Source organism: Aegilops tauschii, chromosome 5, assembly GCF_002575655.3.
Source record: "Aegilops tauschii subsp. strangulata cultivar AL8/78 chromosome 5, Aet v6.0, whole genome shotgun sequence".
Classification (NCBI taxonomy): domain Eukaryota; kingdom Viridiplantae; phylum Streptophyta; class Magnoliopsida; order Poales; family Poaceae; genus Aegilops; species Aegilops tauschii.
Window position 1 is genome coordinate 547145775 of NC_053039.3, and position 71461 is coordinate 547217235.

The window sequence follows — 71461 nt, forward strand, 5'->3', positions numbered from 1 at the left end:
CTGATCATGACCAAGAAAAACAAGTTTGCCCCCCAGAAGCAAATCAATGTGGAGGCTCTTCGGGACAATGATCATACCTATCCCGGTGTGTATAGTGCTCTTGGGAGGCTTGGTTTGATCCCGTTCGTCGCCTTCCACCATCCGTTCAGTGAAGATCTTGTGATGCAGTTCTTTGCCACCGTATACTTCCACAGTGATGAGGCTCGCACTATGACTTGGATGTCTGGCACATATGAGTGTGAGGCCTCCATGGCCAAGTTCTCTGACATCATTCCGTATCGGTTCTTTGCTGAGGAGCATCCTGAGTATGGCCGTGTTCGTGAGACAGGTAGAGACAAGGATGAGATTGCTTTTGCTTACAAGCCAGACAAGGCCTTCACCACCGGTTCTATCAAACATTTGAAGCCAACCTATGATACTATGCGTCACATTCTTAGGTACACGCTTAATCCTAAGACCGGGGACTCTCACAATCTGAGGAGCTCCATGTTGGATATCTTTGTCTACCTTCATAACAAGAAGAAAGTGGATGTTCTGGACTTCATGTTCTTTGAGATCAGGCAGTGTGTTCAGGAGAACAAGTCATGCATCTATGCTCCGTTCATCCAAGCTTTGATTGAGTCCGTCTGTCCCGCCAGGTACATTGCCAAGTACCGCACCTCCTTTCCGAAGCGTGATTCCAACTGGCTTCCGGCTGCTCCTCCACCATATGTGCCTCCCAAGAAGGGGCGCAACCCCAGGCCTGAGGATCGTGCTACCTACACTGAGGGATGTTCATCCTATGTGCGGATTCCGCGTAGCAAAGGGAAGCAAGTTGCTACTGATGCCAGTTTCACCAGAGAGGAGAAGAAGTCTCTTCTGAAGACCGTGAGCAACATGTTCAAAATGTGTCAGTCCATTCAGCGCCGTCAGGTCAAAGAGATCAACAAGGGCAAGCTGGTGAGGCGTCAGGAGAAGGCTGAGCGTGCTGCAGCTGGTGAGGAGGTTGGTCCAGGGTCCGAGGACATCGACAATGTGGCCACAGCTCGTTCTTTTCCCTTGGGGGGATGGCACTTTGATGATGATGATGATGCTTCGAGCGCACCTCCTCTTGTCTAGAGTCTCGTTAGCATCGCCTTTTCCCTTTTTGTTGTCTTGATGACAAAGGGGGAGAAGTGTTCTATTAGGGGCGTTTGCAGTTGGTTTCAGTTGGGTGAGATCTCAAGGCCTCGTTTCTCGTTTGCTTTGGTTGTGTTTATTTGGCTTGAGATACTCTTATTTACTTGCTTTCGCGGGGTGGTCGTGAGCTACCTAGTCTATGTGAGAGACTATCTACTTTATGGAATTTATCTATGCTTATGTTGATATATCTTGTGGAGTATGATCAAGCTTCTATATGTTAGTCTCACGTTTTCTGCTCACCACACTTGCATGTGATCTAGGCACCGTGTTGGGTTTTATTATGTTGATCACATGCCTTGACAATGTGGATCTAGGGGGAGCCTCATATGCGTGTGCCCGCCAGTACGAAAATAATTTGTATGTACGTTGTGAGTTCTCGATGTTGTGGAATATACTATGCAACAGAAAAATTACGCCATACGATTAATCTCAGAACCACTATAAAGATGAAGATAGATCCAATCTCACCAGCTAGATCACGGCGGAAATGAAGAAGAAGTTGGCGACGATCTGGTGATTCACGCAACTAGGTTATACCTCCCAGCCTTGAGACTTTCTCCACCAATTGAGAGTCAAAGAAGACCACTCCTCTACGGTATCCACACGTTCGAATTAGCGATATGACAACACTTCGTCGTGCAGGACAAAGTTCTGCTGAGAGATGACTAGAGGGAGAAGAGCCTAGGAGCGATTCGTCTAGTTTTCAACTAGATGGAAAAGAGAGGGGAGCGACGTCTATGTGGGAGGGAGGGGGGGTCCTCCAAAGGGAATTATGTATCAAAGAGGGTGTTGGTGTCTAGGAATAGAGAATACTCACCACACCAGCCTATCATCCATGGGCTGGCCCAAGGACCACCGACAATCAAAGAAGGGGCGACGTAAGCCATGGCCCTCAACGTACACAAGATGGTATCATCCAAAGACTTGGTGTAAACTTCAAGACATATTCAAAGGAATGTTTATCTCTAGATGCAACCGACATCCCGACTATGTGTAACCCTAAGTACCCCTCGGTCCCTATATAAGCCGAGGGTTTTTAGTCTGTAGAGGCAGGTTAGATTCATTCATACAATCTCGCGTAGATCATCATGTACTTTGTACCCCATTCACATTTGGAAACGTAGTAGAAAATAAAAAAATCGCACCTACACACACCCAAGATCAATATAAAGATACATAAGAGGTTGCGACCGTTACCGTCATCAAGTTGCAACGGAAGATGAACACGGTGTAGATCGTACTTGGAGTCCCTTGTGAAAGTGCAAGTATCACTTAGATTATATTTTGGTGTGATGACAATGTGGTTAGTGGAACTAATGTTGGTTGCTAAAGTTTATCTCAAGACATTCGTTCCAAGGTGTCCATTGATGGAGGTGTGCGACCCCCCAGTCCAAAAAGATCAAAGGCGTGGTTAACGGCGACTCGAAGGTTTTTCGTTTTGGTTCGATTTGAGCCGTAGGTAAAACCGCACTATCAAGAGGGGTCTTCGTGGAATTAGTGTCGTGTGGGAATGCCTCCAAGACAGATACACCAGCCCTCCTACACCTCCTCAGATATTCCACTTGTGGTGTGCTTTGCCGTGGTGTCCTGTGATGTTTTCATCAGAAATCTTCTGGACACCCCGTGTGCACGGGGTCTCTGACCCCCGTGCGCACGGGGTAGTCAGAATATTTCTGGACACCCCGTGCGCACGGGGCTTGTTGGAAATATGCCCTAGAGGCAATAATAAATAGGTTATTATTATATTTCCTTGTTCATGATAATCGTTTATTATCCATGCTAGAATTGTATTGATAGGAAACTCAGATACATGTGTGGATACATAGACAACACCATGTCCCTAGTAAGCCTCTAGGAGACTAGCTCGTTGATCAATAGATGGTTACGGTTTCCTAACCATGGACATTGGATGTCGTTGATAACGGGATCACATCATTAGGAGAATGATGTGATGGACAAGACCCAATCCTAAGCCTAGCACAAGATCGTGTAGTTCGTTTGCTCAGAGCTTTTCTAATGTCAAGTATCACTTCCTTAGACCATGAGATTGTGCAACTCCCGGATACCGTAGGAATGCTTTGGGTGTGCCAAACGTCACAACGTAACTGGGTGGCTATAAAGGTGCACTACGGGTATCTCCGAAAGTGTCTGTTGGGTTGGCACGAATCGAGACTGGGATTTGTCACTCCGTGTAAACGGAGAGGTATCTCTGGGCCCACTCGGTAGGACATCATCATAATGTGCACAATGTGACCAAGGAGTTGATCACGGGATGATGTGAGTTACGGAACGAGTAAAGAGACTTGCCGGTAACGAGATTGAACAAGGTATAGGGATACCGACGATCGAATCTCGGGCAAGTAACATACCGATGGACAAAGGGAATTGCATACGGGATTGATTGAATCCCCGACATCGTGGTTCATCCGATGAGATCATCGTAGAACATGTGGGAGCCAACATGGGTATCCAGATCCCGCTGTTGGTTATTGACCGGAGAACGTCTCGGTCATGTCTGCATGGTTCCCGAACCCGTAGGGTCTACACGCTTAAGGTTCGATGACGCTAGGGTTATAGGGAAAGCATGTACGTGGTTACCGAATGTTGTTCGGAGTCCCGGATGAGATCCCGGACGTCACGAGGAGTTCCGGAATGGTCCGGAGGTAAAGATTTATATATGGGAAGTCCTGTTTTGGTCACCGGAAAAGTTTCGGGTGAAATCGGTAATGTACCGGGACCACCGGGAGGGTCCCGGGGGTCCACCAAGTGGGGCCACCAGCCCCAGAAGGCTGCGTGGGCCAAGTGTGGGAGGGGACCAGCCCCAGGTGGGCTGGTGCGCCCCCCCACCAAGGCCCAAGGCGCATGGGAGAGTGGGAGGGGGCAAACCCTAGGTCCAGATGGGCCTTAGGGCCCATCTAGTGGGGCGCCTCCCCCTCTCCTCCCCTTGGCCGCCCCCTTGATGGGATCTAGGGCTGGCTGCCTCCTCTTGGGGGTGGAAACCCTAAGGGGGGCGCAGCCCCCTTCCCCCCTATATATACTTGAGGTTTGGGCTGCCATACACACACGAGAAAGTCTCCTTTTGGTGCTGCCCTACCCCTCTCCCTCCTCCTCCTCTCCCACGGTGCTTGGCGAAGCCCTGCGGGATTGCCACGCTCCTCCACCACCACCATGCCGTCGTGTTGCTGCTGGATGGAGTCTTCCCCAACCTCTCCCTCTCTCCTTGCTGGATCAAGGCGTGGGAGACGTCACCGGGCTGCACGTGTGTTGAACGCGGAGGCACCGTTCTTTCGGTGCTTAGATCGGAATCAACCGCGATCTGAATCGCTACGAGTACGACTCCCTCATCCGCGTTCTTGCAACGCTTCCGCATCGCGATCTACAAGGGTATGTAGATTCACTCCCCTTCCCCTCGTTGCTAGATTACTCCATAGATTGATCTTGGTGATGCGTAGAAAATTTTGAATTTCTGCTACGTTCCCCAACAGTGGCATCATGAGCTAGGTCTATGCGTAGTTTCTATGCACGAGTAGAACACAAAGAAGTTGTGGGCGTCGATGTTGTCAATTCTTCTTGCCGCTACTAGTCTTATCTTGTTTCGGCGGCATTGTGGGATGAAGCGGCCCGGACCGACCTTACACGTACGCTTACGTGAGACAGGTTCCACCGACTGACATGCACTAGTTGCATAAGGTGGCTAGCGGGTGTCTGTCTCTCCCACTTTAGTCGGAACGGATTCGATGAAAAGGGTCCTTATGAAGGGTAAATGGAAATTGGCAAATCACGTTGTGGTCATACGTAGGTAAGAAACGTTCTTGCTAGAAACCTACAAACCACGTAAAAACTTGCAACAACAATTAGAGGACGTCTAACTTGTTTTTGCAGCATGTGCCTTGTGATGTGATATGGCCAGAAGATGTGATGAATGATATATGTGATGTATGAGATTGATCATATTCTTGTAATAAGAATCACGACTTGCATGTCGATGAGAATGACAACCGGCAGGAGCCATAGGAGTTGTCTTTATTATTTTGTATGACCTGCGTGTCATTGAATAACGCCATGTAAATTACTTTACTTTATTGCTAAACGCGTTAGCCATAGAAGTTGAAGTGACCGTTGGCGTGACAACTTCATGAAGACACAATGATGGAGATCATGATGATGGAGATCATGGTGTCATGCCGGTGACAAGGATGATCATGGTGCCCCGAAGATGGAGATCAAAGGAGCATGATGATATTGGCCATATCATGTCACTATTTGATTGCATGTGATGTTTATCATGTTTTTGCATCTTATTTGCTTAGAACGACGGTAGCAAGTAGGATGATCCCTTATAATAATTTCAAGAAAGTGTTCACCCTAACTGTGCACCGTTGCGAAGGTTCGTCGTTTCGAAGCACCACGTGATGATCGGGTGTGATAGATTCTTACGTTCGAATACAACGGGTGTTGACGAGCCTAGCATGTACAGACATGGCCTCAGAACACACGCAATACACTTAGGTTGACTTGACGAGCCTAGCATGTACAGACATGGCCTCGGAACACGGAGGACCGAAAGGTCGAGCATGAGTCGTATAGAAGATACGATCAACATGGAGATGTTCACCGATCTTGACTAGTCCGTCTCACGTGATGATCGGACACGGCCTAGTTAAACTCGGATCATGTTTCACTTAGATGACTAGAGGGATGTCTATCTGAGTGGGAGTTCATTAATCAGACGAACTTCATTATCATGAACATAGTCAAAAGGTCTTTGCGAATTATGTCTTGCGCTTTAAGTTCTACTGGATTAGATATGTTCCTAGAGAAAATTTAGTTGAAAGTTGGTAGTAGCAATTATGCGGACTGGGTCCGTAAACTGAGGATTGTCCTCATTACTACACAGAAGGCTTATGTCCTCAATGCACCGCTCGGTGTGCTGAACCTCAGCGTCGTCTGTAGATGTTACGAAACATCTGACATACACGTTTTGATAACTACGTGATAGTTCAGTGCGGTTTAGAATTGTGGCACCCAAGATGTTTTTGAAACGTCGCAGAACATGTGAGATGTTCCGAAGACTGAAATTGGGATTTCAGACTAGTGCCCACGTCAAGAGGTATGAGACCTCTGACAAGTTTCCTAAGCCTGCAAACTAAGGGAGAAAAGCTCAATCGTTGAGCGTGTGCTCAGATTGTCTGAGTGCCACAATCGCTTGAATCGAGTGGGAGTTATTCTCCCAGATGAGATAGTGATAGTTCTCCATAGTCACTGCCACCAAGCTAGTAGAGCTTCGTGATGAACTATAACATATCAAGGATAGTTATGATGATCCTTGAGCTATTCGCGATGTTTGACACCGCGAGAGTAGAAATCAAGAAGGAGCATCAATTGTTGATGGTTAGTAGAACCGCTAGTTTAAGAAGGGCAAGGGCAAAAGGGATACTTCATGAAACAGCAAGTCGTTTGCTGCTCTAGTGAAGAATCCCAAGGTTGAACCCAAACCCGAGACTAAGTGCTTCTGTAATAAGAGGAACGGTCATTGAAGCAGTACTACCCTAGATACTTGGTAGATGAGAAGACAGGCAAGGTCGACAGAAGTATATTGGATATACGTCATATGAATGTGTACTTTACTAGTACTCCCAGCAGCACCAGGGTATTAGATACCGGTTCGGTTGCTATGTGTTAGTAACTCGAAATAAAAGCTGCGGAATAAACGGAGACTAGCTAAAGGTGAGATGACGATATGTGTTGGAAGTGTTTCCAAGGTTGATGTGATCAAGCATCGCATGCTCCCTCTACCATCGAGATTTGGTGTTTGCGTTGAGCATGATTGGATTATGTTTATCGCAATACGGTTATTCATTTAAGGAGAATAATGGTTACTCTGCTTATTTGAATAATACTTTCAATGGTCTTGCACCTAAAATGAATCTCGATTGTAGTGATACACATGTTCGTGCCAAAAGATGTAAAATAGTAATGATAGTTCCAGATACTTATGGCACTGCAATTTGAGTCATATTGGTATAGAACGCATGAAGAAGCTCCATGTAGATGGATCTTTGGACTCAATCGTTTTTGAAAAGATTGAGACATGCGAACCATGTCTATTGGTATATATGCATGAAGAAACTCCATGCAGATGGATCGCTTGGACTCACTTGATTTCGAATCACTTGAGACATGCAAATCATACCACATGGGCGAGATGACTGAAAGTCCTCGTTTTCAGTAAGATGGAACAAGAGAGCAACTTATTGGAAGTAATACATTTTGATGTATGCAGTCCAATGAGTTCTGAGGCATGCAGTGGATATCATTATGTTCTTACTTCACAGATAATTTGAGTAGATGCTGAGAATATTTACTTAATGAAACACAAGTCTGAATTATTGAAAGGTTCAAGTAATTTCAGAGTGAAGTCGAAGATTGTCGTGACAAGAGGATAAAATGTCTATGATATGATCATAGAGATATCTGAGTTACGAGTTTGGCACACAATTAAGACATTGTGGAAAGTGTTTCACAACTAATACCGCCTGGAACACCATAGTGTGATGGTGTGTCCGAACATCATAACTGCACCCTATTGGATATGGTGCATACCATGATGTTTCTTATCAAATTACCACTATCGTTTATGGGTTAGGCATTAGAGACAACCGCATTCACTTTAAAAGGGGCACCACGCAATTCCGTTGAGACGACACCGTTTAGAGAAACCTAAGTTGTCGTTTCTTAAAAGTTTGGGGCTGCGCAGCTTATGTGAAAAAGTTTCAAGCTGATAAGCTCGAACCCAAAGCGGATAAATACATCTTCATAGAAAACCCAAAACAGTTGGGTATACCTCCTGTTTCAGATCTGGAAGCAAAAGTAATTGCTTCTAGAAACGAGTCCTTTCTCGAGGAAAAGTTTCTCTCGAAAGAATTGAGTGGGAGGATGGTGGAGACTTGATAAGGTTATAGAACCATCACTTCAACTAGTGTGTAGCAGGGCACAGGAAGTTGTTCCTGTGGCACCTACACCAATTGAAGTGGAAGCTTATGATAGTGATCATGAAACTTCGGATCAAGTCACTACCAAACCTCGTAGGACGACGAGGATGCGTGCTACTTCAGAGTGGTACGTGATCCTGTCTGAGATATCATGTTGTTGGACAATACTGAACCTACGAGCTATGGAGAAGCGATGGTGGGCCCATATTCCGACAAATGGTTAAGAGCCATGAAATCCGAGATAAATGGATCTTTGAGAAGAAGACGGACGTGGACGGTAATGTTACCGTCTATGAAGCTCGACTTGTGGCAAAGAGTATTTCCACAAGTTCAAGGAGTTGACTACGATGAGATTTTCTCATCCGTAGCGGTGCTTAAGTCCGTCGGAATCATGTTAGCATTATCTGCATTTGTGAAATCTAGCAGATGGATGTCAAAACAAGTTTCCTTACCAGTTTTCGTAAGGAAAGGTTGTATGTGATACAATCAGAAAGTTTTTGTCGATCCTAAGGATGCTAAAAGGTATGCTAGCTCCAGTGATCCTTCCATGGATTAGAGCAAGCATCTCGGAGTCAGAATATACACTTTGATGGAGTGATCAAAGTTTTTGGGTTTATACAAAGTTTGTTAGAAACTTGTATTTACAATAAAGTGAGTGGGAGCGCTACAACATTTCTGATAAGTATATGTGAATGACATATTGTTGATCCGAAATGATGTAAAATTTCTGGAAAGCATAAAGGGTTGTTTGAAAGGAGTTTTTCAAAGGAAGACCTGGATAAAGCTGCTTACACATTGGGCATCAAGATCTATAGAGATAGATCAAGACGCTTGATGATACTTTCAAAGAACGCACACCTTGACATGATTTTGAAAGAGTTCAAATAGATCAGCAAAGAAGGAGTTCTTGGCTGTGTTACAAGGTGTGAGTATTGAGTAAGACTCAAGACCTGACCACAGCAGAAGATAGAGAAAGGACGAAGGTCGTCCCCTATGCTTTAGACGTAGGCTCTATAGTATGCTATGCTGTGTACCGCACATGTAGTGTGCCTTGCCATGAGTTGGTCAAGAGGGTACAATGGTGATCCGGGAAAGGATCTCATGACAGCGGTCGAACTTATCCTTAGTACCTAGTGGATTAAGGAATTTTCTCGATTATGGAGGTGGAAAGGAGTTCGTCGTAAAGGGTTACGTCGATGCGAACTTTGACACTAATCCGGATGACTCTGAGTAGTAAACCGGATTCGTATAGTAGAGCAATTATTTGAAATGGCTCCAAATAGCGCGTGGTAGCATCCACAAAGATGACATAGATATTCGTAAAGCACACACGGATCTGAAAGGTTCAGACCCGTTGACTAATAACCTCTCTCACAAGCATAACATGATCAAACCAGAACTCATTGAGTGTTAATCACATAGAGATGTGAACTAGATTGTTGACTCTAGTAAACTCTTGGGTGTTGGTCACATGGTGATGTGACCTGTCAGTGTTAATCACATGGTGATGTGAACTAGATTATTGACTCTAGTGCAAGTGGGAGACTGTTGGAAATATGCCCTAGAGGCAATAATAAATAGGTTATTATTATATTTCCTTGTTCATGATAATCGTTTATTATCCATGCTAGAATTGTATTGATAGGAAACTCAGATACATGTGTGGATACATAGACAACACCATGTCCCTAGTAAGCCTCTAGGAGACTAGCTCGTTGATCAATAGATGGTTACGGTTTCCTAACCATGGACATTGGATGTCGTTGATAACGGGATCACATCATTAGGAGAATGATGTGATGGACAAGACCCAATCCTAAGCCTAGCACAAGATCGTGTAGTTCGTTTGCTCAGAGCTTTTCTAATGTCAAGTATCACTTCCTTAGACCATGAGATTGTGCAACTCCCGGATACCGTAGGAATGCTTTGGGTGTGCCAAACGTCACAACGTAACTGGGTGGCTATAAAGGTGCACTACGGGTATCTCCGAAAGTGTCTGTTGGGTTGGCACGAATCGAGACTGGGATTTGTCACTCCGTGTAAACGGAGAGGTATCTCTGGGCCCACTCGGTAGGACATCATCATAATGTGCACAATGTGACCAAGGAGTTGATCACGGGATGATGTGAGTTACGGAACGAGTAAAGAGACTTGCCGGTAACGAGATTGAACAAGGTATAGGGATACCGACGATCGAATCTCGGGCAAGTAACATACCGATGGACAAAGGGAATTGCATACGGGATTGATTGAATCCCCGACATCGTGGTTCATCCGATGAGATCATCGTAGAACATGTGGGAGCCAACATGGGTATCCAGATCCCGCTGTTGGTTATTGACCGGAGAACGTCTCGGTCATGTCTGCATGGTTCCCGAACCCGTAGGGTCTACACGCTTAAGGTTCGATGACGCTAGGGTTATAGGGAAAGCATGTACGTGGTTACCTAATGTTGTTCGGAGTCCCGGATGAGATCCCGGACGTCACGAGGAGTTCCGGAATGGTCCGGAGGTAAAGATTTATATATGGGAAGTCCTGTTTTGGTCACCGGAAAAGTTTCGGGTGAAATCGGTAATGTACCGGGACCACCGGGAGGGTCCCGGGGGTCCACCAAGTGGGGCCACCAGCCCCAGAAGGCTGCGTGGGCCAAGTGTGGGAGGGGACCAGCCCCAGGTGGGCTGGTGCGCCCCCCCACCAAGGCCCAAGGCGCATGGGAGAGTGGGAGGGGGCAAACCCTAGGTCCAGATGGGCCTTAGGGCCCATCTAGTGGGGCGCCTACCCCTCTCCTCCCCTTGGCCGCCCCCTTGATGGGATCTAGGGCTGGCTGCCTCCTCTTGGGGGTGGAAACCCTAAGGGGGGCGCAGCCCCCTTCCCCCCTATATATACTTGAGGTTTGGGCTGCCATACACACACGAGAAAGTCTCCTTTTGGTGCTGCCCTACCCCTCTCCCTCCTCCTCCTCTCCCACGGTGCTTGGCGAAGCCCTGCGGGATTGCCACGCTCCTCCACCACCACCATGCCGTCGTGTTGCTGCTGGATGGAGTCTTCCCCAACCTCTCCCTCTCTCCTTGCTGGATCAAGGCGTGGGAGACGTCACCGGGCTGCACGTGTGTTGAACGCGGAGGCACCGTTCTTTCGGTGCTTAGATCGGAATCAACCGCGATCTGAATCGCTACGAGTACGACTCCCTCATCCGCGTTCTTGCAACGCTTCCGCATCGCAATCTACAAGGGTATGTAGATTCACTCCCCTTCCCCTCGTTGCTAGATTACTCCATAGATTGATCTTGGTGATGCGTAGAAAATTTTGAATTTCTGCTACGTTCCCCAACAGGGCTGACTTGGCCCGTGCGCACGGGGTACCTCGAAACTCACTGGACACCCCGTGCGCACGGGGCTGACTTGGCCCATGCGCACGGGGTACCTCGCATCTCACTGGACACCCCGTGCGCACGGGGCTGACTTGGCCCGTGCGCACGGGGTCGAATGGGCAGAAATCCCCTCCCGGCCCAGAACACTATAAAAGCCCCCTTCTTCCTCCTCCATAACCTAACCCTAATGTCTTGTTGAGCTCCTCCATTGCTACACCCCATTTTGCTCACTACTCTCAATCCCTCCACCCAATCTCATTGAAACTTTGGGGATTGGGAGAGGAAGACCCGATCTACACTTTGACCAAACCAAATCTCATTCCCCGCAACATTCATCCACCATGACTTGTTACTCTTGGAGCTTGGGCTCCTAGGCGGTTAGAGGTTCCTCCGGAAGCTTCCTTGCCTGTGGTGTGCTCCGGAGAAGTTTGTAAAGGTGTGGTGGTCGCCTTCAAGACCAACCCCGAGTGATTCGAGGCTCATCCGTTGGGGGTGACTCGAAGGAGATTACGGTGAGCCTTCGGTGGCGTTCCGCAAGCTTTGGCTCCGGCACCGCTCCAAACGGAGAGTAGCTCTTCCCCAAGGAAGAGTGAACTTCGGGATAAAATCCGCGTCCTGGTCTCACTTGTGGTTAATCCTTTCCCGCACTTTACTTAGCCTTGTATGCTTGTTGGCTTGCTAATTAGTTTGTTGCCTAGAATACTTAGCTTAGAACTTGCTTGTCATATAGGTTGTGTTCACCTAGTTGCATATCTAGTGAACCCTTTTTATCCGCTAAGCCTTAAAATTGACAAGAAAGAGTAAAATTTGTAGTCTCCTATTCACCCCCCCCTCTAGTCGACCGTCTCGATCCTTTCACCTTGAATCGTCGATGAATGAACCCGCGAACCGCCGACGAAGAGGACTCATGTGGCCGTTGTTTTTGTTGACCTCCTCTAGCAGAGTTCTGCTGCACCAACAATGTGGGGGGAGAGCTCTTCCTCTTAGATCCTCCGACAAACACCGAACTACAAGGCAGCGGGGAAGCAGCGAGAGCTACCAGATCTGTACCTGCTTAACGGCTGCATCAAGAACTCGGCCGGATTTGTCTGTCGCTCTCGCTCCATCGCAAGATCTAACTGCACCGCTTCGCCGGTCTGATGACTCCAAGATCCAGGGACGAGAAGTGGCAGATAGCCGTGTTGGGTAACGTAGCAATAATTCAAAATTTTCCTACGTGTCACCAAGATCAATCTAGGAAATGCTAGCAACGAGAGAGAGGGAGTGCATCTTCATACCCTTGAAGATCGCTAAGCGGAAGCGTTACAAGAACGCGGTTGATGGAGTCGTACCCGCAGCGATTCAAATCACGGAAGATCCGATCTAGCGCCGAACGGACGGCGCCTCCGCGTTCAACACACGTACAGCCCCGGGACGTCTCCTCCTTCTTGATCCAGCAAGGGGAGAGGAGAAGTTGAGGGAGAACTCCAGCAGCACGACGGCGTGGTGGCAATGGAGCTCGTGGTTCTCCGGCAGAGCTTCGCTAAGCACTACAGAGGAGGAGGAGGAGTTGGAGGAGGAGAGGGCTGCGCCAGGGATGTGGTGCTACAGCCCTCCCTCCACCCCTCTATTTATAGGGAGAAGGGGGAAGGGGGCCGGCCCCTCTAGATGAGATCTAGGGGGGGCGGCCAAGGGGGAGGGGGCTTGCCCCCCAAGCAAGGGGGCGCCCCCCTTTAGGGTTCCCCCCAACCCTAGGCGCATGGGCCCTAGGGGGGATGGCGCCCAGCCCAGTTAGGGCTGGTTCCCTTCCACCTACAGCCCATAAGGCCCTCCGGGGCAGGTGGACCCTCCCGGTGGACCCCCGGAACCCCTCCGGTGGTCCCGGTACAATACCGGTATACCCCCGAATATTTCCGGTGACCGTATGATGACTTCCCATATATAAATCTTCACCTCTGGACCATTCCGGAGCTCCTCGTCATGTCCGGGATCTCATCCGGACTCCGAACAACCTTCGGTAACCACATACTATTTCCCATAACAACTCTAGCGTCACCGAACCTTAAGTGTGTAGACCCTACGAGTTCGGGAACCATGCAGACATGACCGAGACACCTCTCCGGCCAATAACCAATAGCGGGATCTAGATACCCATATTGGCTCCCACATGTTCCACGATGATCTCATCGGATGAACCACGATGTCGGGGATTCAATCAATCCTGTATACAATTCCCTTTGTCTATCGGCATGTTGCTTGCCCGAGATTCGATCGTCGGTATCCCAATACCTCGTTCAATCTTGTTACTGGCAAGTCTCTTTACTCGTTCCGTAACGCATGATCCCGTGGCTAACTCCTTAGTCACATTGAGCTCATTATGATGATGCATTACCGAGTGGGCCCAGAGCCAGAGGGAGCCCTAGTTTCAGCATAAAAGGAAGAAGTCGGGTCCGCGCGGATACCTCTCCGTCATACGGAGTGACAAATCCCAGTCTCGATTCGTGCCAACCCAACAGACACTTTCGGAGATACCTGTAGTGCACCTTTATAGCCACCCAGTTACGTTGTGACGTTTGGTACACCCAAAGCATTCCTACGGTATCCGGGAGTTGCACAATCTCATGGTCTAAGGAAACGATACTTGACATTAGAAAAGCTCTTAGCAAACGAACTACACGATCTTGTGCTATGCTTAGGATTGGGTCTTGTCCATCACACCATTCTCCTAATGATGTGATCCCGTTATCAATGACATCCAATGTCCATGGTCAGGAAACCATAACCATCTATTGATCAATGAGCTAGTCAACTAGAGGCTTACTAGGGACATGTTGTGGTCTATGTATTCACACATGTATTACGGTTTCCAGTTAATACAATTATAGCATGAACAATAGACAATTATCATGAACAAGGAAATACAATAAGAACCATTTTATTATTGCCTCTAGGGCATATTTCCAACAGTCTCCCACTTGCACTAGAGTCAATAATCTAGTTCACATCACTATGTGATTGTAATGAATCCAACACCCATGGGGTTTGTTCATATCTCGCTTGTGAGAGAGGTTTTTAGTCAACGGGTCTGAACCTTCCAGATCCGTGTGTGCTTTACAGATCTCTATGTCATCTTGTAGATGCAGCTACCACGCGCTACTTGGAGCTATTCCAAATAACTGCTCTACTATACGAATCCGGTTTACTACTTAGAGTCATCCGGATTAGTGTCAAAGTTTGCATCGACGTAACCCTTTACGACGAACTCTTTTACCACCTCCATAATCGAGAAAATTCCTTAGTCCACTAGTTACTAAGGATAAGTTCGACCGCTGTCATGTGATTCATTCTCGGATCACTCTTGTACCCCATGACTGACTCATGGCAAGGCACACTTCAGGTGCGGTACACATCATAGCATACTGTAGAGCCTACATCTAAAGCATAGGGGACGACCTTCGTCCTTTCTCTCTCTTCTGCCGTGGTCAGGTCTTGAGTCTTACTCAATACTCACACCTTGTAACACAGCCAAGAACTCCTTCTTTGCTGATCTATTTTGAACTCCTTCAAAATCTTGTCACGGTATGTATTCATTTGAAAGTACTATTAAGCGTTTTTGATCTATCCTTATAGATCTTGATGCTCAATGTTCAAGTAGCTTAATCCAGGTTTTCCATTGAAAAACACTTTTCAAATAACCTTGTATGCTTTCCAGAAATTCTACATCATTTCTGATCAACAATATGTTAACAACATATACTCATCAAAAATTCTATAGTGCTCCCACTCACTTCTTTGGAAATACAAGTTTCTCATAAACCCAAAATCTTTGATCATCTCATCAAAGCGTACATTCCAACTCCGAGATGCTTACTCCAGTCCTTAGAAGGATTGCTGGATCTATGCATACTTGTTAGCATCTTTCAGGATTGACAAAACCTTCTGGTTGTATCACATACAACCTTTCCTCAAGAAAATCGTCGAGGAAACAATGTTTTGACATCCTATCTGCAAGATTTCATAAATAATGCAGTAACTGCTAACATAATTCCAACAGACTCTTAGCATCGCTACGAGTGAGAAAGTCTCATCGCAGTCAACTCCTTGAACTTGCCGGAAAACATCTTAACGACAAGTCGAGCTTTCTTAATGGTGACACTTACCATCATTGTCTGTCTTCCTTTTAAAATCCATCTGCACCCAACAGCCTTACGACCATCAAGTAGTTCTTCCAAAGTCTACACTTTGTTTTTATACATGGATCCTCTCTCGGATTTTATGGCCTCGAGCCATTCGTCGGAATCAGGGCCCACCATCGCTTCTCCATACCTCGTAGGTTCATTGTTGTCTAGCAACATGACTTCCAAGACAGGATTACGTACCACTCTGAAGTAGTACGCATCCTTGTCGTCCTACGAGGTTTGGTAGTGACTTGATCCGAAGTTTCATGATCACTATCATAAGCTTCCACTTCAATTGGTGTAGGTGCCACAGGAACAACTTCCTGTGCCCTGCTACACACTAGTTGAAGTGACGGTTCAGTAACCTCATCAAGTCTCCACCATCCTCCCACTCAATTCTTTCGAGAGAAACTTTTCCTCGTGAAAGGACCCGTTTCTAGAAACAACACTTTTGCTTCCAGATCTGAAATAGGAGGTATACCCAACTTTTTTTGGGTATTCTATGAAGATGCATTTATCCGCTTTGGGTTTGAGCTTATCAGCCTGAAACTTTTTCACATAAGCGTCGCAGCCCCAAACTTTTAAGAAACGACAGCTTAGGTTTCTCTAAACCATAGTTCATACGGTGTCGTCTCAACGGAATTGCGTGGTGCCCTATTTAAAGTGAATGCGGTTGTCTCTAATGCCTAACCCATAAACGATAGTGGTAATTCGATAAGAGACATCATGGTATGCACCATATCCTAATAGGGTGCAGTTATGATGTTCGGACACACCATCACACTATGGTGTTCCAGGCGGTATTAGTTGTGAAACAATTTTCACAATGTCTTAATTGTGTGCCAAACTCGTAACTCAGATATCTCTATGATCATTAAAAAGACATTTTATCCTCTTGTCACGACAATCTTCAACTTCACTCTGAAATTACTTGAACCTTTCAATAATTCAGACTTGTGTTTCATCAAGTAAATATTCTTAGCATCTACTCAAATCATCTGTGAAGTAAGAACATAACGATATCCACTGCGTGCCTCAGCACTCATTGGACTGCACACATCAAATGTATTACTTCCAACAAGTTGCTCTCTTGTTCCATCTTACTGAAAACGAGGCCTTTCAGTCATCTTGCCCATGTGTTATGATTTGCATGTCTCAAGTGATGCAAAATCAAGTGAGTCCCAACGATCCATCTGTATGGAGTTTCTTCATGCATATCTACCAATAGACATGGTTCGCATCTCAATCTTTTCAAAAACGAGTGAGTCCAAAGATCCATCAACATGGAGCTTCTTCATGCGTTTTATACCAATATGACTCAAATGGCAGTGCCACAAGTATGTGGTACTATCATTACTATTTTATATCTTTTGGCATGAACATGTGTATCACTACGATCGAGATTCAATGAACCATTCATTTTAGGTGCAAGACCATTGAAGGTATTACTCAAATAAACAGAGTAACCATTATTCTCCTTAAATGAATTACCGTACTGCGATAAACATAATCCAATCATGTCTATGCTCAACGCAAACACCAAATAACGATTATTTAGGTTTAACACCAATCTCGATGGTAGAGGGAGCGTGCGATGTTTGATCACATCAACCTTGGAAACACTTCCAACACATATCGTCATCTCACCTTTAGCTAGTCTCCGTTTATTCCGTAGCCTTTTATTTCGAGTTACCAACACTTAGCAACCGAACCGGTATCTAATACCCTGGTGCTACTAGGAGTACTTGTAAAGTACACATTAATATACTTCTGTCGACCTTGCCTGCCTTCTCATCTACCAAGTATCTAGGGTAGTTCTGCTTCAGTGACCGTTCCCCTCATTACAGAAGCACTTAGTATCAGGTTTGGGTTCAACCTTGGGTTTCTTCGCTGGAGCAGCAACTGATTTGCCGTTTCATGAAGTATCCCTTCTTGTCCTTGCCCTTCTTGAAACTAGTGGTTTTACTAACCATCAACAATTGATGCTCCTAGTTGATTTCTACTTTCACGGTGTCAAACATCGCGAGTTGCTCAAGGATCATCACGTCTATCCCTGATATGTTATAGTTCATCACGAAACTCTAATAGCTTGGTGGCAGTGACTATGGAGAACCATCAGTATCTCATCTGGAAGACAACTCCCACTCGATTCAAGCGATTGTAGTAGTCAGACAATCCGAGCACATGCTCAATGATTGAGCTTTTCTCCCTTAGTTTGCAGGCTTAAGAAACTTGTCAGAGGTCTCATACCTCTTGACGTGGGCACTAGTCTGAAATCCCAATTTCAGTCTTTGGAACATCTCATATGTTCTGCGACGTTTCAAAACCGTCTTTGGTGCCACAATTTTAAACCGTTAGCATCACACACTGAACTATCATGTAGTCATCAAAACGTGTATGTCAGATGTTTTGCAACATCTACAGACGACGCTCGAGGTTCAGCACGCCGAGCGGTGCATTAAGGACATAAGCCTTCTGTGCAGCAATAAGGACAATCCTCAGTTTACAGACCCAGTCCGCATAATTGCTACTATCAACTTTCAACTATCAATGAGGACAACCCAGTCAGTTTACGGACCCAGTCCGCATAAGCAAATAAGATGTAAACATGACAAACATCACATGCAAATCATAAAGTGACATGATATGGCCAATATCATCTTGCGCCTTTTGATCTCCATCTTCGAGGCGCGGCATGATCACCTTCGTCACCGGCATGACACCATGATCTCCATCATCGTGTCTACATGAAGTTGTCTCGCCAACTATTACTTCTACTACTATGGCTAACGGTTAGCAATAAAGTAAAGTAATTACATGGCGTTTTTCATTGACACGCAGGTCATACAATAAATTAAGACAACTCCTATGGCTCCTGCCGGTTGTCATACTCATCGACATGCAAGTCGTATTCCTATTACAAGAACATGATCAATCTCATACATCACATATATCATTCATCACATCCTTTTGGTCATATCCCATCACATAGCATACCCTGCAAAAACAAGTTAGACGTCCTCTAATTGTTGTTGCATGTTTTACGTGGCTGCTATGGGTTTCTAGCAAGAACGTTTCTTACCTACGCAAAAGCCACAACGGTGATATGCCAATTGCTATTTACCCTTCATAAGGACCCTTTTCATCGAATCCGATCCAACTAAAGTGGGAGAGACAGACACCCGATAGCCACCTTATGCATCAAGTGCATGCCAGCCGTGGAACCTGTCTCACGTAAGAGTAAGTGTAAGGTCGGTCCGGGCCGCTTCATCCCACAATGCCGCCGAATCAAGATAAGACTAGTAACGGTAAGCAAATTGAACAAATCATCGCCCACAACTACTTTGTGTTCTACTCGTGCATAGAATCTACGCATAGACCTAGCTCATGATGCCACTGTAGGGTAAGGTAGCAATAATTCAAAATTTTCCTACGTGTCACCAAGATCAATCTAGGAGATGCTAGCAACGAGAGAGAGGGAGTGCATCTTCATACCCTTGAAGATCGCTAAGCGGAAGCGTTACAAGAACGCGGTTGATGGAGTCGTACTCGCAGCGATTCAAATCGCGAAAGATCCGATCTAGCGCCGAACGGACGGCGCCTCCGCGTTCAACACACGTACAGCCCGGGGACGTCTCCTCCTTCTTGATCCAGCAAGGGGAGAGGAGAAGTTGAGTGAGAACTCCAGCAGCATGACAGCGTGGTGGCAATGGAGCTCGTGGTTCTCCGGCAGAGCTTCGCTAAGCACTACGGAGGAGGAGGAGGAGGAGTTGGAGGAGGAGAGGGCTGCGCCAGGGATGTGGTGCTACAGCCCTCCCTCCACCCCTCTATTTATAGGGAGAAGGGGGAAGGGGCCGGCCCCTCTAGATGAGATCCAGGGGGGGGCGGCGGCCAAGGGGGAGGGGGCTTGCCCCCCAAGCAAGGGGGGCGCCCCCCTTTAGGGTTCCCCCCAACCCTAGGCGCATGGGCCCTAGGGGGATGGCGCCCAGCCCACTTAGGGGCTGGTTCCCTTCCACCTACAGCCCATAAGGCCCTCCGGGGCAGGTGGACCCTCCCGGTGGACCCCCGGAACCCCTCCGGTGGTCCCGGTACAATACCGGTATACCCCCGAATATTTCCGGTGACCGTATGATGACTTCCCATATATAAATCTTCACCTCCGGACCATTCCGGAGCTCCTCGTCATGTCAGGGATCTCATCCGGGACTCCGAACAACCTTCGGTAACCACATACTATTTCCCATAACAACTCTAGCGTCACCGAACCTTAAGTGTGTAGACCCTACGGGTTCGGGAACCATGCAGACATGACCGAGACACCTCTCCGGCCAATAACCAATAGCGGGATCTGGATACCCATATTGGCTCCCACATGTTGCACGATGATCTCATCGGATGAACCACGATGTCGGGGATTCAATCAATTCTGTATACAATTCCCTTTGTCTATCGGCATGTTGCTTGCCCGAGATTCGATCGTCGGTATCCCAATACCTCGTTCAATCTTGTTACCGGCAAGTCTCTTTACTCGTTCCGTAACACATGATCCCGTGGCTAACTCCTTAGTCACATTGAGCTCATTATGATGATGCTTTACCGAGTGGGCCCAGAGATACCTCTCCGTCATACGGAGTGATAAATCCCAGTCTCGATTCGTGCCAACCCAACAGACACTTTCGGAGATACCTGTAGTGCACCTTTATAGCCACCCAGTTACGTTGTGACGTTTGGTACACCCAAAGCATTCCTACGGTATCCGGGAGTTGCACAATCTCATGGTCTAAGGAAACGATACTTGACATTAGAAAAGCTCTTAGCAAACGAACTACACGATCTTGTGCTATGCTTAGGATTGGGTCTTGTCCATCACATCATTCTCCTAATGATGTGATCCCGTTATCAATGACATCCAATGTCCATGGTCAGGAAACCATAACCATCTATTGATCAACGAGCTAGTCAACTAGAGGCTTACTAGGGACATGTTGTGGTCTATGTATTCACACATGTATTACGGTTTCCAGTTAATACAATTATAGCATGAACAATAGACAATTATCATGAACAAGGAAATACAATAATAACCATTTTATTATTGCCTCTAGGGCATATTTCCAACAAGCCGCCCTCTCCAGACCACCCACGCATTTACTGTGGAGCTTCACGTCGTCACCGGAAAGCAAGAATTCCGATCCACGGATCAGGACGCCGGCGAGATGTCGAGCCACGGCTCTGCCTCTCGCCGTCCTCCTCGTGCAAACTTCCGTCCAAATAATGGCCCACCAGGCAGGCATATAATACAAAGGACTACCTTATTTGGTAACCGTTCGGTGCTACTTCTAGCATAACATGAAACTTCAATTGCATATAAGAAATCTGATATAATAACATCAAAAGTCCATTAAACCAATTGATTTAGCAATGCATGGCACGCGCGTGTAGCGTGAAATTCATGAGCTCTTAGCCATCCTATGATGATATTCACTTGATTCGGAAATACAAAGTATAACACTCAACTATTTTCCACCATGGGGAACGATCCAACCGTGTTTTCAATAGAGCATGATGCGTCCATGCACGAGTGACGTGATACCGTGGGAAACATTAACATCGAGCGCAATAACTAACTTGAAGAACATCTAACTGATTCGACGGATCAAAACTTCACACATGCTCGCTCGATTCTACAACGCACACTTGCACATACCACATACGACAGCTGCCCGTGCGTGTAAAAGCTCGTAAAGACAATTACTCGGTAGCGGACAGTTAAATTAAATAGCAACAAGTAGGACCAGTAACACACAAAGCATAATAAAGCCCTAAAAGACTACTTATATGTCTACTCATTTGCACACTACATATACAAAACACACATCATGTACGTACAAAAATGTAAAAAACATTTTACCAAATCTGATCCACCGAATTCAAATTCAAATTTCTCTAGAGAGAGGCATGCACCTGGTCGATTTTGAACTAGACCAGAATTAAGACCCCAGATGGCTATCCATGGGGCAGAAGAGGAGGAACGGGGGGAGCCAGGGCCAGGGGCAATATAAAAGGGGAGGGGGAGAGGAGGGGGCGGCGAAGGAACAACACAGGCACACAGCCAACAGGAGAGGAGAGCGGAAAGCCCACCACCTTCCTTGGATCCACAACCCACCCCAGCCCCCAGCCCCCACCCCACACACGCCACTCCCCTCTCATCCCTCTCTCTCCCTCCCATCGAGTATTATAGTCTTGGTCTATTCGAGTCCTCCCAGTAGCAGCGAGGCGAGAGAGCGAGCGAGCGAAGCGGAGGTGGTGGTGCTAGTGGGGAGGAAGGAGCCACAGCGGGGGAGGGAGGAAGGGAGGGAGATCTAGGCGGCGGAGGAGGCGCGCGCGGGCAGGCCGGCGTCCATGGGGGCTCGCTGCTCCAAGCTCTCCGCCTGCTGGTGGCCGCCGCACTTCAAATCCCCCCGCCTCGGTAAGCAACCCGCCCACCAACCGCTCCCCCCCGCCCGCATTGGCCGCTTCCCCTGCCTGCCCACTCGCCCTCGGATTCGGGCCGCCCTTCTCCTCCCCCCGTGCTCGCCGACGCGTTTCGTGTTTTCCGGCGGAGGGGAGGGCGGCCGCGGCCCCGCATTTGGGGGTCCTGGTCTCCTCGTTTTTTACCCCGGCCAATTTCTCGCTCGCTGGCCTTGTTCCCTCCTGCTCGGTGGGTGGGGGGCTCGATCCGCCGCTGATCCCGACGCGCGCACGCACGCGCTCACCTGTTTGTCTCCGTGCCCCTGCAGAGAACGGCGCCGCCGGGGAGGACGGCAGCGGCGTGCCGGTGTTCGCCGAGTACAGCCTCGACGAGCTCCGCGCCGCCACCGACGGCTTCGCCGCGGACCGCATCGTCTCCGAGCACGGCGAGAAGGCGCCCAACGTCGTCTACCGCGGCACCCTCTTCAGCTCCGGCGCCACCGTCGCCATCAAGCGCTTCGGCCGCTCCGCCTGGCCCGACGCGCGCCAGTTCGTGGTTCGTGCTCCTTGCTTTGCTTTGCTCCACTGGGTGGATCATCTCGCCTTGTGTGCAGTGTTCGACTGGCCTCTGCTGCAGAGTCTGAATTGAGTTTTGCTTCTGTTTTTGTGTGCGCAGGAGGAGGCTAGGGCCGTTGGGCTGCTGCGGAGCGGTCGCCTGTCCAACCTCATCGGCTGCTGCTGCGAGGGCGGCGAGCGGCTGCTCGTTGCTGAGTTCATGCCGCATGATACCTTGGCAAAGCATCTGTTCCACTGTATGTCTGTTACTCACTTCTTTCCTTGTTGTGTGTTGGATGCAATCACAAAACAAATGTGGTCCATACTAGTGTTGTTTCTGGATTTTATTTACTAGTGTAGGTAATTTATGTTTTTCACACTTCTTTCCTTGTCCCAAGTGTGTTGTATGCAATCACAAATGTGGTCTATGCTTACTTTTGTTTCTAAATTTGGTATATGGTAATGTAGGTAGCTTAAGTAAATACTGTTGCTAATTGTTTGGGTTAGTCCTATTCTTGTTATGTTAGACTATAACCGGAAATAATCACCACAGGTGATTAGTTATGCCTTTATATGCAAGAGTAGTTTATAGAATGTGCAATTAATGGTTCATGAATGTGATTATTGCACGATGGCATGTACTTACTTACTACATTTGTTTTGGTTCTCACAAGTTTATCCTTGGCAAAGTACCTATGATAGGACCATTTAGTTTTGGTTCACAGGTGAAATGTGTTCAGGGCATTTAATTTTGGTTCACATGTGAAATGTGTTCAGGGCATTTAGCATTAATTGTTTTCCTTAAGAGCTTCTATTTTGAATACGGTATTCCATTTTGCGCTCATGGTGGTTATCCTTCTCAGGGGAGACCAAACCGTTGAGCTGGGCAATGAGGGTGCGAGCTGCACTCTATGTGGCCCAAGCACTGGAGTACTGCACCCTCAAAGGGAGGGCTCTCTACCATGACCTGCATGCATACAGGGTCCTCTTTGATGTGGTGAGTCAGTACTTGTTCTCCTTAGCTGCTTTGCTTCCTAGCTGGGATTGTCACAGTCAAGATATCTAATATGCTTTTGGTTTCTGCTCGGTGAATTACAGGATGGCAACCCTAGGTTGTCATGTTTTGGTTTGATGAAGAACAGCAGAGATGGGAAAAGCTACAGTACTAATTTGGCTTTCACACCTCCTGAGTACCTTAAGACAGGTAAAGTGTGTCATACATACGCAAGTGATTCAGTGAACATGAACGTATTTCATAAATTTGTCATGTTTGCTTCTGATTAGAGGCTGAAGCCCATCCGCTTATGCTGTGCAGGTAGAGTAATCCCTGAGAGTGTGGTCTACAGCTTCGGTACCATCTTGCTTGACCTCCTAAGTGGGAAGCACATTCCACCAAGCCATGTAAGTGGAAATCATTTGTGCATTGACATTGTTGACCATCAACTTTATCCAAGTAAATGATTGACTTCTCTATTTTGTAGGCGCTTGACCTTATCAGAGGAAGGAACATCACCGTGCTCATGGATTCTTGCTTGGATGGTCACGTCTCCAGTTCTGATGGAACAGAAATGGTGCGGTTAGCATCACGCTGCTTGCAATATGAAGCTCGCGACCGGCCAAACCTGAAAGCAGTAGTGTCTGCTCTTGCAAGCCTTCAAAAAGACGCTTCTGTAATGTTCCATCCTACCTATAATTTTCAATAGATTTCTTGGTGTTCTATAATATTGAAAAGTTCCAGCAATAACATAATTCTCACCAACTAGTTGTTCTGCTGCAAATTCCAACTAGTACAATGTTAAGTTGCAAGGAAATTGCTTGTTGTCTTCAGTGCAACAGCACTATCTTTGCTTTTCTTTTTAATGTTATCTGAGAACAATCACACTGCTCTGGTCTCTGTAGTGTATAAATGGATTTATCCTGTTAAACCATATATGCAGCTTTGTTTCCATAGATTTCTTGGTGTCAATGAAGACAAGCTAAATAAATTACCCAATTTCACACTTAAATTGAGTGTTGCACATACTCATCACAATTTGCACCTGTTTGCAGAGACTGTGTTAGCAATAGTCAAAACTGCATAGGACAGATGTGTGATTATGAACATTATTAGCATGCAAATAAGGTTGGGACTTTGTATAATTGGCACTTTATTAATTCTTTAGCACTCAACAAACTACACCTGGGCTGGTATGCTACAATAAATGGTTGCCAAGCATCATATGGGCCACTTAGAATGTCATTGACCCAGCAAATCATCTCTCTTTCCAGCCTGACATGGGCCAATGCCATACGTATCCACTGTTCAATAATTCATTCTCGTATTTCTGATCTGGAAGATACTTTGCTTATCCCGAACAGCACATGGACGGACGGGATAACGAGCGCACTGTTGCTCGGGGTCCAGCCACCTCTCCTGAACTGCAATGTTTTGTGTAACATACACTTTGTTGTAGATGCACTTATTCTTTTGCTTATAACAAATTATGTAGTTTGCCTGCTCTGAAGTATGTGGACGGATTCACTCTCTCATATCACTTATGTAACTTTATTGCGTTTAGACAAAAGTTATGCAGCTTTGCCTGCTTAAATAGTTCTAACTAAATCTTTGTTGCAGGCTCCTTCACATACTTTACTGGGCATCTCACAGGACGCTGTCAAGGAGAATGCAGAGCAAGTTTCATTTTCTGCTACTGAGAAAGCTTATGCGACAGCAGACCTTGAGCAGGTGCATGAGTTGCTGGAAAATGAGGGATATGATGAGGATGAGACAGCAAGTTTTAATGTAAGACTACTTGCCAATACATATGACTTTGCCCAGAATTCAAAATCTAAAAATACACCAAACAAGATAGTTGGGACCATTTAGTTTTTGTCACCTTTGCTCTTTTTATGTATTGCTTTAACTGGTAACAGCGAGTATTTGTGTTACACACACTTTTGAATGTTTGGAACTTGCAGGTGTCTTTAAGCTCGTGGCCTGGCCAACCATCTGAGAGTATTCAGGTCAAGAAGAATGGAGACGACGCTTTTCAATCCAAAGATTTTACGACTGTGCTGGAGTGTTACTCAAGGGTATGTTTTGATTATCATGTCTCGGGGGAATGACTGGGGGTATTGTTAAAAGTGAGATGTCATGTGCTGCATCTGCACTGTTCAGTTCAAGCCTAATTCCTAATAGAAACAGTTCTTTTGTTGCATAACATGGAAATATGAATTGACCCAAAGCTGATTTAACACAGTGGCTTTGAGATAGCGTGAAACTTGAGACTTACACTTTTGAGTTGTGCACATTTTGCAGTTTATCGATACCGGTGCAATGGAGTCTCCGACCATGCTAGTGCGGCGAGGCTTCGCAAACGTGGTGCTTGGCAGGATGGAGGATGCCCTTGAGGACGCAAGGAGAGCAGAGGGGATATCACCCGAGTGGCCGACGGCGCACTACCTGCAAGGGATGGCGCTCATCGGGCTCGGCATGGAGCTCGACGGCCACGAGAAGCTAAGGATAGCCGCCTCCTTGGAAGCCCAGAGAACCGGTAGGAACTAGGACTGTATAGAGCCGCCCGCGATGACGCCTCCTCCTCTCTTCTGTACCTAGGTCGCCTGCGCTTTTGGGTGTCGTCGGTCCAACCAGATATGCATGCTTTGCATTTTGCAACCAGTGGCAGTAGGGTTGTTTTTTGGCCTCCCCTAACTTGAATTGGTGTCTCTCCTTCAGTGGTTTTTACAGCAAACTCCTAGGCTGGCAGTTATTACTCCTCCGATATATCCGTATAAGTAAAAAAAAAAAGGGCGATAGCGTTCCGTGGATTTGAGATTGTAAATTTGACCTTATTGTAGTCTTATGTCTCTCTCTAAATTCATGTATATACAGAACTCAAGAGAATATCTGGTGTTTCGCAGCTTTGAACTGCTAGTGCTATGGTTCATCAGGCATTTCCTCTTCTCTTTGCATTGCCAGTGTCTGCTATGTGTGTAGCTGCACCAAGGGTGTAGTCCATATTTTGGGGGTACCATTGAAGATGACAACCTGTGCTGTACAACTAACTGGTCTTCTCATTGTTGAGAATCAGCTAGTATGCTCCAGGATTTTTAAGTGATTTAAGCAGTTGTTTTTGTGTTTATTGGTGATGGGCTTTGTTTCTTCGAACTTTCCTTAAAAAAACACAATTTTTTTTAACTGAAAACATTCGCCTTTGTGGTCTGCACACCAAGCTTTTGTGGAACACACACACACGCACGCACGCACACACACATGCGCACTCAGGGTTTCTGAACATTCTGATGTTTTTTAAAAGGTACACAACATATTTTAACTGAGAACATGACCATTTGAGGTCTGCCCACAAAGTGCTATCATCATTTGCCTTTATTATCAAGGACATGATATATTGGAGGGTTTTTTTTAATACTGACAAGCTCAGATTTTTTTTTTTGGCCTTTTCACTGTCATTGTTGGCTTGCAGCATCTCTTCTGAATGGCCGTTGCTCTAAACTTCGATACGACGTCTCTTGGCGACCACAGTTCACAAAGTTGACTCGGTGTCAAGGAACAACATTTTTCTATTCAATATTACTTGTCGCTCAAACGAAAATATCTAGATATATTTCATGCTAGATACATCCGTTTGAGCAACATATTTTACTCCTTGATCTAAATTAATTGTCCTCAAATGAATGTGTCCAAATTAATTGTTGTTCAAAGAGATGTATCCAAGTTGGATCAGAGGGGGTATTCAATTGTAGCAAGTACTCATGTATGCCCAAGAACATACTCCCTCCATATCAAAATATGAGACGTTTTTTTGATACAAAGGAGCATAAAAAAACATATTATATTTTGATAGAGGGAGTACATGATAGCACTGGTCTTTCGGTTCAGTCGCAAAAGGAGCCAACATTAGAGAAGAACCCATGCCAGCAGACATTCAGCGTTTCAGACACAGCCACACAGGCACAATCATAACCATGAAAAGAGAAGCTTCGGCAACAAAATCTATCGAGCTGTACCAAATTATTACAGGCATGCTCCCCTGCCCATGATTCAGTGGCACGGGGCACCACTGGAAAGCGCGACACGCTGGGGGTTCCCTTTTGAACAGTATATATGAATTAGTCGGTCACTCATGCTTTACTTAGCGAAACGGCGAACATTCCAAAACAAAAACAGAGGAGAAACATGGCGACGGTGTCCTGCTACAGAAAATGCGACTACTGCTTCTCAGAGCGCTCACATCGGGGTCTGCTGGGTCCCGAGCATTCCGCCGACAATGTTAGTCACCTGAAAAAGAAGTAGCCAAAATGAGGGTTTCTGCAGTGTATCAAGCAAAGGAAAGAAATGGCTATGTAGATATTTAAACCACTGGGCATTATTATTTCTAGGCAAAAAAATAAAAGGAAGGTATAGGAAACTGCAAATTCATGGTACATCCCTAAGGTAGCTAGCAGTTCCAAATAAAAAACTATCATGGCAAAAATGTATTTTCTCTGAGATAATTTAAAGCACAGGAAAGTGTTTTCTTGCCCAAAGTAAAAAAAAAGGCAGTGATATTATCATTCTTTTCTATAAAAACCACATGTATCACAAGTGAACTTGCCTGCCAGTACTTTGACACACACCGATCAATGCAACTGTTCTCTCCCATATTGAGTTCACCTTCTTTATGCCTGTTGAAACAGAACAAATCACAGGAAAAGGCAACTGTTAAATTCAACAGAGGATAAATCTTTCTTGTGGCTGTTAACCAATGAGTTACAACGAAAAGAGATGATTGATGGATGTTAGATGCCACTTGACTATTTTGACCACCTTGGTTGAACCATAATGAATCTATGCATTATCTTAGAACATGAAAGAAATGTATAATTGCAATATTTTGGTTACTCATTTTATTCAACTATAAACAGCAAATCAACAAAGCAATGCAGAACCAAGCAATAATGTGTAGAAAAAATGGCAAGATATTTCGAGTTAGAAAGACCAAGTACCTTTTCTCGATGCACTTCTCAAAACAAACATGTGTAAGCCTGCATAAAAAAAAATTGGCTCACGGCATCAAGATGTGTATACAATAAAAAAGGGATTCAGGAATAATGTGGCACAATCTAACTATCTCCAAGCAAGAAGAGTACAGAGTGGATGATACACCATGGTGAGGCTGCTAAATATTTATCAGCCCTATAATAATGTCAGACTGACATTTCACAAGAAGCTGCCTATGCAAGCGTATTTGGAACACACAAACAAAACACAAAATTCTCTCTTGTCATCATTAATCTAGTTTAGATTAGGAAGCAACAAATGAGAATAAGTGAGTATCTACTACCAGCAAAGCACACGGCATCTTGGTGCTTACAAGTTACAACTTACAAGTAATAGCATGCCAACATAACTAAATTACGTGATGCTACCTCTCCTCCTGATCAATGTGACTAGTAGGTGGTATATAGGAGTACATTAACAAGCATCCCACACATTAATTGCAGCTTCATGGAAGATCATTCTACTAGGCAGTTCGACAATGTCATTATTCTCAGCTCATCAAACAGCTCTATTCATAGTTCTCGGCACATAAACAACAGGTTTATAACTGTGAAACTACATTATGCAATTAGGGGTAGAGTAACAGTAGTGCACACACATTATTTGCGGGCAAATAGGTTCAGGGAAGACCATCCTATTAAGCGGTTCAACAATGTCATTGTTCCCAGATCAATCAAGCAGTTCTATTCAGAGTTGCCGGTGCAGAGCATGGCAACCACTTGTCATAGCTGAAGGAGAAAGAGTTCCCAAGGAAATCACTGAAGCAGTAAAAACATTTTACACCAGGCTTATAATTGTCAAACTAATTTAGGCTACTCATCCGTCTGCAGCGCCACGACAAGTGCAAGCAATTTCTACTTCAGACTACATAAGTAACCTCATTGCATCAACCAGTGATCTGATCCCACAAGCCCCACCCAGGTGGCAAGCAACTAACAGGCGAATCACTCACCGGTTGAAAAGCTCGACCCGGTACTCCATCTCCTTCTCCGCCATCCCGAACATCTGCATCGCGCAACCACCGTCAGTTAACCTCATCACAAACTCTCCAAATCGAAATCGCGCAACCACACATAATAAAACATCAAAATTCGGAAGCTAAAATCGGCGCGCGTACCATCTCCTTCTCCAGCTCGCTCCGCACGTCCTTGGGAGCAGCCATTGTCGCGACGCCTTAGCCTGCACAGACAGAATCGCCGAGCGCACCGATCTAAGCAAGGGATTCATCCGGGGAAGGGACGGGGAGCAAGACGGCGTTTCTTACGGGGAAGGGGGGCCGGAGATCTCGCGAGCTGGGCGGCGGCGGCGGCGGTGGTCGAGATGCCGCGGTCGCGAAGGGGAACGCTGGAGCAGCGGCGAGAAAAGCTCTAGGGTTTTGCCCTCCTTCTTTCTTGGAGGAGGGGGGCACCTGCGCGCCTCATATGGGCTTCGCACTAACTCCAATGGGCCTACAGGCCCGAGTATGTTCGCCGGCCCAAGGCCCACGTTTCTGGGCCGGCAGGTGATAAGCGGCTCTATTTTTTTAAAGTAAGTTAAATCGCTTCGTTCCCGAGCGGCTTGAGAGAGCTGGGAGCAATGAGCTTGGTGGTCTATCCACTCCTGCGGCTCCCGTGCCGCTGCGCCCTCGCGGCGGCGCCGCGGGCCGCCGCGGCGTCGGTGGTGTCGCTGTCGGCATCGGCCTCGGCCTCGGCGGCGGACGGCGGGGACGGGGAGCTGACGGCGCGGGAGAGGCGGGAGAGGCGGAGGGAGGCGAGGGAGCTCAAGGCGCGGGACTGGAAGGAGGAGGTGGAGGAGCGGCTCATCCACGAGCCGGCGCGGCGTCGGAAGAAGCCGCCGAAGCGGACGTGGCGGGAGGAGCTCAACCTCGACTTCCTCGCCGAGCACGGCCCGCAGTGGTGGCTCGTGCGCGTCTCCATGGCCCCCGGCACCGACTACGTCGACCTCATCACCAAGGCCGTCGCCCGCCGCTTCTCCGAGGTGTCCTTCAAGGTAGTATCGCCCCTAGTCTCTCCTCTCGCCCCCCGAATGGAGCTATGGGTCGCTCGTTTAGATCACTGGCCTCTCTCATGAGCATTTTGCCGAACACCTGAAGCGTAATGTGCCATGGGGTGTCTGGATTGTGCTATGAGCAATGCCGCCGTGCAAAACTCTGATCACCACTACTTAAATTTCACATGTGCAGAGAAGTTATGCATAACGAAACCTGTGAGAATGCATTTGGCTATTGGTTGTGAATTCTCATGGCGACGCTTGCCGTCGTGTTTCAGTTTTCAGTAACTAAAAAGTTTCTAGTTCTTATTCCTTTAATCATACAATCAATCATGGTAAAATTTGGGTTAGTGAGATGTGAGGTGAACCCAACGAAAGACAGCCTTCAACTCCCCCTCTTATTTGCATAACATATATCTGCAGATTTACAACCCAGCAATCCAAGTGAAGAAGAGGCTGAAAAGTGGTTTGATCAGTACCAAGTCAAAGCCTCTGCATCCTGGGCTGGTCTTTCTGTATTGCACATTAAACAAGGAGCTTCATGATTTTATCAGAGACACTGAAGGTTGTTATGGTTTTATTGGAGCCACAAGAGGATCTATGTGGGTACTTCTTAGCACATTCATCAAACCTCTGTCTGAAACTTTATTTGCTCTTTGCTTCGATGTTCTTGTTCGAATTATCCATGCTCTTGCTTATACAGCTCTGTTAGATAGCTTGCCACCCTGGATTTTTCAAGTGTTTGCAATCTAGAGTATTGATATTGTACAAACCGTATGCCGTCCATAGTTTAGAATCATCCTTTAACTCACAAAGTGACAAACACGCATTACTCAGTACCCAATTTACCCAAAAACAGCTAGCGCACCAATTTAATGATCCGGATTTCTTTTTGGAGCACAATGGTGCTATGTGCACTTCACATGAAGATCTTGTTCGAAGCAATAACTTTTTTGCTGTAATTGTAGCAGTGTATGAGTGATAGTAGATGTTCGATATATACAGCAGCTGATTGTATCTCATATATGTTGTATGATCAGTTTTCCCTTCTTGTGGCTGCCATTATACTAATACTTCCACCGTGCAGTAAAAGGCAGATTAAGAAGCCTAAACCTATTCCAGTTGAAGAAGTCGAGTCGATTATTAAAAAGGAAAAGGAGGAACAAGAGAAAGCTGACAAAGAATTTGAAGACTTGGAAAACTGGGATAAGGGGTCTTTTGGTAAACCCGTTGAAGACCCTGAACTTATGTTAATTAATAAGATCAAGAAACAGGTCAAGAAATCAACTACAAAAGGTGCCTCCAGCAACGACACTTTTACGCTCGGTGCCAGTGTTCATGTTCTCTCCGGGCCTTTTGCAGGCTTCACTGGCTCTCTTCTGGAAGTAAATCGCAAAAATAAGAAGGTTAGGCTGAGTGGCTTATGATAGCTTCATAGTGAGCTAATTGCCTTGCTGTTCTCCGTTACCTTTTCTTCTCGTCTTATCTGGTTATTATCTAAGAAGTGTTTTACCTCCCACAGGTTACTGTCCAGATGACACTTTTTGGCAAGGAGAGCTTTGTAGATCTAGATTTTGATCAAATTGAGGCACTGAATACTTAATGGTAATGAGAGTTGTCTCTAATACCTGAGCACTTCTGAATTCTGTTTTCGCTTACCTATGACTGAGCACTGGACAATGGCATTTAACCGACAGTTTCCAAGAATCAACATCTGCTACTCAACTTGCATCAGGTGGTCATAAAGTAAAAAGAGTACCCAGGCAGTAATGTATTCAAATCATTAGGAGGTTACTAGTACAAGTGGGGAGTCTCTTTCCCCTGGTTATGGCCTGAAAAGAATCATATAGGTAGAAGACTTGCATATTTTTCGTACACAAAATAAATTGTGTATCTGGAGTATGTGACCTCACATGTGGGCCTTTGCCCTTTGGGTATAGGATAGGACAATCATTCGTTATCATTGCTGCTCCCCCAAGTGAAGTAAATCAAGTATATTTAAGGTTCTGCAGTAAGGAAATTTTATCATTGTTCCATGATATGTCAAAAAAGTAGGGTGTCAATCAAATCGACATTTTTTCCCCAGAGTACTTTCATATATTTGAGATCCTCTAAGCTTCGTGGGCCTTTTCTCATTCTGGTTTCTCATATATTTTGGATTCTACAAAAAAGACGTTTCTCACATTTGTTTGTCATGTCTGAACAGCTAGGCACACACCCACTGTATCAGTAGTTTTGTTTTTCGAAATAGAATCAGAAGTTTTATCAGTTGGGCCCTGGAGATATGAATAAAGCACTTGGGGTATATGGATCTGTTGAAGACCACCGGATTGGGTGACAAACACAAGAGAAGAGTTAGCCTGTGAGCCAGTAAACATTAAGCCGTAAGTACTCTCCACCACCATGTGTTTGAACAACTAAACGAGCTCTGTGATTGGATCCGGAACTAAATAACTAGGTGGCCGGCAGTAAGCAGGGATAGGGAACATATTTTTGCAGCCTTATCTCATGTTGAAATAACTAAATAACCTCTTCTTCAGCCTGGCAGGTGTTTGGAGCGCGGGTTTGCGAACCAGGATCGGATCTGTTGAACCTGGGAAATCGCCGACCTGACCTGACCTCCACTTGGTTGCTGAAGTTCTACCTCGACCTATAGTTCTATCATGTAGAGAGCAATGTTTCAACACTTTGTATACTTTTTTAGCACCATAGTCTATTCATTAATTTCATAATTGTGATCAGTACATTCGTTTATCAACCAATTCAAATGGCGGAAAAAAGAAGGCCGGTTTTCGTCGGGGGTCATCATGTCCAGCAATCTTGAAGTGTGCTGCTCCATTTGCTTTGCTTTGCTTTGCTTTCTGACAGAGTGAGGCCACTTTGGAGAAACAGTTCCAATCGAGTTGTTTTCATCAGTGTGCCATCCTTCAGACCAAAAGGCTTACAGTACAAGCTTCTTGCTTTCCTCCTTGTTCCCTTTTCCTACAGTTTGTGGCAATGTGCTGATGATACTGGAACAAAGCCTGCAACGTCTCCACCTGAACAGATCTATCACCTTCACTCCTTTTTCATGCCGTGCTTTGCAATGACATGCATCGAACCCAATATGTTTTCTTTTCAATCAGTGTTTCCAAACTATATTTTTCAGACAAATTGATCAAATCAAAGGTGGTGATGGTAGGGCCTTCTTGTTCTTGGCCACACAACACACATCTCAGAATCTTTGCATGTCTCCTCAGTCCTGCCTAAACAAGCAGCTCGGTGCATTGTGACTGCACAGTGCAGCATCAATGCACACACATGATGAGCCAACTGAATGTCAGAAAGCATGTACCGATGATGATGTCCGAAAGTATTAGTACACGATGGGCCAGCAAATTGTACTATTAGACAACATGATTTTACAGCCTCTTGGGCATGAACTTTCTTGAGAGAAGAAGCAACTACTACTCCTTAGATTTAGCAAGGCCCAAGTACAGTGGAGAGGAGAACTAATTAAGGCAGGGAGTCAAGTGCAGCTCCGGTAGCTGCACCAACGAGCTGCTCCAGCTAGCAGGAGAGAGGTGGCCCGTGGCTCGGGCTGATCGCATCCGTGATCTCGCCCGTCAGCCACGGTGGGTGTCACTGTCGGCTGCCGCGGGGCACCAGGTACACCCGAGCGCGCACCACGGCCGCGTTGCACAGCTTGAACCCCGGCGCCACCGCGAACCCCACCACCATGCCGCCGCGCGGCGCGGACCCGGCCACGCTCTCCATGTACTCCGGGTGGAACTCGGCGCCGCGCCCGGCCTCGAAGTGGCTGGGCGGCGGCTCCAGCGCGAACGCCAGCAGGTGCAGCAGCCACACCGCCTTGGCCGCCCGCAGGAACTCCCCGTAGAACGGCGTCCGCGGGTGCGCGCCCGCGCCCACGGCCTTCTTGTGCTCGTCGCCGCCCAGCACGGCCTCCTCCACGCGCGGCGGGAGCAGGGACGCGAACTTGCTGGCGGCGTACCGCCCGAAGGCGCACGTCGGGAGCACGCCCAGGAGCTCCCCCGGGTCCATCCCGCGCATGTCGCGGTACTGCGCGTACCGCTCCCTCCGGAACGCCGCCGGGTCGAGGAGGGAGGAGAGGGACCCGTCCAGGTAGAAGGACTCGTGCTCGAAGCCGCCCAGCAGGACGGCCGTCGCGTGCGCCTCCAGCGCGTGCTTGGCCAGCTGCGGGGAGGATACCGGGATCTTGGTGACGGACCGCGTGGCCGCCGCCGGGTCCAGCCCCGCCGCGCGGAGGAGGTGGAGGAGGTGCGCCGCGAACGCCCGCGTCGCCGCGCGGGCCTGCTCCGCGCATGCGATGAACAGCTCCGCCGTCGGCGCGCCGGCCTCCGCGGCGGGGGCGGCGAGGAGGTGGTGGTGCTTCTTGGAGGGGTGGAGTCGCGCGTTGCGGCGGCTGGCGGCGGCGGCGAGCTTCTCCTTGAGCCCGTCCACCTCGGCCTGCTTGCCCTGGAGCTGGCGGCGGAGGTCGTCGAGCGCGGCCTCGTAGGGCGCGACGGCCTCGCGGAGCGGCGGGGCGGAGGGGCTGGGGCGCGGGATGCGGCCGCCCGGGCTGGCGGCGGCGCGGCGGAAGCGGTCCCGGAGGCGCGCTAGGTGGCGGAGCTCGGCGACGACGCCGGCGTCGGCGGCGCGCATCCGGTCGGGGTCCCAGGGGCAGTGCGCGCCCTGCAGCGCCGCGTACGCGCGACGCACCCCGGACACCGCGTCGAACACCTCCGCCATGAGCGCCTCCGCGTCGCCCGCCCGCTCGGCCCCCTCCACCTTCTTGGCCTCCGCCTCCTTGGCCTCCTCGGCCGCCGCGGCATTCTTGGTCCGCCTCTTCTCCTCCTCCGCCTCCTCCCAGATCCTGAGCCTCCTGGCCTCCTCGTCCCCCTCCTCCGGCCGGACCGTGGGGCGCGGGCATTCGTCCTCGGCGTCGGCGTCGGCGGCGTCCCCGAAGTCGGCGGCGAAGGGGTCGTCGTCGTCGTCGTCGTCGAGGTCGGAGCCGTCGAGGGTGTAGTTGCCCGGGAAGCGGTTGGAGAGGCAGGAGGAGGCGACCCGGTGGATCAGATCGCCGATGGTGACCGCCTTGCTCGCCATCTTCCTCTCGCTGGGTTGGACTCTGTGACTGAGGCTGCGACGCGCTCGTGGCGTGGTCGTGGGTGGCGGATTCAAGGGAAGGAAAGAAAGAGATGCTCTGCGGTGTGAAGCGCGGCTAGATGCGGACAAGGGAGTGAGCTGAGCCGAGCTGGTCCAGTGCTGCTACTTTTACGTACGTGTTTATTAACCTCGGGCCAGCAGTGAGTGAACAGTGAGCACCGTCACTTCCATCCGATTATTAGCTGCTAAAGTACCACTCACAGTCATGTCTAATCCACTTGAGTCCTGGCCTTTTTAGCACTCTAGCACTAGCAGTACTGGGGCTTTCCTTTTGGACTGTCCTTGTAAGTGTGTGATTAAACTTAACCTCTCTCGCTCGCTCGACCAACCTGGGGCAGTGTTTGTACCGTGTTCTTTTTCGTTCATGTTCATCTGTGTAAAACTGGTCATTGTGAGGGCAAATGTCAGGCAAACATAGGATTCGTTAATCCTTAGGGCTTCTTCAACAATGGTCTTTACTTGCTGCTTCTATCTCCTCTCTAGTGTCTTCTCTCCCCTCTCTAATCTCTTCTGCCTTCCTTTTAAGTTTCGTTTTCAGCTTTACACAGTGGTCCCACATGTCATATACTCTTATGTCAATCTATTTACTTTTTTTTGATAAACTTCCTCTTTTCAGACTTGGTAACCGTGCCAAGCCGTTCCTCCAAAAAAAAAAGATGAGTCTTATGCAAACCAATCAATCTCCTAGCCACGTTAGACTTGATTCGCAAAAAAACAGTCAAAAAACTGGTTACAAACGATTGTTGGGCATGCCCTCAGTTGCCTAGAAAAATAGAATTCGGTTTAATCGATTGAGAAGAGAAGAGGTGAGCCAACGCTTCCCTCAAAAAAAAAAAAGAGGTGAGCCAACGCCCGATGCCCACCATGGAATGGTGTATCTGGCGAGGGCTCGTCGAGACCTCGCCGGAGGCGGGAACAACATGGTTTGACTCGGCATCGCTGCCGGAGGAGTGCTAGGGGTACGAGGGGAGGGAGCGGAGTGTTGGGAGAGAAAGCTCTACGTGGGTAGATAAAGAAGGCAGGAAAATCCCATGGCTCGGGATGGCCAATCAACTGAATTTCCGTTTAGTGAGCCATAATTGCTCCCAAAAAGAAATTTTCCCCGCTGGCATGGTTTGGGTCAACGGAGGTTCAGTACACGGGGATATGACACACGATCACATGGCAAGGTGGAGAATGGTAAGAAGGTGGGCTGAAGCTTTGAGTTCAGCTAAGGTAGAGTACCGTGCAACGCAATTGTCCACGTGGCCGTTTACCAGGTGCTCGCTCGGTTTGTGCAAATGCTTAAAGAAGAGTCGTAGATCCCTTTTTTGGCTGGCAGTGCACCAACCATGCTCGTTAGCAAGTTGTAATGCTAGTGGTCGTTTTCCTTTAGGCCTCGTTTGGCGCAGGGGTTTGGAGGGGGTTTCCAGGCCGCAAACCCCCCGAAGCCCCGACGGCCCGTTTGATACGCGAGGTTTGTATGGGCCGATCCCCTCCAATCCCTTTTGATCTTCTCGTACCCATGCGACTCAGAACCCTCGTCGCCTGGCTCAGGGAAGCACGCCTCGAGCGCAGGCTCCGCCGCCACCAAATCCCCTGAAATCCCCTCCTCTCCAAACCTCCTAAATCCACTTCTACCAAACAAAGCCTTAGAGAAATGCTATGGATTATCCATTTGTCTTGCTCCATATGTTGAGTTTGTATTTGGACATGCCAATTATGGGTTGCGAGCCCACTAAGCCACTGGCCATGTTTGGGCACACACACTCCCTCTGTCGGGAGCGATTTTGCGGCACTCCAATCTCTGGTCATGGCCATTTGATTCTGTTGGTTTTTATTTAGGGTTACTTATAGAAAATAACCACTTCAGTGCAACTCATACTGATTTACGACAATTTTTGAGTTCTTTTTCACAAAGCCACAACTTCTGAGCTAATATTCAACGGTGAATCGAAAGCATGGACAACATATCTGACATAACATCAATGCACACGTGGATCATATATATGTTGGGGTGGACAGCGGGCCCACCCGTCAACCTCCACGACATCTTCTTCCAATATTAATATTTCCCCTACCACAGCCTCCGCCATCTCCTCATCTGAGCTCATCCTTAGCACTACAAACAAAAAAAGACACATCCGTGACATTTTGGACCGAACGAATTTTTTTCTGGCATACTTATGACACTTCTATGACGATAATTGTGACAAAACCCGGTATTATCATAGATGTGGTGGGCTCCTATTTCTATGACAAAAAATCATGACAGAAAATGGGTTTTCGTCCTGGGCGGGCCGGAGACGCAACTGCATGACATTCTTTGGGCTGTCCATAACGGAGAAAACCGTGATAGAAGCGAGGGCGAGGAAAATATCGGGGGAGTTCCCGGTTACGGTGGGTGGTCGGGGCCGAGCGATGCGCGTTTCTCTCGTACGTACGCGCGTGTGTGCGAGGTGTTGGGCTCTAACTGAACCCGAGCGAGGCGTTGGGCTCTAACTGAACCCGAGCGATTGCAGTAGCTACGTTACTGAACTCGAGCGATCGATCCCTTGCTGTTAACTGAACCCGAGTGATTCCTCCGCTACTGCTGCTAACTGAAGCCGATCGATGCTGCCTCTGCATGAACAGTGAGCGTTGTTGGGGGGGGGGGTTGGATGAATAGTTCCCGGTGGGGGTTGGATGAACAGGACCCCGTGGTAGTAGAGGCCGTTGCCGCTGGATGAACAGGAACCCGAGCGATTGCAGTAGCTACGTTACTGAACCCGAGCGATCGATCCCTTGCTGTTAACTGAACCCGAGTGATTCCTTCGCTACTGCTGCTAACTGAAGCCGATCGATGCTGCCTCTGGATGAACAGTGAGCGTTGTTGGGGGGGGGGGGTGGATGAACAGTTTCCGGTGGGGGGTTGGATGAACAGGACCCCGTGGTAGTAGAGGCCGCTGCCGCTGGATGAACAGGAACCCGAGCGATTGCAGTAGCTACGTTACTGAACCCGAGCGATCGATCCCTTGCTGTTAACTGAACCCGAGTGATTCCTTCGCTACTGCTGCTAACTGAAGCCGATCGATGCTGCCTCTGGATGAACAGTGAGCGTTGTTGGGGGGGGTTGGATGAACAGTTCCCGGTGGGGCGTTGGATGAACAGGACCCCGTGGTAGTAGAGGCCGTTGCCGCTGGATGAACAAGAACCCGAGCGATTGCAGTAGCTACGTTACTGAACCCGAGCGATCGATCCCTTGCTGTTAACTGAACCCGAGTGATTCCTTCGCTACTGCTGCTAACTGAAGCCGATCGATGCTGCCTCTGGATGAACAGTGAGCGTTGTTGGGGGGGGGGGTTGGATGAACAGTTCCCGGTGGGGGGTTGGATGAACAGGACCCCGTGGTAGTAGAGGCCGTTGCCGCTGGATGAACAGGAACCCGAGCGATTGCAGTAGCTACGTTACTGAACCCGAGCGATCGATCCCTTGCTGTTAACTGAACCCGAGTGATTCCTTCGCTACTGCTGCTAACTGAAGCCGATCGATGCTGCCTCTGGATGAACAGTGAGCGTTGTTGGGGGGGGGGGGTTGGATGAACAGTTCCGGGTGGGGGGTTGGATGAACAGGACCCCGTGGTAGTAGAGGCCGTTGCCGCTGGATGAACAGGAACCCGAGCGATTGCAGTAGCTACGTTACTGAACCCGAGCGATCGATCCCTTGCTGTTAACTGAACCCGAGTGATTCCTTCGCTACTGCTGCTAACTGAAGCCGATCGATGCTGCCTCTGGATGAACAGTGAGCGTTGTTGGGGGGGGGGTTGGATGAACAGTTCCCGGTGTGGGGTTGGATGAACAGGACCCCGTGGTAGTAGAGGCCGTTGCCGCTGGATGAACAGGAACCCGAGCGATTGCAGTAGCTACGTTACTGAACCCGAGCGATCGATCCCTTGCTGTTAACTGAACCCGAGTGATTCCTTTGCTACTGCTGCTAACTGAAGCCGATCGATGCTGCCTCTGGATGAACAGTGAGCGTTGTTGGGGGGGGGGGGTTGGATGAACAGTTCCCGGTGGGGGGTTGGATGAACAGGACCCCGTGGTAGTAGAGGCCGTTGCCGCTGGATGAACAGGAACCCGAGCGATTGCAGTAGCTACGTTACTGAACCCGAGCGATCGATCCCTTGCTGTTAACTGAACCCGAGTGATTCCTTCGCTACTGCTGCTAACTGAAGCCGATCGATGCTGCCTCTGGATGAACAGTGAGCGTTGTTGGGGGGGGGGGTTGGATGAACAGTTCCCGGTGTGGGGTTGGATGAACAGGACCCCGTGGTAGTAGAGGCCGTTGCCGCTGGATGAACAGGAACCCGATCGATCGAGCTGGTGGATGAACAGGACCCCATGGAGGGCTGGATGAACAGGACCCTGTGGAGGGCTAGTTGAATAGTAGCCGGTGGAGGGCTGGATGAACAGTAGCCCGTGGATGGGTGGTTGAACAGGACCCCGTGGAGAGGGATGGTTGAACAGAGAGGAGCGCGCGGTGGAGGCTGGATGAACAGTCGCAGGTGGAGGCTGGAGGAGGTCGACGGTGGATGAACAGTAGCACGTGGAGGCAGTCGAGACGGTGGATGAACAGTAGCCCCCTGGAGGCAGTCGAAGATGGAGATGAACAGTACCCCGAGGAGTCCCGTTTTGCGGTACGCCACACCCCACCCGATGAGCAGGACCCCCGTTTCGACCGTAGCGCTCCAACACAAATCCGTTTTCTCCGTTTTGCGGTACGCCACACCCCTCCCGATCAACAGGACCCCGTTTCGACCGTAGGAGGTCCGTTTCCTCCATTTTGCGGTACGCCAGACCCCTCTCGATGAACAAGATCCCGTTTCGACCGTGGCCAGTCGAATACAAGTCCGTTTCCTCCGTTCTATGGTACGACAGGCCTCGTTTTCATCGGCTATTCCGTCCAAGCCAGTTGGCTCCTGATGAACACGTCGACGCATTCCGTTCCGACCCAGCCGGTTGCCTCCCCATGATCACGACCACGGCGCAGCTTCTCCGTTCCGACCCAGCCATGTACACGAGCCCTGGTCGTACGTATGCGCGAGTAGGCGTTCGAGACCCCGCCCGTATGTACGTACGTGGCCGTATTTACTTTCTTACACCCTGGCCGCTGTACGTACGTGTACATGCTACGTGCGTGATAACCCACAAGTATAGGGGATCGCAACAGTTTTCGAGGGTAGAGTATTCAACCCAAATTTATTGATTCGACACAAGGGGAAACAAAGAATATTCTCAAGTATTAGCAGTTGAGTTGTCAATTCAACCACACCTGGATAACTTAATATCTGCAGCAATGTATTTAGTAGCAAAGTAGTATGGAAGTAACGGTAACGGTGGCAAAAGTAACAGTAGCAGCTTTGTAGTAATTGTAACAATGGCAACGGAAAAGTAACTAAGCAAAGATCAATATGTGAAAAGCTCGTAGGCATTGGATCAGTGATGGATAATTATGTCGGATGCGGTTCATCATGTAAAAGCTATAACATAGGGTGACACAGAACTAGCTCCAATTCATCAATGAATGTAGGCATGTATTCCAAATATAGTCATACGTGCTTATGTAAAAGAACTTGCATGATATCTTTTGTCCTACCCTCCCGTGGCAGCGGGGTCCTATTGAAAACTAAGGGATATTAAGGCCTCCTTTTAATAGAGTACCGGACCAAAGCATTAATACTTAATGAATACATGAACTCCTCAAACTACGATCATCACCGGGAGTGGTCCCGATTATTGTCACTTCGGGGTTGCCGGATCATAACACATAGTAGGTGACTATTGACTTGCAAGATAGGATCAAGAACTCACATATATTCATGAAAACATAATAGGTTCAGATCTGAAATCATGGCACTCGGACCCTAGTGACAAGCATTAAGCATAGCAAAGTCATAGCAACATCAATCTCAGAACATAGTGGATACTAGGGATCAAACCCTAACAAAACTAACTCGATTACATGATAAATCTCATCCAACACATCACCGTCCAGCAAGTCTACGATGGAATTACTCACGCACGACGGTGAGCATCATGAAATTGGTGATGGAGGATGGTTGATGATGACGACGGCGACGGATTCCCCTCTCCGGAGCCCCGAACGGACTCCAGATCAGCCCTCCCGAGAGAGTTTAGGGCTTGGCGGAGGCTCCGTATCATAAAACGCGATAAATCCTTCTCTCTGGTTTTTTTCTCCCCGAATGTGAATATATGGAGTTGGGGTTGAGGTCGGTGGAGCATCAGGGGGCCCACGTGGCAAGGGGGCGTGCCCAGGGGGGGCAGGCGCGCCCCCCACCCTCGTGGACAGGGTGTGGACCCCCTTGTCTTGATTCTTTCGCCAGTATTTTTTATAAATTCCAAAAATATTCTCCGTGAAGTTTCAGGTCATTCCGAGAACTTTTATTTCTGCACAAAAATAACACCATGGCAATTCTGCTGAAAACAGCGTTACTCCGGGTTAGTTCCATTCAAATCATGCAAGTTCAAGTCCAAAACAAGGGCAAAAGTGTTTGGAAAAGTAGATACGTTGGAGACGTATCAACTCCCCCAAGCTTAAACCTTTGCTTGTCCTCAAGCAATTCAATTGACAAACTGAAAGTGATAAAGAAAAACTTTTACAAACTCTGTTTGCTCTTGTTGTTGTAAATATGTAAAGCCAGCATTCAAGTTTTCAGCAAAGATTATGAACTAACCCCATTCACAATAACACTTAGGTCTCATGTTTACTCATATCAATGGCATAATCAACTAGCGAGCAATAATAATAAATCTCGGATGACAACACTTTCTCAAAACAATCATAATATGATATAACAAGATGGTATCTCCCTAGCCCTTTCTGAGACCGCAAAACATAAATGCAGAGCACCTCTGAAGATCAACGACTGACTAGACATTGTAATTCATGGTAAAAGAGATCCAGTCATAGTCATACTCAATATAAATTAATAGTAATGGATGCAAATGACAGCGGTGCTTTCCAACTGGTGCTTTTTAATAAGAGGGTGATGACTCAACATAAAAGTAAATAGATAGGCCCTTCGCAGAGGGAAGCAGGGATTTGTGGAGGTGCCAGAGCTCGAGTTTTGAAACAGAGATAAATAATATTTTGAGCGGCATACTTTCATTGTCAACATAACAACCGAGAGATCTCGATATCTTCCATGCTACACACATTATAGGCGGTTCCCAAACAGAATGTTAAAGTTTATACTCCCCCACCACCAACAAGCACACTCCACGGCTGGTTCGAAACAATGGGTGCCGTCCAACTAACAACAGTCCTGGGGGAGTTTTGTTTGCAATTAATTTGATTTGATTTGAGCAGGGGACTGGGCATCCCGGTGACCGGCCATTTTCCCGTGAGTGAGGAGCGGAGTCCACTCCTCTTGAGAATAACCCACCTAGCATGGAAGATATAGACAACCCTAGTTGATACATGAGCTATTCGAGCATACAAAACAGAATTTCATTTGAAGGTTTAGAGTTTGGCACATACAAATTTACTTGGAACGGCAGGTAGATACCGGATATAGGAAGGTATGGTGGACTCATATGGAATAACTTTGGGGTTTATGGAATTGGATGCACAAGCAGTATTCCCGCTTAGTACAAGTGAAGGCTAGAAAAAGACTGGGAAGTGACCAACTAGAGAGCGACAACAGTCATGAACATGCATTAAAATTAATCAACACTGAGTGCAAGCATGAGTAGGACATAAATCACCATGAACATAAATATCGTGGAGGCTATGTTGATTTTGTTTCAACTACATGTGTGAACATGTGCCAAGTCAAGCCACTCGAATCATTCAAAGGAGGATACCACCCTATCATACCACATCACAACCATTTTAATAGCATGTTGGCACGCAAGGTAAACCATTATAAACTCCTAGCTAATTAAGCATGGCATAAGCAACTATAATCTCTAATTGTCATTGCAAACATGTTCATTCATAATAGGCTGAATCAGGAACGATGAACTAATCATATTTACAAAAACAAGATAGGTCGAGTTCATACCAGCTTCGTTCATCTCAACCAGTCCATCATATATCGTCATTATTGCCTTTCACTTGCACGACCGAATGGTGGATAATAATAATAGTGCACGTGCATTGGACTAAGCTGGAATCTGCAAACATTTAATACAGGGGAGAAGACAAGGTAATATGGGCTCTTGGTTAAATCAATAATAATGCATATGAGAGCCACTTCAACATTTTCATCATGGTCTTCTCCTCTCGACCCCCAAAGAAAATAAAAGAAATAAAACTATTTACACGGGAAAGCTCCCAACAAGCAAAAGAAGAACGATAAATCTTTTTGGGTTTTCTTTTAATTACTACCACTACAGGCATGGAAAGTGAACTAGATAAAAGCTACAACTAATTTTTTTTTGGTTTCTCTTAAGGTTTTTCAAACACACAAGAAGAAAGCTTAGAAAAGAAAATAAACTAGCATGGATAGTACAATGAAAAAGTACGAGCACCGACAACTGGAATAAGTGTGTGAACATGAATGTAATGTCGGTGAGAAATACGTACTCCCCCAAGCTTAGGCTTTTGGCCTAAGTTGCTCTATGCCCATGGATCAAAGCTGCTCTCTCCGGTGTACTGAGGAGGGTCCTTAGGGTGCCACTGTTTAGCGAGCTCCTCCGGAACCCACTGATAAACAGATTGTCGATAAGGGTCCAGGGGTGGCTCAGGCTCAGGCTCTAGAACTGGTGTCAGGCTCCAGTACTCATAAATGGCCTCCGGCAAAACGAGGTACTTGCTGTTCGCGCTGGTCGTGGAGGAAGTCGGTGAGGCCCGCATTCTCAGCCAAATAATAAAAATCATCATGAATCCCGGCTGCCTTCAAGAACTCATCACAAGGCGATTCACACGGCCGAACCTCCGTAGTGCGAGGGAGATTATATTTGGGCTTCTTATTCTCCTCACTTTGCTTATCCCTCGAGCTTCGGCTTGAGGAGCCCCTCAGGAACCTCTTCATCATTTTCTTTCTCTGAAAAATTCTGAAATTTTTAGTAACTCAAAATAAAAGTGAACCAAACTCAACAAGATTGATAGCAACTACTCCCACAAGTGCCTAGAGACTATATCATGCATTAGAACTACTTGGGACCATATAAATTTGACATGCAAGCTCAAGAACAGGGTCACCTTAGCAGCAAAAAATTGCAATAAATAAAGCACTAGAACAAAAACTAATTGGACTATTGGAGGAGTCACATACCGAAGAACAATCCCCCAAAGCAGTTTTGTGAATGGGGCTTTGAGCAAGGAGATCGAAAATCGCAGCAAAACGAGCTAGAACACGAGTTTGAGCTGTATAGTGATTTTTTCTGGAGGAAGACGAAGTGTGTGGGTGCTGGAATAAGTGGAGGGGGGCCACGTGGAGCCCACGAGGCAGCGGGTGTGCCCAGGGGGGGTGGGCGCGCCCTGGACCCTCGTGGCCAGGTGGTGGCTCCCTCTGCTATGTTCTCGGTGCCAGATATTCTTAAATATTCTAGAAAAAAATCATATTTCAATTTCGGGACATTTGGAGAACTTTTATTTTCGGGGTATTTTTTATTGCAAGGATAATTCAGAAAACAGGCAGAAAATAGTATTTTTGCTTTATTTATTCTAAATAACAGAAAGTAAAAGGAGGGTACAGAGAGTTGTGCTTTCTAACTTCATGCATCTCATGCTCATCAAAAGGAATCCACTAACAAGGTTGATCAAGTCTTGTTAACAAACTCTTTCCGAATCGCATGAAACCGGAGAATTTTCGAATAGCACTAGGTTACCTCAACGGGGATATGAACGTCCCCAACAATAAGTATATCATATTCCTTCTTGATAGTAGGAAGAGGAAATTCAAAACCTCCAATAGTGATAGTTGGAATTTTTCCAATAGAATTAATACTGTGGACTTGAGGTTGTTTCGTCGGAAAGTGTAGCGTATGCTCATTACCATTCACATGAAAAGTGACATTGCCTTTGTTGCAATCAATAACAGACCCTGCAGTATTCAAAAAGGGTCTACCAAGGATAATCGACATACTATCGTCCTCGGGAATATCAAGAATAACAAAGTCCGTTAAGATAGTAACGTTTGCAACCACGACAGGCACATCCTCACAAATACCGACAGGTATAGCAGTTGATTTATTGGCCATTTGCAAAGATATTTCAGTAGGTGTCAACTTATTCAAATCAAGTCTATGATATAAAGAGAGAGGCATAACACTAACACCGGCTCCGAGATCACATAAAGCAGTTTTAACATAGTTTCTTTTAATGGAGCATGGTATAGTTGGTACTCCTCGATCTCCTAGTTTCTTAGGTATTCCACCTTTAAAAGTATAATTAGCAAGCATGGTGGAAATTTCAGCTTCCGGTATCTTTCTTTTATTTGTAACAATATCTTTCATATACTTAGCATAAGGATTCATTTTGAGCATATCAGTCAAACGCATACGCAAAAAGATAGGTCTAATAATTTCTGCAAAGCGCTCAAAATCCTCATCATCCTTTTTCTTGGATGGTTTAGGAGGAAAAGGCATGGGTTTCTGAACCCATGGTTCTCTTTCTTTACCGTGCTTCCTAGCGACAAAGTCTCTCTTATTATAACGTTGATTCTTTGATTGTGGGTTATCAAGATCAACAGCAGGTTCAATTTCTACATCATTATTATTGCTAGGTTGAGCATCATCATGAACATCATCATTAACATTATCACTAGGTTCATGTTCATTACCAGATTGTGTTTCAGCATCAGAAATAGAAATATCATTGGGATTCTCAGTGTGTCAACAACAGGTTCACTAGAAGCATGCAAAGTCCTATCATTTTTTTCCTTTTCTTCCTCTTAGAAGGACTAGGTGCATCAACATTAGTTCTTTGAGAATCTTGCTCAATTCTCTTAGGGTGGCCCTCAGGATACAAAGGTTCTGGAGTCATTTTACCCCCTCTAGTCATAACTCTAACAACATTATCATTTTTCTTATTATTTAATTCATTGAGCAAATCATTTTGAGCTTTAAGCACTTGTTCTACCTGAGTGGTAACCATGGAAGCATGTTTACTAATGAGTTTAAGTTCACCTTTAACTCTAGACATATAATCACTCAAGTGTTCAATCATATAAGCATTGCGTTTCAATTGTCTACCAACATAAGCATTGAAGTTTTCTTGTTTAACAATAAAATTATCAAACTCATCTAAGCATTGGCTAGCAGACTTATAACGAGGAATATCACCTTCATCAAATCTATAAAGAGAATTTACCTTTACTACCTGTGTCGGGTTATCAAGACCATGTATTTCTTCAACAGGCGGTAAATTCTTAACATCTTCAGCTTTAATACCTTTTTCTTTCATAGATTTCTTTGCCTCTTGCATATCTTCAGGACTGAGAAATAGAATACCCCTTTTCTTCGGAGTTGTCTTAGGAGTTGGTTCAGGAAGTGTCCAATTATTTTCATTAGTCAACATATTATTCAATAGCAATTCAGCTTGATCAACAGTTCTTTCCCTGAAAACACAACCAACACAACTATCCTGGTGGTCTCTGGAAGCATCGGTTAGTCCATTATAAAAGATATCAAGTATTTCACTTTTCTTGAGAGGATGATAAGGCAAAGCATTAAGTAATTGGAGAAGCCTCCCCCAAGCTTGTGGGAGACTCTCTTCTTCAATTTGCACAAAATTATATATTTCCCTTAAGGCAGCTTGTTTCTTATGAGCGGGGAAATATTTAGCCGAGAAGTAATAAATCATATCCCGGGGACTACGCACACAACCAGGATCAAGAGAATTAAACCATGTTTTAGCATCACCCTTTAATGAGAACGGAAATAATTTAAGGATATAGTAGTAGCGAGTTTTCTCATCATTAGTGAATAGGGTGGCTATATCATTCAATTTAGTAAGATGTGCCAGAACAGTTTCAGATTCATAGCCATAAAAAGGATCAGATTCAACCAAAGTAATTATCTCAGGATCAACAGAGAAATCATAATCCTTATCAGTAACGCAGATAGGTGAAGTAGCAAAAGCAGGGTCATATTTCATTCTAGCATTCAAAGATTTTTCTTTCAGTTAGCTAATAATTTCTTAAGATCAGATCTATCATTGCAAGCAAGAAAATCTCTAGCAGTTTCTTCATCCATAACATAACCCTGAGGCACAACAGGCAATTCATATTTAGGGGGAGAATCTTCATCATCACTTTCATCTATATTATCAGTTTCAATAATTTCATTCTCTCTAGCCCTAGCAAGTTGTTCATCAAGAAATTCACCTAGTGGCACAGTATTATCAAGCATAGAAGTAGTTTCATCATAAGCATCATGCATAGCAAAAGTGGCATCATCAATAACATGCGACATATCAGAATTAATAGCAGAAGCAGGTTTAGGTGTCGCAAGTTTACTCAATACAGAAGGTGAATCAAGTGCAGAGCTAGATGGCAGTTCCTTACCTCCCCTCGTAGTTGAGGGATAAATCTTGGTCTTCTCGTCTTTCAAGTTCCTCATAGTGATCAATAGATATAAATCCCAAGTGACTCAAAGAATAGAGCTATGTTCCCCGGCAACGGCGCCAGAAAATAGTCTTGATAACCCACAAGTATAGGGGATCGCAACAGTTTTCGAGGGTAGAGTATTCAACCCAAATTTATTGATTCGACACAAGGGGAGCCAAAGAATATTCTCAAGTATTAGCAGCTGAGTTGTCAATTCAACCACACCTGGATAACTTAATATCTGCAGCAAAGTATTTAGTAGCAAAGTAGTATGGAAGTAACAGTAACGGTGGCAAAAGTAACAGTAGCAGCTTTGTAGTAATTGTAACAGTGGCAACGGAAAAGTAACTAAGCAAAGATCAATATGTGAAAAGCTCGTAGGCATTGGATCAGTGATGGATAATTATGTCGGATGCGGTTCATCATGTAACAACTATAACATAGGGTGACACAGAACTAGCTCCAATTCATCAATGTAATGTAGGCATGTATTCCGAATATAGTCATACGTGCTTATGGAAAAGAACTTGCATGACATCTTTTGTCCTACCCTCCCGTGGCAGCGGGGTCCTATTGGAAACTAAGGGATATTAAGGCCTCCTTTTAATAGAGTACCGGACCAAAGCATTAACACTTAGTGAATACATGAACTCCTCAAACTACGGTCATCATCGGGAGTGGTCCCGATTATTGTCACTTCGGGGTTGCCGGATCATAACACATAGTAAGTGACTATTGACTTGCAAGATAGGATCAAGAACTCACATATATTCATGAAACCATAATAGGTTCAGATTTGAAATCATGGCACTCGGGCCCTAGTGACAAGCATTAAGCATAGCAAAGTCATAGCAACATCAATCTCAGAACATAGTGGATACTAGGGATCAAACCCTAACAAAACTAACTCGATTACATGATAAATCTCATCCAACACATCACCGTCCAACAAGCCTACGATGGAATTACTCACGCACGGCAGTGAGCATCATGAAATTGGTGATGGAGGATGATTGATGATGACGACGGCGACGGATTCCCCTCTCTGGAGCCCCGAACGGACTCCAGATCAGCCCTCCCGAGAGAGTTTAGGGCTTGGCGGCAGCTCCGTATCATAAAACGCGAGGAATCCTTCTCTCTGGTTTTTTTCTCCCTGAACGTGAATATATGGAGTTGGAGTTGAGGCCGGTGGAGCATCCGGGGGCCCACAAGGCAGGGGGGCGCGCCCAGGGGGCAGGCGTGCCCCCACCCTTGTGGACAGGGTGTGGGCCCCATGGTCTTGATTCTTTCGCCATTATTTTTTATAAATTCCAAAAATATTCTCCGTGAAGTTTCAGGTCATTCCGAGAACTTTTATTTCTGCACAAAAATAACACCATGGCAATTCTGCTGAAAACAGCGTCAGTCCGGGTTAGTTCCATTCAAATCATGCAAGTTAGAGTCCAAAACAAGGGCAAAAGTGTTTGGAAAAGTAGATACGTTGGAGACGTATCAGTGCGTGCCTCTACTACGACACACGTGCGTGCCTCCACTACGACATGTGCCCTTCCTTACACGCCCACGGTTCATTGCGACAGCCTGCAGACAGACCGATCGTATGTACGTACACGTTCACGACCAGAATGATAACGCAACGTACGCTTCGACCAGGTGGGTCCCGACTGTCAGGCACTACCTTCCGTGCGAAGATGTAGCTGGTGGGTCCCAACAGTCAGGGGGCGAATCATTTTTTTGCCCATAATATGGACGCACTTCCTTGCGTGCGAAGATATAGCTGGTGGGTCCCAGCAGTCAGGGGGGAAACTTTTTTTCGTGAAATACGGTGGCCCATCTGGTGGGTCCCTGCTGTCAGGTGGAGAATCATTATTTTCCGTGTAATAAGAAGGCACTTCCTTGCTGCAGCCGTGGACCCAGCTGTCAGCCTCTCCACGTACAGTACTCTTCCGATGGAAATCGTTCCTTGACCATGTTGACCACGCCACGCCGAGAGCACCAGGGCGGTGGACGACAGCGAGGCCTAGGAATGGGACGACGCGGCAGTGGATGCCCACGCGGAGAGGAATACGAGGGTTCACTGGTTCGGCTGCGGTGTGAGCCTGCCGTCGCCGCAGGGACTGGCCAGCGGTGGGAGTAGTAGGGGGTGGTGAGGCTTCCGCGGCAGCACAGCCAGCCACGGGAGGCAGGAGCACGCGGCATGACCGGCGCTGCTTTGGGCGGCTGGAGCAAGAAGACCAGAGGTTGAAGAAGCACTACGGCCGTTGGATGGACATCGTACGGTCACTGGAGCTAGAATCGTTCATATTGACTAAGTTGACAAGGCCCTCCGTCCCCGTAAACTTAGTAGGCCCACAAGTCAGCCTCCCATTATGCTGGTTCCCAGCTAGCAGGGGGAGTATTCATTTTTTTGGGTCCGAGCTGTCAGCGGCGGGAACATTTTTTTCGTGAAATACAGAGGTCCTTTCGGTGGGTCCCAGATGTCAGGTGGAGGAATCATTATTTTGCGCGTAATAAGGAGGCATTTCCTTGCGTGCGGCCGTGGACCCAACTGTCAGCCTCTCCACGTACAGTGCACTTCAGATGCATGTCGGTCGTTGACCACGCCGCGCCGAGAGCACCAGGGCGGTGGACGACGGCGAGGCCTAGGAAGGGAACGACATGGAGCCAGGGAAGACTCGACATTTGTTTCCAATGAGGAGGGGAGTACGAGGGTTTACTGGTTCGTCTGCCATCGCCGGAGAATAACAGCAGGTGTGGGTAAGTATAGGGATGGCTAGGCCAGCGATGGGAGTACGGTGGGGCGGTGAGGCCTGCGCGGCAGCAGAGCCGGCCGCGGGAGGAGGGAGCAGGCAGTCCCGCCGGTGCTTCTTTGAGCGGCTGGAGCAGGAAGAGCAGAGATTGAAGAAGCACGACGGCCGTTGGATGGACATCCAACAGTCACTGCTTGGGCGTCAACCTTTTTTTAGTAAAGCCTCAATCTGTGGAAAATAGCATACAACCCATCTGCCATTGTTTCTAATAATTTACAGCACATTTGCTAATTCTTAAGGTTTTTTTGGATCCCATATTCTTTTTGTTAGCATTACAGTCCATATTATGGCCACGGTTAAAAAATTATATGAAATTTTGCATATTTCGGTGCGGTCCGAACTGTTTTTAATCCCAAAATTTCGAGTCACATTCAAACTAATTTAAAAAATAAATGTATATCAATATAAAATCCAACAAATTTTCCACGCATAAAAATCAATGCAATTTAAAATCTCGAAATGAAAAAAAGAAATTTGAAACTAATTGCCGGTTTGATGTGTTTTAAAAATGTACAACCCATTTCTCATTGCTGATAGGCCATTTTCTCGGCCAGCCGAATAAAGCTCTCCTCGTCTTGAAAGATTTGCAGCCCAACAGGCCTGACAAAGTGACTTACTTGACAAATCACAAAAAAACTGGGCTACCCATTTTCAGAAAGAAAAAAAGTACTGGACTGGTCTGTGGTAAACATAAAAGAAAAGGCTGTCTAGACAAGCCAGAGTGCCACGCACAGCCCAGTTGACACCCTACTTCCGTCTCAAAAACAAATTAGATAATTGCCACTCCAATTATGGCGATTCATAAAAATGCCACTGCAATTTCCAAACTTTGAAAAATACCACTTCAATTTTTGCAAACTTTGAAAAACGCCACTGCAATTTTTGCAAACTTTGAAAAACGCCACTCCAGACTTCGAAAAATGCCACTGGAAATGGCATTTTTCAAAGTTTGGAAATTGCAGTGGCATTTCTCGGAATCACCAGATTTGGAGTGGCATTTATCAAGTTAACCCAAAACAAAAATAACTGGGCAAGCTGCTGGGTCCCTGGTGTCAGCCACTCGTTGTGCAATTCTCTTGTTTATTGACTACGTTGACAATGGCATGGGACCCAGATGTCAGAAATCCATTAGGAGGAGCCATTTTTTTATTGGCTTGAAATAAGGATGCACTTGCTTGCGTACTTCCATGACCTTGGTGGGTCTCTGCTGTCATCCTCTCCACGTACAATCATCTGCTGATTGTGTACGCGTCAACCTGGTAGGCCCACAAGTCAGCCTCTAAACCCGTGGTGGACAAATACAACACATTTAAAAAAATAACAGCCCATTCCATACGTTCAAACGGAAAGTTCAACATTTAGAGCAAAGTAACAGGTCTGATCCAGATATAGAGTACTAAACTTCCATGTTGACAACCATCATAGCCAAGTTAACTATCTACTGCCACTAATACTCTAGTAGTGTACAAGTACTAACTTACTCTTAGCTAACTAGACGATGCCGGCCGCCATCGGCGGTACACGCTAAACACCGGCACCGGCGTCCACCGCCTCGCCTCGGACTTGCCAGAGGTGCGATAGGGCGTGTTGCTCGCGCGCGTTGGCCCTTTCCATGCCGGCATGGTCCACCGAAGCTTCGGCTTCTAAGCAGGAAACCCACTTGACGAGCTTGTAGTATAATTCGGCGCCGCGAACGCGTGCGTGCCCTACAGCCTCCAGGGCTATTTGCCGGGCGCCGGCCTCCACGTAGTCGGCCCAGTTGCGGGCGCTCTGCTCGCGACTCAGAGCGTCGGTGCGCTGCTGCTCCATGTCCCGCTGGCGGTGCAAATCGGCGATACACTGCTCCTCCGCCAGGCGATCGCGCTCCAACAACTCCTCATACTCCGCATTGCCATCTAAAGACCGATAGAATGCCTCCTCCCTCCGTCTGCCTTCCGGTGAAAAACCGAACACTAGTTTCGGCGGTGACCGCCTCCGGCGTCGCCTATCGTGGATGGGCAGGGGCATGGCGGACGTGGCGAGAGCGAGGATAAGTGGCGAGCGACGTTGGGCCGGTGGGGGCTTATGAGGATAGGGCGAGTTGGGTGATGGTGCCACCGGAGAAGCCCGAAAAATAGTAATTATAGGCGGAAGGTAGGCGAACCAGCATGTTGCGGGAAACGCGATGGTCATCGCGGTCATCGGAATTCAATGCATAAACCGGCATGGCTTAGTGCGCCAGCTTGCCGTGGAAAACTAGAAAAACTGAAATTATGACTGTGCCGTCCCGTCCCGTCCGTGCTGGGTCGCACGCCGGCATGACGGTCAAACGAGTGCACTCGAATCATCCAGTTGAGGTACTCCCTCCTTGTCAAAAATCATTCCACCACTTATCATCTACCTTGGTTGGTGAGATTTTTGAATTAAGCCCTGCAAACCGGAAAGGAGGCAGTACGTGCGTGATCCGCTATTTATTTGTGTAGGATTGAGTAGGTCGTTTTTTGAATTGAGCCCTGCAAACCGGAAGGAGGTAGTACGTGCGTGATCCACTATTTATCCGTATAGGATCGAGTAGGTCGGATAGTGTACATGTAGGATCGAGTAGGTCGGATGGTGTACGTGTACGATCACATTAGCTGATGAATGTTCGCTGGGAGATAAGGCATTTGCGAACGTTTTTGCTGGCAGTTTCTTCAGATTCGCATGGCATTTTCTTCAGAGCAGCTTGTCAGTTTCTTTAGAGGTAGGCATTTTTATTCAAAAAACTGCCACTTCGGATCTTGCGTCGCAACTAGAACTGCCAGGAGCGCATTAGTAGGCTAGCTAGTAATCGATCAGTAACTTGTAAACACTAAGCGAACAGAAATAAGAAACTGTTAGTAACTTGTAAACACTGAGAACACAGAAATAAGGATCATGATGTGCACAACAGTAAGTGCCGATCCGTTCGAAATGTTCACACGAGACTCACAGGCCTGGCATTGTAATATGTTCACATTAGTAGCCCAAATTCAAAACCAACTAGTACGATTCCCATACATAAGATCAACATGTTAATGCATCTCAATGATTCACAGATCATATACAAATATGTAGCTCCAAAAGCAAAGATCTAGAAAAAACATCTGTTCTTCCTACTAACATGGATGCTTCTCTTGCCCAACATTCAGTACAGGAGTGAAAGACAAATTTGTTTGTGAAGTCTACAATTCCTCTTGCAAATGTAAGTAGTTTCACCAACAGCTGGAACCATGAGAATGAACCACACATGATGGAGGAACATCCACTGCAATCTGATTTGGTCTTCTCTCGATCACACGGCGAGACTATTTTCGTAATACAAACTTTAACTTAGGAAAAATGATGCCAATTGTATAATCAGACCAAAGCTATGAAGCACCTAGTGTTGGCCAATAAATAGTACAGTACTACTTTTCTGCAGTCCATGAAGTGACTATCCAATCTTTCTGTGTCTATTTTCAAATGGCACTGCATGCAGTGACTATACTATTCTCTTGTGCAGTTCAACCAAAATTGCGGTCACTTTGTTTGTTTGCCAAATAGCAACGGGCAGACATCTCTGTCTGCACAAATATCAAGCAGCTAGTAAACATATACCCCACCTTGTATTTTTGGTTTAAACACGTCTCTTCCGCTTAGCATCTGTCATGTTTTGCACTAGACAATTTGATACCGTCATGTTTTGCCCTGGACAATTTCATACTGAATTGATTTGCTGGTTCAGAGCAGAAATATAGCGCCTATTCTTCATCAGACCAAGGATATCCACGTTCACAGTGATGGAAGAGGTGAAATCGATACAACCGAAATTGAGCATCCAATCATTAAATCCTGTCCTGCACCTCCAATGTAGGTCCACCCTGCCGATAAATTCACATGCAAACCACTAGTATTACTATCTAATGACAGTACAAAAAGAGTAGCAAGATAGTAGCAAACCATGTACCTTTGTAATGAATAGCTCATAGTGCCACCAATTGGATATAAAGGTTTGGAAGAAAACATGCTCCTAATGTTGAACCATTTGGACTTTTTGTGCAGTTGCACTAAAATCGAGCATCCCTGTTTGCATAGATATTGAAAGTGTGATTACTATAAAAGTGGCACTTCACAAATATAAGCCAATTTCTTAATGGGAAAAGGTAGCAAGACTGTTTCTAACCACCTGTTTGAAGCAATAAATAAGGCAACAACGGCTAATGTCAGGAAGGCATACATAGTTTTTTCTGAAAAATTGAGCCATTCCTGACCTTTCCTCTTCTTTTAAGCATATTTTGTGCAGTTCAACTAAAATAAAATGCCATCACTTCCTTGACAATTCAGTGACACTGTACAAAAGGAAATGACTTAACATTACATCATGATGTCAGGTATGTAGTCGACAGGCATTAGAGACAAAAATACAGACCTCCTCCGATAACATAATGAACATTAATTTTAACAAAGGTGTGACTAGCTTTACCGGGATAATTTGAGTGAACTCTACACCCTCAGTTCCTTAATATAAGACGTTTTCGCAGTTCAGTTTAAAGTACCCAAATGTCTAGTATTTAGAAAAACAGGTAGTAGTTTTCTTGAGCACATATCTGGGAAAGCTTGCCACACTTTATATATGTCCATACGCTAATGCAACACCATTCGAATAGTAAAAAGAGAAAAATTCATCATAGGTCACAAAACTTGAGCCGACTGACACTTTAGTACCACTACTTCAAAATACCCGAACTACAGTCCATGTACTTGCGCAGAGGGTTCACTTTGGCCTGTATATACGAATTTAGCTACGTATTCGCTTACTTGGCCGAGTCAGCTGTCGATGAAGGCAACCAGACCATGAAGTTGCTGAAGATGAAGAGAGAGAAAAAAAGACAGATGGCAGCCTGCAGGAGAGATGCATCACTTGAGGCCATGAATGAGATGGCAGAGAAGAAAGCAGAGGAGGCAGAAGCAAAAAGGCAAGAAATTGCAAGGAGGAAAGCAGAGTCTTCACAAAGAAGAAGAAGAGCAGCACAAGAGAAGAAAGCTCTAGAATCTGCAGCAAGGCAGGAAGCTACAGCAGCAAGAAAAGCTGCATTGCAAGAAGAGAAGGAGGCCAGAGCCCTTGAAGCAATGGCAGCTAAAGCAGAGGCAGCACTGAAGAGAAAAGAAGTTCAAGAAGCAAAGAGAGCTATGGCAGCACCGAGGAGAAAAGAAGATCAAGAAGCAAGGAAGAAACAACAAGAAGAGGCCAAGAGATTAAGAGCTGAGCAGAGGAAGCAGGCAGGACCAAGTGGACATGTGCCCAAGAAGCTGAAGAGAGTGAACATGTTTGATGAGTTTAGATGATTCAGTGCTTTTGCAATTGTAATTTTTTGGCAAAAACTACAATGAGACTCTTTGAAACTGTTGGAGTTGGGATGATTCAGTGCTTTTGCACTTGTAATATTTTGGCTTCATTCACTGTTGGAGTTGGAAATGTGAAGATTTAGTGCAGTTGCACTTATACTCATTCAGTGGCTTCATTCACTGAATTCAAAATGAAAACTGTTGGAGTTTAAAATGAAAATTGTTGGAGTTCAGTGGCTTTATTCAGTTAATTCAATTTGAAAACTGCAATGAATCAGTTGCTTTATTCACCGTTGGAGTATAGATACTTAACTGCATAAAATAAAAAAATAAAAACAAAAAAAGGGTGGCCTGGGTGTCGAACCCAAGACCTGTGGTGTGATAAACTGCGTGCAATGCCAGTGTGATAGGAACAGTGCTTTGCTCAAGTGTTACTTGACAACCTACTTATTATTCTTCCAGTCTGAATTTAGTTTGAAAGGTTAACTGATTTTTTTATAGTTCACTGAATTCAAAGTTAACTGAATTTTTACAGTTGAACGAATTTAGTTTGCAAAGATATCTGAATTTTTTCAGTTAACTGATTTTTTACAGTTGTCTGAATTTAGTTTGAAAAGCTAACTGGTTTTTTTACAGTTAACTGAATCTTAACAATTGTCTGAATTTAGTTATCTGAGAAAGATTTAGACAAAAATTCAGTTAAGACAAAGTTCAGTTAAGAAAAAATTCAGTTAAGACAGAATTCAGTTAAGACAAAGATTCAGACAAAAATTCAATTAAGATTCAAAACCTTAGCAGCTACTTCTTTTGGAATTATTGCCTTATATAGCAACAAGACAATTTTGGATTGTTGCTTTATATAGCAACAAGACTGCATCAACACCATTATATACCAACAAAACACTTTTGGATTACTGCCACTTATATAGCATCAACACAGTTCAGCACATATATAGCATCACAGCCAGTTCAACACTTATATAGCATCAACAGCCAGAAATTACAAATAACTTATGTGCTTAATATACAAGCACACCTAACAAACTAATTTTTTATAACTTATATGCTAAAAATCTGTATATTTCAGCATACCTAACTACTGCAACTGCATCTTCTTCATGCCTTCTACTGCATCTTCATCTTCAGTTCTTCAACTTCTGGAGGCGCTCCGAGCGGCGAACCTCCATGTCAGCTGCCACCTTCCTCTTCTTCTTCCTCTCTGGCTGCGCTGCGACGTCCACCTGTGTTTGAAGGGCCAAGACCACCTCCACCTCCTGCTTGACGATGTCAGGAACATCTGGAAGAAGCTCCACGTCAATGGGGCGGTGCTTGTCACCCTCCCTGGCGACGGGCGCCACCTTCTGGACCTCCGGCTCGGGGACGACGGGCGCCGCCACCTTGACCTCCGGCTCGTCGTCAGAGAGGACAATCACCTCTGGCTCCTCCCAGCTAGTCAACCAGGACGAGTCGGCGGCATAGCCAGAGTCGTCATCGGAGCCAGAGTTGTACTCCGACTTGGACGAGATGTACTCGGAGACGTCGTCGCGCCCAAGGAGGTCGGGCTAGTAGTGGTCCCAGTACGCCGTGTTGACAGGAGCGGGGACGGCCAGGTCGACGTTGTGGACGCGCTCCATTCGCGAGCCAACGCGCAACGGATCCGGCTGCCGCGGCGCGGTGGCGGACCGGTACATCCACCATCGGGCTCACTGCCCCGGGTCGTCGGAGCGCGTCTCCTGCATCGCGAAGCGGAGGATGAGCGCATGAGGGATACCTTGGGGGTCATCGCAGGCGCGGTCCAGCTCGTCGTCAGTCATGACCTTGAGGAGGCCACGCGCGTGGTGACACGGCATCCCAATGCTGGGGAACCACTTCCCGATCTCCGTCAGGTCTGCGCGCATCGCCTTGTCGTCGCCCGCGAGGTCATCGATGACCCTCTTCCAGGCGGGGCTGTTCTCCATGTCCGCGGTGGCGGTGTGGTGGTCGGCGGCGAGGTTTTCTTGACGACTGAGTGTGGGGTAACCGAGGCGACGCGGTGGACTGAAGGTGAGTGGAGAGTGGAGCAGTGGGTGGGCGGGCGTAAAGAGCAGAGAAGGAAACGGAAGAGGCGTGAGCCATTGGGCCACTAGCAACTGCTAAATAGCTAGGTTAGTACCTGCCCTTGATCAAAGCACTACTACTTACCCCACTAGCATTGCCACCAATGTTCAATACCACAGGTCCTGGGTTCGAGACCCAGGCAAAACTCTTTTTGTGTATTTTTTCTTTAATAAAAAATTGGTACAAGCATACAAATTCAGTCATATAAAACATCAAATCTTTCCAAAAGAAGCAACACAAAATCAGTCATATAAAACAGCAACTGCAGACATATAAAACAGCAAATCCAGGCAAATTCAGTCATATAAGATAGAGACAGTTAACTTCAATTTCTTATCTAAACCCACTTCAATTTCTTATCTGAACCCAATTTAGTTAACATTTGACAAAAGTACAAATGACACAAATCCAGGAGGAAAGATACAAAGTCATTTTTTACAATGACACAAGTTCAATCAAATTCATTCAGCATGCCCTTCAGCTTCCTTATCTTCTCCTTGGTGGCCTCTTTGTGTTTGAATAGGTCACCAATCATGTACTCAAGCTTCCTTTTCTCATGCTTCAAGTCATCCCTCTCTTGAATCACTTGGTCCCTCTCCTGCACTGCTTGGTCCCTCTCTTTCTCTGCTTTAACCCCGAATACCTGATGAATGTTGGTTACTGACTGGTCTGTCATCTTCTTCTTCTCAAGTTCTTCCTTTAGATCAGTCAGAGCAAGTTGTGTGCTGCCTAATTGGCTCATTGCCTGCTCCTCCTCAGCCACCATCTTAGCAAAATCAAGCTTGAAATGCCTCAACTCATTCTCCATCTTCTTCTTCTCTTCAAGAACCTTCAAGTTTTCTTCAGCACTCACAACATTCTGTCTGAGCCTCTGTTTTTTCTCCTCTTCATACATGGTCCATATACTAGCTAGGCTCATCTTTAGAGCATCAAGCCACTCAGGGTCAACCCACTCAACATATCTGCATTTAGGCACCTCCTAACAATTTAGAACATACAAAAAAGAGATTCAGTTAACTGCCAGTATTCAGTTCTGTGCATGATGATGGAACTTAAAACATACTACAAATCACTTCCTGTTTAGCAGTGCCAAATGCAAAAAAATTACTAACCTTCTGTGCACAAGCTTGAAACCTTCTGCCAGTATCAACAGATTCAAATGCCACATGCTTCTCACACAAAGATCCATGCCCACATCTAAAGCTAGGCAGATCTGTAGCCAAGCCACTCCATTCCTCACATGATATTGTGGCAGGTGGCTAAACAAAAGAGAGACATTTGGAATCAATTGAGAGAGAAACCCTAGCTGAGAAACCCTAGACTGGGTGTTCAATTGAGAGAGCACACTAACCTTGCTGGTCACAGAGTCATCTTCAGAAGAACTGGGAAGATCATCCCAGGACACCATGGTTGCTGCTAGCTGAAGATGAGAAGGGGATCTGTTGGTGCTATTGGACAGAGGAGAGAAGGGATCTGGTGGTGCACGAAAATGAAGATGAAAGATGAGGAAGAAGAAGGGGATCTGGTGGTGGTGGACTGGTGGTGGACCAAAGCTACATGTAGAGTGCAAGTTGCTGGGTGGGTGTTTGCAGCAGGTGCAAGTACATGCTTGCTTTTGAGTTCAGTTGCGTTGAGAAAGGGGGCCTGGGCTAACATGAGTTACATTTATGACAACAATTAGTTATAATAACTTAGTTCAGTTGTCACAGCAATTAGTTATAATAAGTTAGTTCAGTTATGACAGCAATTTCTGTCAGTAATTTGAAAGCAATGAGGTTAAGTACAATTCAGTTAACTTTGCAAACTAAATTCAGTTAACTATAAAAATTCAGTGAACTGCAAACTAAATTCAATTTGAATGAATTAGGTCAAGCAGACTTCACATTACTGACATATTATCCATTACAACAAGCATTACAACCAAGACTTCATACTGAGCAAACAAAAGCAACCATTTTAGTATGCTCAGTTTAGAACACCTGCACCTACTCAATTAACAACACTTCACTTCTTCATAATTAAGGTGAAACACATCACACAAAGCACTATAACAAAAGCAATCATCAGCTTTAGCAGCATCAAAATCTCTCTGCCTAAACCTAAAAGCATAGCAACTTGCTGCTTGGTAGCATACTTATTCTCACTTGAGCTGGCATAATTAGCTCTTCCAGCCATGCCTCTCCCAGCCATGATCCTTCCAGCTGTGCCTCTGCCTGCCATTGATTCAGTCCTCTGCCTCTCTGTTGGAAATATGCCCTAGAGGCAATAATAAATGGTTATTATTGTATTTCTTTGTTCATGGTAATTGTCTATTGTTCATGCTATAATTGTGTTATCCGGAAATCGTAATGCATGTGTAAATACATAGACCACAACGTGTCCCTAGTAAGCCTCTAGTTGACTAGCTCGTTGATCAACAGATAGTCATGGTTTCCTGACTATGGGCATTGGATGTCATTGATAACGGGATCACATCATTAGGAGAATGATGTGATGGACAAGACCCAAGCCTAAGCATAGCTCAAAGCTTGTGTAGTTCGTTTGCTAGAGCTTTTCCAATGTCAAGTATCTTTTCCTTAGACCATGAGATCGTGCAACTCCCGGATACCGTAGGAGTACTTTGGGTGTGCCAAACGTCACAACGTAACTGGGTGACTATAAAGGTACACTACGGGTATCTCCGAAAGTGTCTGTTGGGTTGGCACGGATCGAGACTGGGATTTGTCACTCCGTATGACGGAGAGGTATCTCTGGGCCCACTCGGTAATGCATCATCATAATGAGCTCAATGTGACTAAGGAGTTAGTCACGGGATCATGCATTGCGGTACGAGTAAAGAGACTTGCCGGTAACGAGATTGAACAAGGTATTGGGATACCGACGATCGAATCTCGGGCAAGTAACATACCGATTAACAAAGGGAATTGCATACGGGATTGATTGAATCCTCGACATCGTGGTTCATCTGATGAGATCATCATGGAACATGTGGGAGCCAACATGGGTATCTAGATCCCGCTGTTGGTTATTGACCGGAGAGGCGTCTCGGTCATGTCTGCATGTCTCCCGAACCCGTAGGGTCTACACACTTAAGGTTCGGTGACGCTAGGGTTGTAGAGATATGAATATGCGGAAACCCGAAAGTTGTTCGGAGTCCCGGATGAGATCCCGGACGTCACGAGGAGTTCCGGAATGGTCCGGAGGTGAAGAATTATATATAGGAAGTCATGTTTCGGTCACCGGGAAAGTTTCAGGGGTTATCGGTATTGTACCGGGACCACCGGAAGGGTCCCGGGGGTCCACCGGGTGGGGCCACCTATCCCGGAGGGCCCCATGGGCTGAAGTGGGAAGGGAACCAGCCCTTAGTGGTCTGGGGCGCCCCCCATGGGCCTTCCCCCTGCGCCTAGGGTTGGAAACCCTAGGGTGGGGGGGCGCCCCACTTGCCTTGGGGGGCAAGTCTCCCCCCTGGCCGCCGCCCCCCATGTAGATGGGTTCCTGGCCGGCGCCCCCCCTTCCAGGGGGCCTATATAAAGGGGGGGAGGGAGGGCAGTAGGATTACAGCCTTGGGCGCCTCCCTCCTCCCCTGCTACACCTCTCCCTCTCGCAGAAGCTCGGCCAAGCCCTGCCGAGATCCCGCTACATCCACCACCACGCCGTCGTGCTGTTGGATCTCCATCAACCTCTCCTCCCCCCTTGCTGGATCAAGAAGGAGGAGACGTCGCTGCACCGTACGTGTGTTGAACGCGGAGGTGCCATCCGTTCGGCACTCGGTCATCGGTGATTTGGATCACGGCGAGTACGACTCCATCAACCACGTTCATTGGAACGCTTCCGCTCTCGATCTACAAGGGTATGTAGATGCACTCCTTTCCCCTCGTTGCTAGTATACTCCATAGATGGATCTTGGTGATGCGTAGAAAATTTTAAAATTCTGCTACGATCCCCAACAGTGGCATCATGAGCCAGGCCTATGCGTAGTTACTATGCACGAGTAGAACACAAAGCAGTTGTGGGCGTAGATGTTGCCAATTCTTCTTGCCGCTACTAGTCTTATCTTGTTTCGGCGGTATTGTGGGATGAAGCGGCCCGGACCGACCTTACACGTACGCTTACGTGAGACAGGTTCCACCGACTGACATGCACTAGTTGCATAAGGTGGCTAGCGGGTGTCTGTCTCTCCCACTTTAGTCGGAACGGATTCGATTAAAAGGGTCCTTATGAAGGGTAAATAGAAATTGGCATATCACGTTGTGGTTTTACGTAGGTAAGAAACGTTCTTGCTAGAAACCTATAGAAGCCACGTAAAAAACTTGCAACAACAATTAGAGGACGTCTAACTTGTTTTTGCAGCATGTGCCTTGTGATGTGATATGGCCAGAAGATGTGATGAATGATATATGTGATGTATGAGATTGATCATATTCTTGTAATAGGAATCACGACTTGCATGTCGATGAGTATGACAACCGGCAGGAGCCATAGGAGTTGTCTTTATTATTTTGTATGACCTGCGTGTCATTGAATAACGCCATGTAAATTACTTTACTTTATTGCTAAGCGCGTTAGCCATAGAAGTAGAAGTAATCGTTGGCATGACAACTTCATGAAGACACAATGATGGAGATCATGGTGTCATGCCGGTGACGAAGATGATCATGGTGCCCCGAAGATGGAGATCAAAGGAGCAAATGATATTGGCCATATCATGTCACTATTTGATTGCATGTGATGTTTATCATGTTTTGCATCTTATTTGCTTAGAACGACGGTAGTAAGTAAGATGAACCCTTATAATAATTTCAAGAAAGTGTCCCCCCTAACTGTGCACTGTTGCGAAGGTTCGTTGTTTTGAAGCACCACGTGATGATCGGGTGTGATAGATTCTAACGTTCGCATACAACGGGTGTTGACGAGCCTAGCATGTACAGACATGGCCTTGGAACACACGCAATACACTTAGGTTGACTTGACGAGCCTAGCATGTACAAACATGGCCTTGGAACACGGAGGACCGAAAGGTCGAGCATGAGTCGTATAGAAGATACGATCAACATGGAGATGTTCACCGATCTTGACTAGTCCGTCTCACGTGATGATCGGACACGGCCTAGTTAACTCGGATCATGTTTCACTTAGATGACTAGAGGGATGTCTGTCTGAGTGGGAGTTCATTGAGTAATTTGATTAGATGAACTTAATTATCATGAACTTAGTCTAAAATCTTTACACTATGTCTTGTAGATCAAATGGCCCACGTTGTCCTCAACTTCAACGCGTTCCTAGAGAAAACCAAGCTGAAAGATGATGGCAGTAATTATACGGACTGGGTCCGGAACCTGAGGATCATCCTCATAGCTGCCAAGAAAGATTATGTCCTAGAAGCACCGCTAGGTGAAGCACCAATCCCAGAGAACCAAGACGTTATGAACGCTTGGCAATCACGTGCTGATGATTACTCCCTCGTTCAGTGCGGCATGCTTTACAGCTTGGAACCGGGTCTCCAAAAGCGTTTTGAGAAACATGGAGCATATGAGATGTTCAAGGAGCTGAAAATGGTTTTCCAAGCTCATGCCCGGGTCGAGAGATATGAAGTCTCCGACAAGTTCTTCAGCTGTAAAATGGAGGAAAATAGTTCTGTTAGTGAGCACATACTTAGAATGTCTGGGTTGCATAACCGCTTGTCTCAACTGGGAGTCAATCTCCCGGATGACGCGGTCATTGACAGAATCCTCCAGTCGCTTCCACCAAGCTACAAGAGCTTTGTGATGAACTTCAATATGCAGGGGATGGAAAAGACCATTCTTGAGGTATATTCAATGCTGAAATCAGCGGAGGTGGAGATCAGAAAAGAACGTCAAGTGTTGATGGTGAATAAAACCACTAAGTTCAAGAAGGGCAAGGGTAAGAAGAACTTCAAGAAGGACGGCAAGGGAGTTGCCGCGCCCGGTAAGCCAGTTGCCGGGAAGAAGTCAAAGAATGGACCCAAGCCTGAGACTGAGTGCTTTTATTGCAAGGGAAGTGGTCACTGGAAGCGGAACTGCCCCAAATACTTAGCGGACAAGAAGGCCGGCAACACCAAAGGTATATGTGATATACATGTAATTGATGTGTACCTTACCAGTACTCGTAGTAGCTCCTGGGTATTTGATACCGGTGCGGTTGCTCATATTTGTAACTCAAAATAGGAACTGCGGAATAAACGGAGACTGGCAAAGGACGAGGTGACGATGCGCGTCGGGAATGGTTCCAAGGTCGATGTGATCGCCGTCGGCACGCTACCTCTGCATCTACCTACGGGATTAGTTTTAAACCTCAATAATTGTTATTTAGTGCCAGCTTTGAGCATGAACATTGTATCTGGATCTCGTTTAATTCGAGATGGCTACTCATTTAAATCCGAGAATAATGGTTGTTCTATTTATTTGAGAGATATGTTTTATGGTCATGCCCCGCTGGTCAATGGTTTATTCTTGATGAATCTCGAACGTGATGTTACACATATTCATAGTGTGAATACCAAAAGATGTAAAGTTGATAACGATAGTCCCACATACTTGTGGCACTGCCGCCTTGGTCACATTGGTGTCAAGCGCATGAAGAAGCTCCATGCAGATGGACTTTTGGAGTCTCTTGATTATGAATCATTTGACACGTGCGAACCATGCCTCATGGGTAAGATGACCAAGACTCCGTTCTCCGGAACAATGGAGCGAGCAACCAATTTATTGGAAATCATACATACCAATGTGTGCGGTCCAATGAGTGTTGAGGCTCGCGGAGGATATCGTTATGTTCTCACTCTCACTGATGATTTAAGTAGATATGGGTATGTCTACCTAATGAAACACAAGTCTGAAACCTTTGAAAAGTTCAAGGAATTTCAGAGTAACGTGATAGGAAAATAAAATTCTTACGATCAGATCGTGGTGGAGAATATTTAAGTCACGAATTTGGTGCGCACTTGAGGAAATGTGGAATTGTTTCACAACTCACGCCGCCTGGAACACCTCAGCGAAATGGTGTGTCCGAACGTCGTAATCGCACTCTATTAGATATGGTGCGATCTATGATGTCTCTTACCGATTTAACGCTCTCATTTTGGGGCTATGCTTTAGAGGCTGCCGCATTCACTTTAAATAGGGCTCCGTCGAAATCCGTTGAGACGACACCGTATGAATTATGGTTTGGGAAGAAACCTAAGCTGTCGTTTCTAAAAGTTTGGGATGCGATGCTTATGTCAAGAAACTTCAACCTGAAAAGCTCGAACCCAAGCCGGAGAAATGCGTCTTCATAGGATACCCTAAGGAAACTATTGGGTATACCTTCTACCTCAGATCTGAAGGCAAGATCTTCGTTGCCAAGAACGGGTCCTTTCTGGAGAAAGAGTTTCTCTCGAAGGAAGTAAGTGGGAGGAAAGTGGAACTTGATGAGGTGATAGTCACCCCTTCCGTACCGGAAAGTACCGCAGCGCGGGAAGATGTTCCTGTGGTGCCTACACCGACTAGGGAGGAAGTTAATGATGATGATCATGAAGCTTCGGATCAAGTTACTACTGAACTTCGTAGGTCCACAAGGACATGTTCCGCACCAGAGTGGTACGGCAACCCTGTCCTGGAAATCATGTTGTTAGACAACGGTGAACCTTCGAACTATGAAGAAGCGATGGGGGGCCCGGATTCCGACAAATGGCTAGAAGCCATGAAATCCGAGATAGGATCCATGTATGAAAACGAAGTATGGACTTTGACTGACTTGCCCGATGATCAGCGAGCCATAGAAAACAAATGGATCTTTAAGAAGAAGACAGACGCGGATGGTAATGTGACCATCTATAAGGCTCGACTTGTCACTAAGGGTTATCGACAAGTTCAAGGGGTTGACTACGATGAGACTTTCTCACCCGTAGCGAAGCTGAAGTCCGTCCGAATCATGTTAGCAATTGCCGCATACTATGATTATGAGATATGGCAGATGGACGTCAAAACGGCATTCCTTAACGGCTTCCTTAAGGAAGAGTTGTATATGATGCAGCCGGAAGGTTTTGTCGATCCTAAGAATGCTAACAAAGTATGCAAGCTCCAGCGCTCAATCTATGGGCTGGTGCAAGCATCTCGGAGTTGGAACATTCGCTTTGATGAGATGATCAAAGCGTTTGGGTTTACACAGACTTATGGAGAAGCCTGTGTTTACAAGAAAGTGAGTGGGAGCTATTTGAATAAGTGTTTTCCAATGAAGGACCTTGGAGAAGCTGCTTATATATTAGGCATCAAGATTTATAGAGATAGATCAAGACGCCTCATTGGTCTCTCACAGAGTACATACCTTGACAAGATATTGAAGAAGTTCAATATGGATCAGTCCAAGAAGGGGTTCTTGCCTGTATTGCAAGTTGTGCAATTGAGCACGGCTCAATGCCCGACCACGACAGAAGATAGAGAAAAGATGAGTGTCATCCCCTATGCCTCGGCCATAGGGTCTATTATGTATGCCATGCTATGTACCAGACCTGATGTAAACCTTGCCGTGAGTTTGGTAGGAAGGTACCAAAGTAATCCCGGCATGGAACACTGGACAGCGGTCAAGAATATCCTGAAGTACCTGAAGAGGACTAAGGATATGTTTCTCGTTTATGGAGGTGACGAAGAGCTCGTCGTAAAGGGTTACGTCGACGCTAGCTTGGACACAGATCTGGATGACTCGAAGTCACAAACTGGATACGTGTATATTTTGAATGGAGGAGCAGTAAGCTGGTGCAGTTGCAAGCAAAGCGTCGTGGCGGGATCTACATGTGAAGCGGAGTACATGGCAGCCTCGGAGGCAGCACAGGAAGCAGTCTGGATGAAGGAGTTCATTGCCGACCTAGGGGTGATTCCCAATGCGTCGGGCCCGATGACCCTCTTCTGTGACAACACTGGAGCTATTGCCCTTGCGAAGGAGCCCAGGTTTCACAGGAAGACCAGGCATATCAAGCGTCGCTTCAACTCCATTCGTGAAAGTGTTCAAAATGGAGACATAGATATTTGTAAAGTACATACGGACCTGAATGTAGCAGATCCGTTGACTAAACCTCTCCCTAGAGCAAAACATGATCAACACCAGGACGCAATGGGTGTTCGATTCATCACAATGTAACTAGATTATTGACTCTAGTGCAAGTGGGAGACTGTTGGAAATATGCCCTAGAGGCAATAATAAATGGTTATTATTGTATTTCTTTGTTCATGGTAATTGTCTATTGTTCATGCTATAATTGTGTTATCCGGAAATCGTAATGCATGTGTGAATACATAGACCACAACGTGTCCCTGACCATGGACATTGGATGTCATTGATAACGGGATCACATCATTAGGAGAATGATGTGATGGACAAGACCCAAGCCTAAGCATAGCTCAAAGATCGTGTAGTTCGTTTGCTAGAGCTTTTCCAATGTCAAGTATCTTTTCCTTAGACCATGAGATCGTGCAACTCCCGGATACCGTAGGAGTACTTTGGGTGTGCCAAACGTCACAACGTAACTGGGTGACTATAAAGGTACACTACGGGTATATCCGAAAGTGTCTGTTGGGTTGGCACGGATCGAGACTGGGATTTGTCACTCCGTATGACGGAGAGGTATCTCTGGGCCCACTCGGTAATGCATCATCATAATGAGCTCAATGTGACTAAGGATTTAGTCACGGGATCATGCATTGCGGTACGAGTAAAGAGACTTGCCGGTAACGAGATTGAACAAGGTATTGGGATACCGACGATCGAATCTCGGGCACGTAACATACCGATTGACAAAGGGAATTGCATACGGGATTGATTGAATCCTCGACATCGTGGTTCATCCGATGAGATCATCATGGAACATGTGGGAGCCAACATGGGTATCCAGATCCCGCTGTTGGTTATTGACCGGAGAGGCGTCTCGGTCATGTCTGCATGTCTCCCGAACCCGTAGGGGCCTACACACTTAAGGTTCGGTGACGCTAGGGTTGTAGAGATATGAATATGCGGAAACCCGAAAGTTGTTAGGAGTCCCGGATGAGATCCCGGACGTCACGAGGAGTTTCGGAATGGTCCGGAGGTGAAGAATTATATATAGGAAGTCAAGTTTCGGTCACCGGGAAAGTTTTGGGGGTTATCGGTATTGTACCGGGACCACCGGAAGGGTCCCGGGGGTCCACCGGGTGGGGCCACCTATCTCGGAGGGCCCCATGGGCTGTAGTGGGAAGGGAACCAGCCCTTAGTGGGCTGGGGCGCCCCCCATGGGCCTTCCCCCTACGCCTAGGGTTGGAAACCCTAGGGTGGGGGGGGGGCGCCCCACTTGCCTTGGGGGGCAAGTCTCCCCCCTGGCCGCCGCCCCCATGTAGATGGGTTCCTGGCCGGCGCTCCCCCTCCCAGGGGGCCTATATAAAGGGGGGGGGGAGGGAGGGCAGTAGGATTACAGCCTTGGGCGCCTCCCTCCTCCCCTGCTACACCTCTCCCTCTCGCAGAAGCTCGGCGAAGCCCTGCCGAGATCCCGCTACATCCACCACCACGCCGTCGTGCTGTTGGATCTCCATCAAACTCTCCTTCCCCCTTGCTGGATCAAGAAGGAGGAGACGTCGCTGCACCGTACGTGTGTTGAACGCGGAGGTGCCGTCCGTTCGGCACTCGGTCATCGGTGATTTGGATCACGGCGAGTACGACTCCATCAACCACGTTCATTGGAACGCTTCCGCTCTCGATCTACAAGGGTATGTAGATGCACTTTTCCCCTCGTTGCTAGTATACTCCATAGATGGATCTTGGTGATGTGTAGAAATTTTTAAAATTCTGCTACGGTCCCCAACACTCTCAAGCTCTTCCCTCCTGTTCTCAGCTGCACCAATTGCATCTACAACAGCATCACCAACCAGACACCTTGTTTCAACCAGATGCTGCACATATTCAAGCTCCCAGTGCAAGAAATCACAAGTGACCTGAGAACACAAAATTAAAGAGTGAATGAATCAATGGCAACCTAGTTAACCAACTACTGTATTAATCAGTCTCAACTGACCATGAGCTACCGTAATAATTTTGCATACAAGGACAGTCTAAACTACTGTATTAATCAGTGCAATGACTAGTTAACCAACTGATTTTGCAACCTAAAGACCAATTTAATCAGTGCTCTGCTTCATTACTACAGTGAGTTGACACAGCATGAATCAGTGATCTACTGAACTGGCACTTACATGGTGGTTCGCGCACTTGTAGAAGATCCATCCATCGTGCTCATCGGTGCTAGACCGGTAGAACCTCACATGCTCGCCGCAATCCGGGCACCCGATCAGTGGTACAACAATGGAGCCGCCATGCAGCGCAGAGCGGATGGAGCTGGAAGACGACATGAAGGAGGAGACAGAGGATGCGGAGGAGGGCGTCGGCAATGGCTGCGGCGGCGGAGGGCGATGACATCGACAATGGCTGCGGCGGCGGGGACGGGAGTTGGCTAGGGTTCGGAGGAGGAAGCGGAGAGCGAGGGGATAAGGGAGACCAGGTGCGACCGAGCAGGTGCGCGGTCATTCCGACTAGGTGCGACCAGGTCTTGGCGCATTTGCAAACCCCCCCCCCCCCAAACTACTAGTATTAACACCCCCCGACCAGGTGCTACACAGGTGGCGGTCAAAGCCTAGCTGGCGACAGCTGACTCAGCCAAGTCAGCGAATACGTAGCTAATTCGTATATACGGACCAAAGTGAACCCTCTGCGCAAGTACATGGACTGTAGTTCGGGTATTTTGAAGTAGTGGTACTAAAGTGTCAACCAGCTCAAGTTTTGTGACCTACAGTGAATTTTTCTCTAGTACAAATATACACTAATCCAGTGGCTAGTGCAACAGTAGAGTAGCTATTTTATTACAGGGTACAGTACAATGGTTTTACTAAACAGATTTCCATAAGCTCTAGCACAGGAAGATTTCTATAAGAATTAACAATACAAAATGTAAAGGTAACAAGTTTCAGCATTGGTATACTAGCTGTGCAAGAGCATTAAACCAAATACAAAAGTCTGAAGGTAACTAGCATTATTAACAACCAGAGGAGGAGGTGCCTGTCGGTGTCAAAACCGGCGGATCTCGGGTAGGGGGTCCCGAACTGTGCGTCTAGGATCGATGGTAACAGGAGACGGGGGACACAATGTTTACCCAGGTTCGGGCCCTCTCTATGGAGGTAATACCCTACTTCCTGCTTGATTGATCTTGATGAATATGAGTATTACAAGAGTTGATCTACCACGAGATAGTAATGGCTAAACCCTAGAAGTCTAGCTTGTATGACTATGGTAATGAGTATATCTATCTCCCCATCCGGACTAAGCCCTCCGGTTTATATAGACACTAGAGGGATCTAGGGTTACATAAGGTCGGTTACAGAGAAAGGAAATCTTCATATTTGATCACCAAGCTTGCCTTCCATGCCAAGGAGAGTCCCATCCGGACACGGGTGAGGGTCTTCGGTCTTCATATCTTCACATCCCACCAGTCCGGCCCATGGCTAACAGGCCGGACGCCCGAGGACCCCTTAGTCCAGGACTCCCTCAGTAGCCCCTGAACCAGGCTTCAATGACGAGGTGTCTGGCGCGCAAATTGTCTTCGGCATTGCAAGGCGGGTTCCCCTTTCCGAACTCCAAGATAGTCTCCGAACGAGAGATGTGTCCGGATCTGCAACATAAATACCACACATACAGCCGTAGAGAGTATAATATTTCACGAGTCCAGTCTGCTGACAATTTTTTTGTAACATGACATCACATCGACCCGGTCATTATTTCGAACCGTTTTCGTCTACCGTTCCGCGTT

The 71461-nt window shown here is 46.8% G+C and overlaps 4 protein-coding genes across 6 annotated transcripts; 2 read left to right on the top strand and 2 right to left on the bottom strand.

Moving 5' to 3' along the window:
- Window positions 1–21761: 21761 nt before the first annotated feature.
- Window positions 21762–26618, top strand: LOC109772259 (serine/threonine-protein kinase BSK5). Its single transcript, XM_020330945.4, has 10 exons — window positions 21762–22149; window positions 22460–22686; window positions 22807–22942; window positions 23549–23682; window positions 23784–23889; window positions 24001–24086; window positions 24167–24355; window positions 25300–25467; window positions 25644–25757; window positions 25984–26618. The coding sequence occupies exons 1-10, from the start codon at window positions 22083–22085 to the stop codon at window positions 26227–26229; spliced, it is 1473 nt and encodes a 490-aa protein (XP_020186534.1). The 5' UTR covers window positions 21762–22082; the 3' UTR covers window positions 26230–26618.
- Window positions 26619–27616: 998 nt separating this feature from the next.
- On the bottom strand, window positions 27617–30118 carry LOC109772260 (mitochondrial import inner membrane translocase subunit TIM10). The gene is made up of 6 exons (XM_020330946.4): window positions 29990–30118; window positions 29843–29904; window positions 29678–29730; window positions 28671–28709; window positions 28280–28349; window positions 27617–27963 (listed from the first exon to the last, which is right to left on the bottom strand). Exons 2-6 carry the CDS (start codon window positions 29885–29887, stop codon window positions 27913–27915), a joined length of 258 nt encoding a protein of 85 aa, XP_020186535.1. The 5' UTR covers window positions 29888–29904; window positions 29990–30118; the 3' UTR covers window positions 27617–27912.
- A 160-nt stretch (window positions 30119–30278) lies between these two features.
- LOC109772263 (uncharacterized) lies at window positions 30279–33516 on the top strand. Of its 3 annotated transcripts, none has more exons than XR_002235062.4 (6): window positions 30279–30714; window positions 31138–31316; window positions 31802–32120; window positions 32237–32319; window positions 32921–33098; window positions 33255–33516. XR_002235062.4 is itself a non-coding variant. In XM_020330948.4 (5 exons), exons 1-4 carry the CDS (start codon window positions 30301–30303, stop codon window positions 32315–32317), a joined length of 993 nt encoding a protein of 330 aa, XP_020186537.1. In that variant the 5' UTR covers window positions 30279–30300; the 3' UTR covers window positions 32318–32319; window positions 33255–33516. The 3 variants fall into 3 exon arrangements, 1 of the variants encoding a protein (XP_020186537.1); XR_002235063.4 differs by having other exon boundaries at window positions 33263–33516; XM_020330948.4 differs by lacking the exon at window positions 32921–33098.
- A 515-nt stretch (window positions 33517–34031) lies between these two features.
- Window positions 34032–35929, bottom strand: LOC109772262 (protein GRAVITROPIC IN THE LIGHT 1). The gene has a single exon (XM_020330947.4). It carries the CDS (start codon window positions 35818–35820, stop codon window positions 34336–34338), a length of 1485 nt encoding a protein of 494 aa, XP_020186536.1. The 5' UTR covers window positions 35821–35929; the 3' UTR covers window positions 34032–34335.
- Between the last annotated feature and the right edge of the window lie 35532 nt (window positions 35930–71461).

Bases quoted from the DNA above. Each gene is read 5' to 3' on its own strand.
- LOC109772259 (XM_020330945.4), top strand. From the start codon at position 22,083: ATGGGGGCTCGCTGCTCCAAGCTCTCCGCCTGCTGGTGGCCGCCGCAC. The intron at 23,683-23,783 runs GTGAGTCAGTAC...GGTGAATTACAG, and splicing joins ACAGGGTCCTCTTTGATGTG to GATGGCAACCCTAGGTTGTC. The intron at 25,468-25,643 runs GTAAGACTACTT...TGGAACTTGCAG, and splicing joins ATGAGACAGCAAGTTTTAAT to GTGTCTTTAAGCTCGTGGCC.
- LOC109772260 (XM_020330946.4), bottom strand. From the start codon at position 29,887: ATGGCTGCTCCCAAGGACGTGCGGAGCGAGCTGGAGAAGGAGATG. The intron at 28,350-28,670 runs GTACTTGGTCTT...CTGTTTCAACAG, and splicing joins GAGAAGTGCATCGAGAAAAG to GCATAAAGAAGGTGAACTCA. The intron at 27,964-28,279 runs GCAAGTTCACTT...CTTCTTTTTCAG, and splicing joins GTGTGTCAAAGTACTGGCAG to GTGACTAACATTGTCGGCGG.
- LOC109772263 (XM_020330948.4), top strand. From the start codon at position 30,301: ATGAGCTTGGTGGTCTATCCACTCCTGCGGCTCCCGTGCCGCTGCGCC. The intron at 30,715-31,137 runs GTAGTATCGCCC...ATATATCTGCAG, and splicing joins TCTCCGAGGTGTCCTTCAAG to ATTTACAACCCAGCAATCCA. The intron at 31,317-31,801 runs GTGGGTACTTCT...TCCACCGTGCAG, and splicing joins GGAGCCACAAGAGGATCTAT to TAAAAGGCAGATTAAGAAGC.
- LOC109772262 (XM_020330947.4), bottom strand. From the start codon at position 35,820: ATGGCGAGCAAGGCGGTCACCATCGGCGATCTGATCCACCGGGTCGCC.